At 38.4% G+C, this 63,571-nt stretch overlaps 3 protein-coding genes across 7 annotated transcripts in view; all 3 read right to left on the bottom strand.

Annotated features, from left to right (window-relative positions):
- Positions 1-6,316: 6,316 nt before the first annotated feature.
- On the bottom strand, positions 6,317-37,483 carry PTTG1IP2 (PTTG1IP family member 2; the record flags this gene model as incomplete). Its single annotated transcript, XM_083376845.1, is given in 8 exon segments — positions 6,317-8,797; positions 14,686-14,732; positions 20,097-20,165; positions 24,222-24,333; positions 29,839-29,947; positions 33,779-33,831; positions 37,298-37,439; positions 37,445-37,483. Coding segments are annotated over 8 exon segments (621 nt in total). The 3' UTR covers positions 6,317-8,747.
- A 5,766-nt stretch (positions 37,484-43,249) lies between these two features.
- Positions 43,250-50,641, bottom strand: CLDN12 (claudin 12). 2 transcript variants are annotated; one of them, XM_083378056.1, is made up of 5 exons: positions 50,544-50,620; positions 49,636-49,671; positions 47,412-47,494; positions 46,384-46,446; positions 43,250-45,324 (listed from the first exon to the last, which is right to left on the bottom strand). In XM_083378056.1, the coding sequence occupies exon 5, from the start codon at positions 45,300-45,302 to the stop codon at positions 44,565-44,567; it is 738 nt and encodes a 245-aa protein (XP_083234182.1). In that variant the 5' UTR covers positions 45,303-45,324; positions 46,384-46,446; positions 47,412-47,494; positions 49,636-49,671; positions 50,544-50,620; the 3' UTR covers positions 43,250-44,564. The 2 variants fall into 2 exon arrangements, with proteins under 2 accessions (XP_083234182.1, XP_083234181.1); XM_083378055.1 differs by lacking the exon at positions 47,412-47,494 and having other exon boundaries at positions 50,544-50,641.
- Positions 50,642-52,915: 2,274 nt separating this feature from the next.
- GTPBP10 (GTP binding protein 10) overlaps positions 52,916-63,571 on the bottom strand; it is a 15,190-nt gene continuing 4,534 nt past the window's right edge. For all 4 annotated transcript variants that reach the window (XM_083376841.1, XM_083376842.1, XM_083376840.1 and 1 more), the window contains 7 exons: positions 62,391-62,535; positions 61,850-61,923; positions 59,499-59,551; positions 56,859-56,966; positions 56,031-56,108; positions 55,306-55,429; positions 52,916-54,176 (listed from right to left, as the gene is read on the bottom strand). In XM_083376841.1, the coding sequence (XP_083232967.1) occupies positions 53,974-54,176; positions 55,306-55,429; positions 56,031-56,108; positions 56,859-56,966; positions 59,499-59,551; positions 61,850-61,923; positions 62,391-62,535 (785 nt within the window). In that variant the 3' untranslated portion in view covers positions 52,916-53,973. The remainder of the gene's footprint in view (positions 54,177-55,305; positions 55,430-56,030; positions 56,109-56,858; positions 56,967-59,498; positions 59,552-61,849; positions 61,924-62,390; positions 62,536-63,571) is intronic.

Genomic DNA, 63,571 nt, shown 5'->3' with positions numbered 1-63,571 from the left:
TCCCTATTTTTCTACTTGCATTTTTACGTGCTTTCGAACTGCTAGGTTGGCAGAAGCTGTGACAAGTAACAGGCGCTCACTCTGTTATGCGGCACTCGGGATTCGACCCGCCAAACTGCCGACCTTCAGATCGACAAGCTCAGTGTCCTAACCCACTGAGCCACCGCGTCCCTCTAAGAATCATTTAGGGAGTGACAAATTATCAAGTACAGCTAGACCTTATTTAGTGACCGTTTGTTCAGTGCTCATTCAAAGTTACAAAGAGATTGAATGAAAAGAGTTGTAGCTGGTCTCAAATTGTAACCACTGCAGAATAAAGTTATGATATTCACAGCATCCCATGATCACTATTTATGATCTCTATCAGTTTTAGCAGGCAGTGGGGAAACCCAAGGAAGTCCCAAGTTGCAGTCATGTAATATCATACCTAACAAATACAGGATTTGCTGAACAACCACAATCAGAACTATCATAAATTGGTGCCATCATTATATTTTGCTTTGTGACCACATCATTCAGCTGTCAAATTCCCGGTACCACATTAAAGATCATTACTTGTAGTCTACAGCGATCTCGGCATTGGTTGCTTGAAGCAATAGTGTCATTGTACCAAAAGTTAGGACTTGTTCTGCCTAAATCCTTGCATGATTATGAATCTATGAGCTCTCTGGAGCTATAAATAGAGGAAGCAGATCTCCCTTTCTCTAAATATGCAACTCTAATGGTTTCATGCAGGTCACTACATTTCCATGCCATTCTTACGATATTCAGGCAGATAACACTTTTCTGACAAAGTGTGATCTTCTAATTGGAAGAGGTTAAAGAATTTTTAGTTTCATGGAACTACATCATTGAGAAAACAAATCATTGTAAGGAAAGAAGGACACCTAGTTTGGTATTAACTAAAACACAGATTTGGGAAACAAGAGAAAATAGCCTTCTACAAAAAGAAAATATATTTATCTCAGTAGAAGCACAGCTGCATCTTTCTTAGAACTTAACTTACATTCACAAGAAAAATCCTGAAAATGCTAATGATTACACATATAGAAATATATTTTTCATATCCACTTCCCCACTGATCTGCAAGGCAGAGTAGGTGTTGCACGACTGCGGCAGCCAATCGGTTTCAGAGAGATATTCTGTTCTTCCGTAAACAACCAAGCAGACTTTGCTTAACCCTATATGACTATGTCAATCATTTACACCCACCTTTTTCTACAATGCAGTGGCCCCTTCTTCATAAGCAATTGAGTATAATTGGGAAACAGAATCAGTGTGTGCCAGGCCAGTGGAGTAGTAGACAATGATGCACTGAAGTTTTCTCCATATTTTCCTGGTGTAAGATGAAATAGAGAAAGTGGATGAGGATTTGGTATTCCCTAAAATGGCATTTCTTGAACCATTAATGAAATTGGGTTCTGCCTGAACAATCAGTGTTAAACTGGATTAGTAGCTCACTGCTATTGTATAAATAAGGCCATTGCTTCAAAATTTTGTTGATAGTGAGATATGGAGATCTCAAAACATTTCACAGTTTCGTAGTCCTTTATATTAGCCTTGTGTTAAAAGTATTATGAACTCATGAAAGCCTGGTATGAGGTTTTATACGACATCAGGAAATTTCTTCTCCAATAATTTCAAACTGGTCATCAATGATCCAGTTAGCATGGTGTTATGCTGTTGAAAGAAAACAAAAGTTGATCAGTGACTGATTGGGTCAAGCAGGGCCATCAAATGATTTGTCCAAAGAAAAGAGCAAGTTACCTTTCAGTTTTCAGTTAAATTCATTAAAATTCTTAGCTCATGTAGCCAGTGTCATACTAAAAATGTAACATCGGTATTTTATCACTACATATCTAAGTGATGGTTATCCTAAACAGAATGCATTCAGAGTGATATCAGAAACCTGAAACAACAAGCAGGAGTACAAAAGAACTGTATAATGAACAATGCTTGCTTTTCTATTTTACTGAATCTGCCAAGGTGACCTTATCTTTATTGGATCATGGGCATAATGATTCTCATCTTATATTCTCTACAACGGAGATATAGTTTAAATCTGCAAAAGCTGAACTAAGCACTGAATGAGCTGCAGATTTTTTTGGATCCACCTGATATCTACAAATTTGTCAAAATTTGGATGAAAGGTATCAGGTATGAATAGCAGATGGACAAGAGACATTGCCTATCATTTTGATTAGAATCAAAAGCAGTGATCAGAGAAGGCAATGTGGTTGACTGTTTATAGCCATGATCACCAAGTTTGGTTGAGAATTAGAGTAATGAAAACTGGTATGCTTTTGGTACATACTAAAATGAGAAGATAGTTAGAACTTTAGAAAAATACTGTTATTTTGGATACTATGAGACATTTAACTCTAAGCCTGCCTTTTTTCTTTGTTCTAGTTGCTGTTAAAACAAGTAAACTCTTGTTCTAAAAAGTTTCTCAAATGATAAATGATCTTCAATGTTCATAAACGAGGTGGCCATGCTCTTTAAAAATGGTTTTATTCATATTCAATTTTTTTCATTGAAGCTGATTGTTTTCCTTTCCTTTAGTATGTTTTCTGAATCTCATAGATCATCTTTGCTGTAAATAAGATGATTGATAATTTGGGGTACAGGTAAGTCCTCAATTTACAATCCCAATTGGGACCATAAATTTTTGTTGCTAAGTGATAAAGTGCAACTTTTTTTGCTTAGCAATGGCAATCCAGTTAGTCCCAGTTGCTGTCACTAAGTGAATGCTGGCTTCACTTAGTTAGGTGCAACAGCTTCCTGCTGGCTTCCTACAATGAAGTCAGAGGGGACACATCAGGAACTTGCAAGCTGGCAGGGGAGGAAGCAAGAAAGTGCGTAGGAAGGTCAAAGAGATTGTACAAAGGCCTCAGAACCACTTGGATCTTCAGCTGCAGAGTCAAAAGGCTTCTCAATGAGAGGTCATAAATATGAACAGGTTGACAAGTGACCAGATTGTAATTACTTGACTATGGGAGAGGCACTGCAATGACCATAATATTGAATACAAGTTGTAAGTCCCTTGTTCATCATCATCTTAACTTTGAACAGTCACTGAATGAATGGTTTTAAGTCAAGGATCGTAGATGTTTCAATACTGTCTCCAAAAGGGGAAGTGTAAAAATAGGGAACTGGCATATTTTAGTTGGACTAGTCCAGCTAAGCCACCAATCTTTGCATTGTCTATATTGACTAGCAATTGCTTCCCAGATTTTTTTATCCCTATAACGAGATGCAAGCGAAATACTTCTCATGAAATAACATTTTTAGTAGCTCCTACTAAAGCATGTCTTAATCCAGACTGTCAGACAAGCCCCGGGGGCTGGATCTGGCCTGCAAAGTGGTTTCATGTGGCCCACGAAGCCATCCTGAAAACAGTGAGGGAATGGCCCACACTGCCTGGGCCCAGGCCGGGCAGGAGCCAATGTACAATTTCATGGTGGTCATCTATGCTGAAATACATTCAGTCTTAGCTCCACAAGGCTGTCTGGAAACACCGAGGGTCTCTGCTGCATCGGCAGTGCCCCCTGGGCGCACACTGGGGAGTTATCACCCTTTGTGAGGAGTGAAGAAATCACCATCGCCTGGAAGTGGCCAGCACATGGCCCTGCCTACTTTGGGCAGGCCAGAGGTTGGGCAGCGTTGCGCTTCTCTTCAGATTCGTACCACCCAGCTCTGCCTCTCGGCACTGTGAGGAGAGCACCCTGCTGCCTGCCAAAACCAGGCAGACTGGGGGCTGGGTAGCATTGCACAGGTAACATTGACTCTCACGCTGCTCATGGCATCCCCTCCCCCAGAGCCCACCAAGCCGGATATGTAAAGTAGGTGAGAGCCATGTGCTGGCTATTTCTAGGTGATGGTGCGTTTCTTCATTGCTCACAAAGGGGGAAAACCTCCCCACCTGTGTTTCTTGCCTGTTTTTCTCCCTCCCTCATCTCAAATATTTTCCCATCACTGGAAGGAAGGAAGGAAGGAAGGAAGGAAGGAAGGAAGGAAGGAAGGAAGGAAGGAAGGAAGGAAGGAAGGAAGGAAGGAAGGAAGGAAGGAAGGAAGGAATCCATCATGAGCAACCTGGATAAGGAGAGCAAGCACAGCAGTAGCAGTCTTGAGGAGGATGTAAGTTCAGCTGGGTGCCCCCTTGGAGAAGTGGGGCTGGGCTAAGTGCTGCGGGTGCATGAGGGCTGGGCTGGGCATTTGACCTCCGTGTCACCATCCATCCCCCCCACCCCACATGGCCTGAAAGGAACAATGAGGCTCCTCCAATGGACCATGCCTTGGCACTTGTCCCGATCCCATATCCTTCTGCCAGAGACCCTCAGATCTGTCCCACTCCTACCCAGGCCCCCATAGGCACCCTTGACGCGAACGATGAAGAGCTGGCCATGCCCACCCAGTAGGCCACACGCATTCCAGCCACACCTACCCAGTAGGCCATGCCCACCTTGGCCACGCCCACACCCCGAGGGCAACCGCAATGCTGATGCGGCCCTCAATAAAATTGAGTTTGATACCCCTGGCTTAATCTCTCACCTTCCAGATGCCTGTAAAAGTTATTGTGGGAAATAGTTATGTAAATTTTCAACATCCCAAGAGCCAGTTTGGCTCAGTGGTTAAAGCAAAAGCCCAGAAAAGGGGAGAGGGGCTATGAAACCCAGTCCTTTCTTAGACAGAGAAGTCAGATGGTGAACTTGTATCACTAACTTCACAGCCCTAGGATGCAGGCAGGGGCAAGTTGCTTCCAAAATGCTGTCAAGAAAACTGCACAGATTTGTCCAGGCAGTCACCAGGAATGGAGAAATCAGGAAAGAGAGCATCTTCTTAGAAAACCAACTTGGAGAAGGCCCCTGATAAAGGCTGTTTATACATTGGCAGGAACTACAGGAAATAGCTGCCTTTGGTCATTAGTGTTCGTAAACTTCCTGTCCAAATCTAGGGAACCTGACACAGGCAACTGTGATTTGAAAAATACCTTTTTAACTAATTTTGGGAAAGAATTCAAACATACATTGCAACTTTGCATACGGGCCAAAGATATGCTAATTCTTATAAATCGCCATTTTGTGCATGTTTAGAAGGAAGTACTTAGAAGATAGTACTGAACAATTTTTACGGTGTCCACAAGAATAGCTGTGACTATTTCCCCATGCTGTTCATGTGCTGCTCAGCAAGGATCAGATGTAAAATAAGAATGAGTAAGACACTATTACATAGCTAATTGGTAGTTTGTCTTGTAAATGTAGACTCTGAAAGGTACTGTATGTAAAAAAAAACCTAAGCCATCATTTCCCCATCTTTGCAACATATTAATCCTAGCTGCTCTAACTCAGTTGATGAATTAGAGACAAAACTATGCCCTTAACCAAATCAGACATGCTATTTTTGTCTGACTTGGAAACTCAACATTTCCATCTTCCCCCAGGCAACATTAGATTATGCAACAATTTGAAACACATTCTCATTGCTTGATAATATATAAGCTATTTTTCCTCTACAAGAAATTCTTAAGCATTTCCCAATATTGAAGTATAGGTAGTACTTGACTAATGACTGTATTTCTGACTCTAAGTCATTTTGGTCATAGGTCAAGGACCCACGTGAGTGGCCCAAATTTACATTTTTTGCAGTAATGATGAAGCAACAAACTGCAGTCATTAAGCAAATCCATGGTCATTAAGTAAACTATTGCAGCCATTAAGTGAATCCACAGTCCTTAAGCAAATGCCACAGTCATTAGTGTGAACTCATTCTTACAAATGGGCGTTTTTGCCAAAACTGGAAAAAATATGACAAATCAGGGTCACATGATTATGGGATATAGCAAACAGTGATAAAGGCAAGCCAACTGGCAAGCACCCGAAATACAGTCATGTGACCAAGGGAGGATTCTTGCAATATTTTACAATGACCAGAAAAGTTTTTATGGGCTATAAAGCACATTTTGAAATGGTCACTAACTGACAGTTGTACATTTTGTGTTCTTTTACCAAGAACATTTAGCCCATTTTCTCTATCTAAGGTTCTGTATTTTAGAATACTGAATATAACCACTACGACAGAAAATACATTAACCTGGAAGAAATTGCATACTGAGGAAAAGGTGATGGGTTCCAAAGGACTGAGGACACTTTGTTATGAGGGGAGAGGCACTATAAAATATTTCTGAAGGTGGAATCAATCACTACTTCTAAATTTCCTTCTGTCAGCAGAAGCCTCTATAGCTATGAGTTGTTCTGGTTTTCCCTCATGGATAATAGAATTCAAGATTCAGTCAACTGATTTCACATAAACATAGGCAGAACCATATCCTTCTTTATTATATTGATAATCCATATTTGCAAACATAACATACAAACTACAAAATTAAACAAGGTAAAACATGAAGATAAACAATTAAATAAAGTACAATATACTAAGTGATTTTTTAAATTAATGCAATATTCACGTGAATTAGAAAACACGGAAAGATATCCTTCAGTTGTACATATATTTAGGTACAAAAACTTTATGCATCTTGAAGCCTTCTAAATTTACTGAGGCAAATTTTTCATGATCTGTCATCCTTGATGAATTCGCAAATTATTATCCTGAGATAATCTACATAGATGGTTGTCCAGAAAAAGGGGAATACTGAACAGCAAAGCTAATATGGGAATCAAAAGCATAAGGTGCAATTACATTTTCACATTAATCATTCACAAAGTAGGCTCAAATAAATGTTTACCCATCATATATTTAAGAGAAGTTGCTAGCAGTCCAATTAACTGTTCAGATCTAATAAAAAATATTTTCACATCGCATGCAGTATCCACTTTCACAAGATATCTCCTGTGAGAACTCACTACAGAAATAGTATCCAAAGCTGTAAGTTCTCAAAAATAACGTGAAAGATAAACCAACCGCATTATTTCAAACTGCTTTACAAACAATTTGGATTGGTATGTCTCTACTTGCTTCTACATACCAAAAAAGTGGATAAAGTAATAAATATCTATTGCTGTGGCTTAATTTGATGTTGCACTCAGGTGGAAATACACAATTGATGTGTTAGGTCTCACTAATGGCCTTGTACTGTATTTGATTGGGTGAAAGCTTCAGTTAATAGAACAAGAATGCTCTTCCTTTGGCTCAACATGCTCCTTTTCACACTATTTCTGAAAGACCATCAACTCTGCAAAGCAAATTTGATATGGGAAAACAGTGGTGAGCTATTCCTGAAAATCACATGTTCATAATGAATGTTAAGATTAGCAAGCCCTAGTTTTCAGAGTTTTGTTTAGGGAACTTCAGCTGTGTAATGACATGACAAAGCCTGTAGGCTTGTTAAATACAGAAGAGGAATGTTACCCACAATAAAATGTTATAGCATGTTCTTCTGAAAAAGAAAGTATTCTACTGAATCCACCCTACTTCCCACATTTTCAAATTGCTATGCAATATTCACTATGAAGCAATTTCAGTCCTTATTAGATCATTTTTCTTCCCTGCTTAAGAAAAACAAGTTTTAAAAAAGCAGTTTAAACTATGAATATCTAAATAAAGCAACTATACTATGCTTCAGTTGTGAAAAGAAAAATATACTACTTAACTGTTCCTAAAAGCAAAGAGATCCATCGTGGGATCCTGGTGTGGCTTTGGAGGTTATCTACAGGATCCACACAAAACACACTATTGGTCTGAAAAGCTCTGAACAGGAACATCCATAAGCTTCAAAGCACTTTCTTCTCTTCAAGTCTGAAGCACAGTACAGTTAACAGTTACTATTTAATAGCTCCATTTTAATTATACAGTAACAATATATTGGAAATATCTGCTTTGATAGATGTTAGGTATGATTATATACAGACAGAAATAGATACAAAAAGTTTGTACATTAGAAAAAGTAAATAGATACATCTTGTACATTATTAGAAAAAGTAGATAGCTTGAGGAATGAATCAAGAACAAGGCTTTTCAACACAATCTACGAATGTACAGAGATTAAAACGAAAAACTCTCAACACACACCTAAATAGCTAACAGGTTTTTGATATAATACTGCAGATTTTACTATATTTTTAAACTTTCTTTTTTAAAGTCAAGTGTTAATTTCAGTGGTCTCTCCTTAAGTACAATGCATCAGGGAATGCAATCAAGATGTTTAAAGACTGGAAAAAGCAGTTTTGAAGAACTTTTAACATGAGGCAATGGCAGGCTGCAGTGATTAAGATGCCTTAATTAAGGATCTGATGCTGCCGAAGGTACCGGCTAGCCAGAAGCACCAGATCATATTCATTCAGTTAAGGTCACTGCCTAGTGACAGTTTCTTTCACTTACACCCTTTGTATTCTATTAACATGAAGATGGTGTAAGCTATTATTGTGTGATAAGCTCACCTCTGCAGTGTCAAATACTTGCCAACACCTACTTGACACAGTTTTAAAGAGCCTCTTTATTTAGCAGCATGGAAAAGATGACAGGTTCTCTCCCACCCCCCAAAAGTCTGTGATGTTTAAGAAAATTAAACTGTCTCTGTACCTCAAACTGCACTCCTCCAGGGTTTTTTTCTATAGGGGGAAAAAAAACTCCAAAGCATTTTATACTAGAATCATTAGATGCAAATACAATATTGTTGTTTCCCAAGGAAGGAGGGGAAAAAGCATGATAAACATTAAGTTCTACTGCACATGTATGTTCAAATTTGGTGCCATGAGAATGTCTTAACATTTTTAAGGCAGTAGTGCTATTTTTCATTCATTCTCGTATCTACTATAGGGATGATCAGGATCCTGAAGGAGACCTAAAAAATAAAATTAAAGAAAGAATTAACAGATTCCAGAATTGTTCTTTTCTGAACATGGTAGCTAATAACCATTAAGAATGGAACATTTCAATTTCTGCATGAATATAAAACAAGGGTTGTTTTTTTTAAAAAAAAATCATAACTGCAAACAGAATGTGCTTGTTGACAACCTCTCACAGCACTGAGCTAGAAGGGGTTTAACTCTTCAGGTCTTGCTTGATCTGTGTGTGACCTCTGATAATATGACCATGGGATTCTTCTGGCTCATCTTTAGAACTGGATGTGGCAATACTGTCTGGCAGTGGATCGTCTCCTTTCTCCAGATGGTGGAGGAAGAAATCAAGCCTGAGGTCCGTTTTTGTAGGGCTTCTTGTAAGCTTGATGCTCTCCTCCTAATATGATTTCTACAACTGCAAGCACAGAGTCACATTTCCTATGCAGAGGATATTGCACCATCCTGAACCCAAGGTAAACATGAAATACTATCCAAGTCCTGCCTCAGTGTCCTCTTTGTTAATGACTGAAAGGAGAAAAACAAGCTTGGGCTCAAGCCTAGCTAGATTAATTGACTGTAAATTCAAGCCCCCCCCCCCATTTCCAGAAGCTATTCCAACTTTAGTTCTTGATGGAATTGCAGTTCCCCAGATGGAACTGCTGCTGTGTAGTTGGGGCTTCTCCTACACTTGACTCTTGGTCAAAGAGCAGTTAGCAGCTCCAGTCAGAAGTGTTTTTCTATAGAGCAATTTTGTTCATCAATTATACCCTTTTGCAGATTGGAAGATCCCCTTCCTGGTCATGTACGCTTTATGGTTGAATTTTTGCAGTGCACTATGTGTAGGGCTGCTTTTGAAAAACAGTCAGAGGCTACACTTGGTCCAGAATGCATCAGCGTAAGTGGTTCTGAGTGCACTTTGCTTCAGCTGCACTAATTGCCAATAGGCTTCTGGGCAAAATTCAAGGTGCTAGTTATCCTCTATGACAGACATGTCAAACTCGTGACATCACGTGACATCGTGCAACGTATCGGGACGGTTTTGCCACTGCCGGCAATGGGGTGGGCGCGGCTTCCACATGATGCATCCGGTCCGCAGGCTGGCTGTTGGACACTCCTGTTCTATGAAGACTTTCAGAGCTTAGTGCCTGCTTATTTGTGGAACTACCTCTCTTCAGTTATGTCTGCCCAGTCTATTAGATCTTATAATGTGGACCCGCTCCACGCCATCATTAAACAATAATCTTGCAGGGGTTTGAAGAAACGCTTTTCTGTGACCATACCTGCTCTATAGGATAGTACCCTATCTCTTGAAGTGTACATAGGCCTAACCTGTTGTGGCAGTTTAGGAAAGTCCTTCACTGAAATTCTTTCCATTGGCTCTGGAACAAGTCATTTGGGATCCTGAGCTGAAATCAGGATTTTATTCCTTAGCTGTTACCCTCTCTACTCCCAATATAATTCTATAGTTTTTGACTTTGTTTACTCCTTGTTTTGTTTCATGATGTTGCACATTCCTAGAATTGCTTGGACTATTTATGATACTTATACATTGAATACAAAAATAAAAGAAATAGAAATGAGGTTATCATAATAAACCAATAACAGAGTAACAGAGACACACTGATTTTTACAGCACAAATTTATCTCATTTAAAGGATTTTGTCATAATACATAAAATTAATTTGACTGTTTTGCTACTAGAAACATGCCTAGCACCTCAAAGGATATTTTCATAAATAGATTTTTAGTTCTTACTAAGTGTAGTTTAGCTCAAGATCCCTGAAATAAAAAATGGACATCTGTGCATTTAAACTGTAAAAAATGCTAAATCCTAATAGCCAATTAAAGTCTAGAAGCCTTCAAGTTAATCCAAACATAAGTCATTCATCATCCATCAAAAATTTTAATCAAGGCAGAGTGCTCCCCAGACAGAAAGAAGTCTCCCTGTGTATATACTAACTAGATTGCTCACCAGTTAAATGAGCAATTGAGATTGGCATATGGTGCTTACATAACAATTTATGACATTGAAGGATAAGCGGAACAATGGCAGTATCAATACAATTTAAAGGGCAATCATAACACAATGCAGGAAGGGCATTTATAGAGTGCTTCTGTTGCACAAGAAAGTCCTATCTTTAAGGTCAAGGACGAAGAAGATTTACAGAACACAATATATAGGGGGTTGACATGGGATAACCAGATTTTAATCAGTAAGTTGCAGACATAATTGTAGTGAATATCCATGCAGTAAATTTCATTGTGATGTTCATATATGTAAGTACAAGCACACAAATATAACCAAATATGATATCCTATTCATATGCCTCATTATAAATTCATGACTGCCTACAGTTACAACTATGCTGGATTACTGGTGCTTACAAATGTTTTTTGAAGTTCTGGTCATCCTAGCACGCACGCACACACACACACACACACACACACACACACACACACACACACACTAACTCCATAGTCAAATGATATAAATCTAGGCACTTGGCGAGAAGCTTCCATTTACAATGGTTGCAGTATCCTGCAATCATGTGACTGCAATTTGCAATCTTCCTCGCTGGCTTCACATAAGTAAAGTCAATGGGGAAGCTGGCAGAGAAGATCACAATTTACCTGGGTAAGTTTATCACACCTGTGCATCCCCCTCAGGCCCTCTGCACGCCATCTGCAACCTGTATACCTTTGTGCACCCTCCTGAACCTCACACTGTGCCTCCTCAGCCACTTGTGCAACCTCTCCAGCCACTTAGGAACTGTTGCCAAGCCTTGTTGAGATTGTGCCATGGCTCCCTCACCACTTGTGCACCCTCACCTGCCACTTACCTGCCTCCCAACCTACTTCAAAGTTACCTGGAATTTCCTGCTGCCTTCCCCATTGCCTTTTGATTGTTGAAACCTGGCAGGAAGGAAATGCTCACCTACTGACCCATGATTCTCACTTAGCAACGGCAGCGGGTGCAGGGGTTGCTATCATTAAGCATTGTGGCCACATACTATTGTGCTTCATGACCACATTGTTTAATGATGGAAATTGAAATCCCAGTTGCCATTATAATACAAGGACCACCTGTACTAATGTTTCCTTTGAATCCATTCCCAGCCTGACTCATTGCAAATGTTTTGGAATTGTAACTCCTATAATACTGAGAAAATTTTAGCCTTTGAGAGTAAAAACTAAACTCTAGTCCATCAATAAAATATAGGACCTTGGTGCTTTTTGTCCTTAGTTGTTACACTGATGATATATTCTAGTTTGGTAATGACGTATCTGTAAGAAGACAACCTCAGCTCAGAAAGCATCAAGGACCTTACAGATCAACTCTATTCCCATCTATCTATACTTACTCTATTCTGTAACAAGTTTTTCAGTCTAAAGACAATTATGGAAAACATTGTGTTTTTCTTCTAGAATGTATAAGATTGTACCAAATGAATAACAAATATATTTTCTAACAACTTAACAAATTCTTAGTTTCATTTAGCAATGAAAATAGAATTTGGGCAAAGTATATTCATTCAAGAATATATGGGGGGGAAAATCTGACAAAACCCTGTGCAAAGAAACCATTCCTGTAGAGCAGTCCACTTTCAAAGTGCTACTGCATCCTCTCCTCCACCCAAAGGACCACAACTAGAGTGAGGGACACATGGAATGCATTATCAATGTATAATTACAATTTTAATGGAGAAACAAAAGTTAAAGGGGGGAAAGCAGGGGAGGATGATTCTTTTTCATAATAAAACAAGTCTGTAGTCATCTTAATTTAGAAACGTATTAGCAAATTATTTCCCCTCTGTTATTCATTCATGCATAAAGGGCAATCATAACACAATGCACCCTTAACTGTGGGGTGCCTCAGGGGTTGGTACTCTCGCCTCTCCTGTTCAACATCTATATGAGGCCGCCGGGAGAGATCATCCATGGCTTCGGGGTGAGGTATCATCAATATGCTGATAATACCCAGCTTTTCATCTCCACCCCAAACCAACCCAGTGATGCCCTCAATGTGATGTCCTGTTGCCTGGAAGCAGTACAGATTTGGATGGGAAAGAACAGGCTCCGGCTCAACCCGGCCAAGACTGAGTGGCTTTACGTACCGGCATCTCGTTTAGTCCAAGAGGTTCCATCTTTGGTTATAGGAGGAGAGATATTACCTCCCGTTAGCACGCAATCTGGGCGTCCTCCTGGATTCACGACTCAGTTTTCAAGATCATATTGGAGTCATGGCTAGGGGGGGCATTTGCCCAGGTTCACCTGGTACGCCAATTGCGCCCCTTTCTGGACCGAGATGCCCTACGTACAGTCACCCACGCACTCGTTACCTCCCGTATAGATTACTGCAATGCTCTCTACATGGGGCTACCCTTGAAGACCACCCGGAGGCTTCAGCTGGTGCAGAATGCGGCCGCGCGGGTAGTGATGGGAGCACCCTGATACTCCCATATTACACCCCTCCTGCGTGAGCTGCATTGCTTACCGGTTGCCCTCCAGGTGAGATTTAAGGTGCTGGTACTTACCTTTAAAGTCCTACATGGCTTAGGCCCGGGATACTTGCAGGACCATCTGCTGCCGGGAACAACTTCCCATCGCCCAGTACGCTCACACAGAGAAGGCCTCCTCAGGGTACCGTCAGCTAGACAATGTCGGCTAGCGACCCCCAGGCGAGAGCCTTCTCTGTGGGAGCGGCAGTCCTATGGAACTAGCTCCCCCCTGAGCTTTGGATGGCCCCAGATCTCCAGTCCTTTCGCCGTGGCCTCAAAACACTCCTTTTCCACCTGGCTGACCTGGACTGACAGGGATTTTAATTATGTTTTTAATTTTAACTCTAATTTTTAATTTATTTTAATTTTAATTTTAATTTATTCTACAGGGGCCTTTAATTTTAATTTTAATTTTTATTTTAACTTCTGTATTTATTGTACGTTATTGTTGTTAGCCACCCTGAGTCCTTCGGGAGATAGGGTGGCATATAATAATAAATAAATATATATGAGAGAGAATTCCTTTTGCAAAATAGAGCAAGCAATACTGTTTATTTTATTTTATTCCTCTGTATCCAGGTGAAACAAGCAGCTGCTTATTTTAACTTTATGGTAAACACTGTTCCTTATGCTTATAGTTGGGTCTTATATGCCACTGATGGCTCAATAATATTTAGTTCTTTATTTTTATTTTCTTTTTTTCCATCCTAAGCAAGTGACACATTCACAATTCAATAGGCTTGAAGCACTGAACTAGCTAACTGACCTTTTGGTGTTAAAAATGCCATTTATATGCCAAGTTTGTATTCAAAGCTCACATAAAGTTATACTTCATTTTTTAAAAAATGCACTGAACAAACCAAAATTGGATATTTTTGCATGCTAAGCATGGCTTAATATTAATCACTGGTATGGTGCTTATTAGTGAAAAAACTGAAATAGATCAAGCTATTTTTTCCAAATTGTGTTTCATTGTTCTAAAACAAATTACACATTAACTCTAATTATAAATCATGTTAATTATGTGTGATATGTGAATGCAGCCAAAATTTTGAATGTAATCTATTGGATTAATGTTATGCCAAAGGCAAACATTTAACCCCAACACTTACATGGGCTAGAAAACTTTATTTCAGGCATTGGATAACATGCATGAAGAGATATTGGTTAAACCTGCCCATCACTTTATAAGCAGAATGTCTAATGAGGCAGGAAAACTGCTTAACCTCACAATTTCACAAATTGCACTGCAAAACACTAATGATATAGGAACAAATTGAATAAGAGGTTCCACTAATCAGCCATTTGCCCTTGCTAAACAGAATTTACATATCATGCTTACAAACACTATTGAGATAAAAAGCTTCAGATGGAAATTATGTTATACATACCATATTTTCTGCGTAGCTCATCATATTTCACTCTTCTTTCGTGTCTCCTGCAAAGGTTATTAATATTAGAGAAAATAACAGATATTTAAGATGATTATAAAATAAAAATGACAAACCAGTGCTAACTAGTAATATTCTGTATAGCTATTATAATCGTAAAATGAATTACATCTACAGTCATTTCTACATCTCAAAATACACTTTTGATATACATTTGATGATCAAATATATCAACACAACACAATTTACAATATATCTGATATTGCAGTGTGATTTTCATATCTGTAAATACTTCTGTAGAATCTGAATCAATCTTCAGTTCAAAGTTGTTTTCCCTCCTCCAAATTTTATCTGTATTGATTTCCAATGACTGAAGCACACATAATGAATGCGGTATGAATATCAACCAAGCTTTTAAATTTTAGCATATATGATGGCTTGTAAAATGAAGTATTTTTTTCAAAGGCAAAACAAGTTAAGTTCTAGATTATGGTATTTTATAGAAAGATTTTAAGAAAGTGTCAGTAAATATAATTCTGTATTACTTTTGACATCAGGTTTTCTTCTAATTTCAGATCAACCCCTTTTAATAAACTTCTCCGAGATGATAATCTCAGCAGCTGAAATTGAAAGGACTGCAGGAGATCTATTCTACGCAATAGCTCAAAGTCAATAATAAATTTTGTTTGATTTAGAGGACAAGAACCAAAAGACATCCATGCCTTTGACTTAGAATGGGCAGTGATATTTGTTTTATTCTCCTGGGTTTCACTGGATTGAATCATCATAAATTCTTTCTTGAATTTAGTTACATCTAATTGATTTATGTGGAATCTACAATCCCTACATTCCAATTGCACTTTCATTTAAGATAAAAATATAAGTAATTTCTACTATTGCTGTGAAGATTATAAAAAGCAACATTGTAATCACTTCATGAGAATAAATACTTGCCCAATGTTGGCTTTTATTGAGCTATAATGATGCAGTGGTTAGAATGCAGAATCTACCCAATACCAGGAATTCGATCCTTACTGGCTCCAGGTTGACTCAGCCTTCCGTCCTTCGGAGATTGATATAATGAGGACCCAGATGGTTAGGGGCCATGTGCTGACTTTGGAAACTGCTTGGAAAGTGCTGTGAAGCACTATGAAGTGATATACAAGTCTAAGTACTATTGCTATTTATGGACATGGGCAGTTAAAAAGAAAATACAAGTCATTCTTGTTATAATGGAGACTATTTTGAATTTTGCATTTTAGAGTAAGACTGAAACTGACACCACTATGATTACAGCTGGTCCTCGACTTACAACAGTTCATTTAGTGAGATCATTCAAAGTTACAACAGAACTGAAAAACGTGACTTATGATTGTTATACTTATGACTATTGCAGCATCCCCATAGTCACATGATCAAAATCCAGACCCTTGGCTGTTGACTCATACTTATGAAAGTTACAGTGTCCCAGGGTCATGTGATCACCTTTTGCAACCTTCTGACAAGCATGGCTAATGAGGAAGCCAGATTCACTTAACAATAATATTATTAGCTTAACAAGTGCAGCAAGAAAGGTCGTAAAAGGGGTCAAAATTCATTTAACAACTGCCTTGCTTAGCAACAGAAATTTTAGGCTCAATTGTAGTCGTAGGTTGAGCTCTATCTGTCATCTAATCCTTATTCACTTCTTGCCTAGATTACGGCAACACACTTTATATCAGACATCTCAAACACAAGGCCCGGGGGCTGGATCCAACCCGCGAAGTGGTTTCATGTGGCCTGCAAAGCCATCCTGGAAACAGTGAGGGAACATCCCCCACTGCCTTGGCCCCAGCCGGCCAGGAGCCAATGTACAATTTTGTGGTGGTCATCTATGCTGAAATACATTCAGTCTTAGCTCCACAAGGCCGTCTGGAAACAGTGAGGGACCAGCCCTTGCCACACCAGCACTGCTCCCTGGGTGCACGCTGGGGAGGTATCACCCTTTGTGAGGAATGAAGAAATGCACCATCGCCTGGAAGTGGCCAGCATATGGCCCTGCCTACTTTGGGCAGGCTAGGGACTGGGCAGTGTTCCACTTCTCTTCAGATTCGTGCCACCCGGCTCAGCCTCTTGGCACTGTGAGGAGAGCACCCTGCTGCCTGCTGAAACTGGGCAGGCTGGGGGCTGGGTGGCATCTTACTTCTCTTTGTATTTGCACTGCCTGGCTCAGCCTCTCGGTGCTGTGAGAGAGCGCCCCGCTGCCTGCTGAAACTGGGCAAGCTGGTGGCTGGGCGGCATCACACTTCTCTTCAGATTTGCGGCGCCTGGCTCAGCCTCTTGCCATTGTGAAGAGAGCACCTTGCTGCCTGCCAAAACCGGGCAGGCTGGGGGCTGGGTAGCATTGCGCAGGTAATGTCGACTCTCACACTGCTCATGGCATCCCCTCCCCCAGAGCCCACCAAGCCGGATATGTGAAGTAGGCGAGGGCCATGTGCTGGCCATTTCTAGGCGATGGTGCATTTCTTCATTCCTCATGAAGGATGACACTTCCCCAGCTGTGTTTCTTGCCTGTTTTCTCCCTCCCTCATCTCAAATATTTTCCCAGCACTCTGTCCAAAGGAAGGAAGGAAGGAAGGAAGGAAGGAAGGAAGGAAGGAAGGAAGGAAGGAAGGAAGGAAGGAAGGAAGGAAAGGGAGGGTCTGAGGGAAGTCCTGCCTTAGTCCTGCCCTGCTGCCCTTTCACCATCCCTTTGCCCTCTCCTCCTGGCCTATCCTGGGGGGTCTCCCATCCTATTGCTAAGGAAGCTTTGGATACAAAGCCAGGTCTCCTCACATGAAGAGGGAGTGGACCTCCCTCTTGACTTTGCCCTCGTACCCATCATGAGCAACCTGACTAAGGAGAGCAAGCACAGCAGCTGGGCACCTCCTTGGGGAAGTGGGGCTGGGCTTAGTGCCATGGGTGCTTGAGGGCTGGGCTGGGCATTTGACCTCCACACCACCATCCAGGCGCCCCCTCCCCGCATGGCCTGAGAGGAACAGTGAGGCTCCTCCAGTGGACCATGCCTTGGCACTTGCCCCGGTCCCATCTCCTTCTGCCAGAGACCCTCAGATCTGTCCCACTCCTGCCCAGGCCCACTTGACTTGAACAATGTAGAGCTGGCCATGCCCATCCAGTAGGCCACACACACTCCAGCCATGCCCAACCAGTAGGCCACAACCACCCTGGCAACAACCACCCGGCCCCCCAAGGGCAACTGCAATGCTGATGCGGCCCTCAATGAAATTGAGTTTGACACCCCTGCTCTACATGTAGCTGCTCTTGTAACTCATTTGGAATCTTACAGCTAACCCAGACTACAGCAGCCAAGCAGTCATTAGCATTTCTTGGTACCCTTATGTGATAACATTACTATGTCAGCTGCACTGACTACCAGAGGACATTCAGTTAAAATTTAAGGTATTGGTGATCAAACAATTTCAAAATAAATAGAAAATGTTTAATATATACACATAGACACACACATTTCTTGGATCTCTCTTCTCCAGCAACAGTTTAAAAAAAGAAGCTAAGATGCTGAATTAAGGAAGCAATTCATTAGAGCTGCACCTCAGAAAGAAATATGTCACAAACAGATGATTAGTAGTAGAAATAATTGGTTGTAACCCAAGGACTACCTACAAAATGAAGCAGCACCATAGTAGAGATATTGGCAGAATTTCAACCAATGAATAGCCCAAATTATTGTAATTTATTCTGCCACTCTTCTACTTGTGACCAGCAATAAACTTGGGTCCTTGTTTGTAACAAGCCAACTATTTTGAAGCTCAAAGCCTTTCACTAAAGACAGGCTGAAAGGAATCAGGAATCTTTTTCTGCTTCTGCAACCTAATAATATTTCTGTAGCCAAATACTTGATTTGCTGAGAGCAGTATTACAATTACCGTATTTTTCGGGCCATAAGACGCACTTTTCCCCCCAAAAAAGTGGGCGGGGAAACGAGGGTGCACCTTATGGTCCGAAGGTGATCCGTATGGCCAGCCCCAACCTCCGCAAGTGGAAAGCAAGGGAAATTGCCAGGAGCACGAATCGGCACGTGCTGAGAAACACCGATCTCGCGCTCCTGCAATTTCCCTCGCTCGGTTTCAACTTCCCTTGCTACAAGAGAAAGCAGGCTGAAACAGAGTGAGGGAGATTGCCAGGAATGCGAATCTGCCGATCTCGCTGCTGCAATCTCCCTCTCTCCATTTCAGCCTGCTTTCTCTTGTAGCAAGGGAAGCTGAAACCGAGCGAGGGAGATTGTAGCAGTGCGAGATCGGTAGATTTGCGTTCCTGGCAATCTCCCTCGCTCCGTTTCAGCTTGCTTTCTGCAAGAGAAAGCCAGGCCGCAGGGCCGCCTTCGCGGGTACTGCTCTAACGTGGAGAGGGAAGGCCAAAGAGGGAGGGAAGGAAGGAAGGAAGGAAGGAAAGAAGGAAGGGACAATGGGAGAGGGAGGGAGAGAGAGTAATATAGAGAAAGAAAGAGAGAGGGAGAGAAAGAGAGGGAGAGAGAGAAGGAGAAAGAAATAGGGAGGGGTTGAAAGGGAGAGAGAGAAGGAGAAAGAAAGGGAGAGAAATAGAGAGAGGGAGAGGGAAAGAGGGACAGAAAGAAAGGGAGAGAGAAAGAGGGAGAGAGACAAGGAGAAAGAAAGGGAGGGAAATGGAGAGAAAGAGGAAGAAATAGAGGGAAAGAAAAATAGGGAGAGAAAGAGGGAGAGAGAGAGGAGAAAGAAAGGGAGGGAAATAGAGGGAGAGAAAGAGGGAGAAATAGAGGGAAAGAGAGAAAGGGAGAGAGCGAAAGAGGGAGAGAGAGGAGAGAAAAAGAAAGAGGACGGGGGAAAGAGGGAGAGAAAGAGAAGGAGAGAGAGAAATTAAATTAGTAACATGATTGTTAAGTGAATCTGATTTCCCCACTAAGTTTGCTTGTCAGAAGGTTGCAAAAGGCAATCACATGACCCTGGAACAATGTGACCATCATAAATATGAATTGATTGCCAAGCATCCGAATGTAAATCACATGACCCTGGGGATACTGCAATGGCCATAAGTGTGAAAAATGGTCATAAATCACTTTTTCCAGTGCTGTCGTAACTTTGAACAGTCACTAAGTGAATTGTAAGTCGAGGACTACCTGTACTTTATCATATTTTTTTCTTCTTTGGGGGGAGGGTCAAGTTTTTGACACCTTGCTGGGCGACTGGTGGTACTCGGACATTGCCTTGTCCTAAAAGTGGTACAATGGATGAAAAGGTTGAAAAGCCCTGTTTTAGTATACCGGTACTATTTGGTTCAGAATATATTTTTTTCTTGTTTTCTTGCTCTGAAAACTGGATGCGTCTTATGCTCAGGTGGGTCTTATGGTCCGAAAATACGGTAATAATTTCCAAACTTACCGCTGAGCAGATTGCAGTCGTTTTTCTTCCCGATCTCCAATAAATGTTTCTTCTTCATCAGTTGCTCTCCTGAAAATGGAAAAAAAATTGTGCGATTTCAGAACAACTATATGCCAGAAATATACTGTTCAGGTGGCATTAATTTATTACCAAACTTTTATAACAGGGAATATCACTTTTAATTTTACAGCCTCAAAGCATGCCTAATTACAAACTGTAAACTAGTCAGAAGTAGTATCTTTATAGATTTAGGATCAGGATGTAGCTGAACCCAACATTATCAAATGCTATTATTACACTTCATTCTAAAATTTTAATTCAATTCTTAAATTAAATGATACTTATAGTTCAGATTTAAAGTGCTCTGGATATAGTAGATTTGTTTTATATAAAAATAAACCTCATCTAATATACTCTCATGGTTTAAAGTGGATGATTTATCAAGATACTTGACAACATGACAAACAGAATAATGAATCATGCAAGTATTACTGAATTTATTTTTTCTTTTAAGTAGAATAGTGGACATTCTCTTCTTTCAACTTACATGGAAAAACAAGTGTGAAAAAAGGATCAATAGAAAAATATTTTTTAGCTATCAACTTTTGATTTGTTAGTCAAAATAGGAAATTTTATTTACTACCACGGTACTTTGACCATTGCAAGAATAAACACTGACATCCAGTGGACATGTCATGTGAGAGATTAAAGAATTATTCCAAAAATGCCATGAATGTATATATTTAATAAAAATGATCTACAGGACATTTGACTTGGTTTATTTGTATTTGTAACTGTACTTTGAAGAGTAGTATTTTTCAACAAGTATATATTTCCACCATTAAAAGAAATGTAGTGTGAAGACACATGACCATCATTTAGTGACATTAATCACTGCCATCCTCTTGTTGTTGTTAAGCGAGGATCATGGATTGTTAAGCTAGAATTCACTGGCCATCACTTGAAATTTCCTGCTAGCTTCCAAGAAAGTGAATGGGGAAGCCAAAAAGGGAACCAACAAGGTGTTGGTGATTTTTCAACAGGCAAGACAAATGAGCACTACAGAATTAAGCAAGGCTATGGGAGAGGTGTGCAGGCTGTGGGGCCGAGGTGCAGATGCTGGGAAGGGGGAGCAAGCTGCCACCTTCCTCTATGGCATCTTCCCAACTGGCTAGCCCATTTTTATTCTGATTGTGGGGAGCCACCCAAGAGAAGATGCAATTGGCATAAAAAAATCACATGGCTGTAGGATGCTGCAACTATTTTCAGTATGAGCCAGCTGCCAATGGTCCAGATTGTGACCACACTGAGATGCTGGGATGGCCTGGTCATAAATACTGTTTGTTCAGCCCCAAACACTTAGTGAACAAATAGTTGTCAACCAAAAACTCCCTATATGTTATATGTTTTTTTCTTTAAGGCCAATGTACGGGCAAGGGAATGAGTACAGGCAATCCCAACTTACGACAATTGAGTCAAAATTACTGTTGCTAAATGAGACATTTGTTAAGCAAGTTTTACCCCATTTTACAACCTTTCTTGCCACAGCTGTTAAGTGAATCACTGCAGTTGTTAAGTTAGTAATCCATTGTTAAGTAAATCTGGCTTTCCCATTGACTTGGCTCATAAGAGGTCGCAAAAGGTGATAACATGACCCAGGACACCACAATTGTTGAGTCAGTTTGCCAACCATCTGAATTTTGATCACATGACTATCAGGCTGCTGAAATGGTCATAAGTGTAAAAAACTTTTTTTGTAAGTCGAGAACTACCTGTAATCTGAGTACCACCCCACAGTCCATCTTAAGAGATCCATTCAGGAATCTTTTAAAAAGCTGATTAATGTGTAAGGTGTTTTGATGGCTTTACTGATAGGGTGAGGGGATAACTCATCACTATATATGCATTCTACCTCCTATAGCCCCAAAATTCAAGGATGTATAAAATTTTGTCTATTTAGTCTAAACCGACAATACAAAAACAATATCTGTACCAAGTAATGGGGTTTAATATCACTACCAAAAAGACTACACACCTGTGATTTGATAAAAATATTTTGTAAAAATATTCAATGATCTGGAAAATGATAACATCAGGGTTTTTTTTAAATGAAAAAAGTTAAACCCATCTTTATAATAAATTATGGCCATCATCCAGAAACTCCAGAGATATCCTTGGTAATAAAAATCATGTTGTTAGCTAAAAGTTTTATAGCATGCCAACTTTTCATTTAATTGGGAATGGGGTAAGCATTACATATAAACTAAAGACTCTTTAAAAATTATTTAAGTAGGGAAGGCCTGGCAGATGCCAAGAGAGACCTCTATGTGTGTAATATAATCCATCACGCTTACAGCTCAGGTCTAATATTATTTCATTATATTTGTTGCATTTTCTCTGAGAATTTAAGATGACACTCAAGATGGTAATTATTTACGGTGCTATTCCCTTATTCATAGTTTTCCTTAATTATGGTTTTCATTATTTATTTCATTTTTTCTTTCTAACATATAAATAGGATCATTATGGGTAGTCCTCAATTTATAACCACAATTGAGCCCAAAATTTCTGTTGCTAAGCAAGGCAATTGTTAAGTGAGTTTTGCCCCATTTTATGACCTCTTTTGCCACAGATTTAAGTGAATTAAATTAAGTTGTTAAGTGAATCTGGCTTCCCACATTACTTTGCTTGTTGGAAGCCAGATGGAAAGATTACAAATAATGACCACATGCTCTCAGGACAGTCCAACTGTCATAAATACATGCCAGTTGCTAAGTGCCCAAATTTTGATGACATGACCAAGGAGATGCTGCAACCACTGTAAGAGGGAAAATTGGTCTAAGTCATTTTTTTTAGTGCTGTCGTAATTTCAAACAGTCACTAAACAAATAGTTATAAATTGAAGACTGCCTGTATTAGAAAGTCATCACGCTAGAACATTGTCCGGATTTAATGTGTTTAATATGATTTATGAAACCATTTTCCGTGACAAACTTTAAATCTACATATTACGCATATAGATCAGGATTAAGGTAGTTAAATAATTTTATATCTTGGAAATACATTTTTTATTTTATAGTTTTTATCTCAAATGACATGGTGCCTCACATTCAAATCCAAATATTTCCTCTTAAAAGCAGCAAATAGCAGGTTATTATTCTCTTAGATCATGCAGAAAAAGTAGTCATATAAGAAAGTAAAGCCCTAGACATGCTAATAATCTTGCTTGGATGGTAGGTACACATAAAGATTGCCGGTGGACAATACCCAGGGGGAGGGCCTTCTCTGTGGGTGCGCCTGCCCTTTGGAACCATCTGCCTGTAGAGCTTAGGACTGCCCCTGACCTTCGCTCATTCTGCCGGGACCTGAAGACCTGGCTCTTTGAGCTTTCTGGCCTGGACTGAGAGTATTAATTGGGGTTTTAATTGGATTCTAATTGGGATTTTTATATTTTTAAGGTTAATGTAATCATTTTAATTGTTTTTAATTTTTGTAATTGTTGTATTGTTTTTTTAAAAAACCTTGTGAACCACCCTGAGTCCTACGGGAGAAGGGCGGTATATAAGTTTAATAAATAATAATAATAATAATATTCTGTGTAAATATATTTAAAAATTAAGAATCAAATTAGCTACAAAATAGTCATAGGCATTTGATTATAATAAAGCAGAAAACCTCAAATTTTTCACATATCCAACATTGTTTATTACCTCAATGTCTATAAAACTGTGATAAATGCTAGGGAAGAAAAGATTTTTTTCTCCATCAAACAATAAGAAAGAATAACCTCTGCTGCATGTGTTATAATCCCGACTGACTTCCCTAAAATGTCTCTAAATAATCTAATTTTTTATAATTATGTTATAGTATAATTATGGTATGATTTACTTACAGTTGGATCCCTAAGAACAGATGTGCTAGAACAGAAGTGTCAAACTGCTGGCCTGCGGGCTGGATACGTCACGCAGACTCTGCACCAACCCCAGCCCCAGCAAGTGGAAAATATTCACAATACGTCACAACATGTCATATGACACAGTGAGTTTGACACCCCTCTGCTAGAATCTTCAAAAGTGCTATTCTCAGAAGGAAAAAAAATGAAGAAAACGTCTTTAAAAAATCTACCTTTCAGAACACCTACGACATCTGCGGCAGCAATAACAGCAGCAACAAATTATGAACATCAGAATGATGCCTACTACAACACCTATAGTGATGATGATTGCTTCCAAACTTGCTGAAAATCAGAAGTTAAAAAAAGTTAGAAAAGGTAGAAAAAGTAACCATTCTAAAATTACATTATGGCAAAAGGTGATTTATGTCCATTATGCTTACATGCACACTCTTATTATGTACTATTATATACCTGTATGATAAAAAAGATCAATCATACAGTATCTTATTAAGCACTATTACGTACCTGTAAGATAAAAAGGAAGATCTATCACTACAGTATCTATTTGCTAAATTTAGATATTTTATTTAATTTGTAATAATATGACTGTGCAGTTGCCCACTTTTCATAATCCATATATTAGCACACTGTTCATTTATCACCTACTTCACATTAATAGGAAAATGTCATGATACAAACAGAAAAAACTATGTAATCAATGGAATTGTACTTGAAACAATGACTCAGTTATTACATAATGCTATGCCATAATACAATTTGTTTTTAACTCATCATAGAACATCCCAAGAAAAAAAAATGAAGTTTATAAAACCTGGTAAAGCAATCTGTATATCATACCAAACTAAAAACAAATCACCCTACTGTGAAATATAGGCATGAACCAGACAAATATCAAGTAGGTCCAATATGCACTGCCTGTTTTCATTTATAGATTAAACTGCATTTGTCTTTCAATTTATAGCCAATATTTCTATTATGGAGAGCCTTCAAGGTGGTTAACAAACTTATAGACAAATACTGAATATAAAACTGTAAAAATATAATTTAAAATTATTAATGAATACTAAAATCATATTAACATTTGAAAGCCAAACAAAGCAATGTATCCTTTCAAATTTTCTAAAAATTTAGAGTGGGACCAAAAAACGTTACAGGATGTGCTCCATAGCTGGGATGGAAAAGGTTCTTTCCTCTATGCCAATAAAAATAAAAAATAAAATAAGGCTGACTACAAGAGCATCTTTAAAAGTTCCTTCCTGCTAATCCTAAGAATTGCATCAAATATCAGATACATTTTCCACACTCAGTCATTACAAAACCGTTTTCCTGCACTGAATACATCCTCTTCATGTACAGGTGAAACTCAAAAAATTAGAATATCGTGCAAAAGTTCATTTATTTCAGTAATGCAACTTAAAAGGGGAAACTAATATATGAGATAGACTCATTACATGCAAAGCAAGATAGTTCAAGCCATGATTTGTCATAATTGTGATGATTATGGCGTACAACTCATGAAAACCCCAAATCCACAATCTCAGTAAATTAGAATATTACATGCAATCAATAAAACAAGGAGTGTACATAGAACAATATTGGACCTCTGAAAAGTATGCTTATGTACTCAGTACTTGGTTTGGGCCCCTTTTGCAGCAATTACTGCATCAATGCAGCGTGGCATGGAAGCTATCAGCCTGTGGCACTGCTGAAGTGTTATGGAAGACCAGGATGCTTCAATAGCGGCCTTCAGCTCTTCTGCATTGTTCGGTCTCATGTCTCTCATCTTTCTCTTGGCAATTCCCCATACGGTAGATTCTCTATGGGGTTCAGGTCAGGCGAGTTTGCTGGCCAATCAAGCACAGTAATCATTGAACCAGGTTTTGGTGCTTTTGGCAGTGTGGGCAGGTGCTAAGTCCTGCTGGAAAATGAAGTCAGCATCCCCATAAAGCTCGTCTGCAGAAGGAAGCATGAAGTGCTCCAAAATCTCATGGTAGACGGCTGCGTTGACCCTGGACTTAATGAAGCACAGTGGACCAACACCAGCAGATGACATGGCTCCCCAAATCAACACTGCATCTTGCAGTGTGTGCCTCTCCATTCTTCCTCCAGACTCTGGGTCCTTGGTTTCCAAATGAGATGCAAAAGTTGCTCTCATCAGAAAAGAGGACTTTGGACCACTGAGCAACAGACCAGGACTGTTTTTCTTTAGCCCAGGTAAGACGCTTCTGACGTTGTTTGTTGTTCAGGAGCGGCTTGACAAAAGGAATACGACATTTGAAGCCCATGTCCAGGATCCGTCTGTGTGTGGTGGCTCTTGATGCACTGACTCCAGCCTCAGTCCACTCCTTGTGAAAGTCCCCAACACTTTTGAATGGCCTTTTCCTGACAATCCTCTCCAGGCTGCGGTCATCCCTGCTACTTGTGCACCTTTTTCTTCCACACTTTTCCCTTCCACATAACTTTCTATTAATGTGCTTTGATACGGCACTTTGGGAACATCCAGCTTCTTTTTGCAATTACCTTTTGAGGCTTTCCCTCCTTATGGAGGGTGTCAATGATGGTTTTCTGCACAACTGTCAGGTCAGCAGTCTTCCCCATGATTGTGATTCCTACTGAACCAGACTGAGAGACCATTTAAAGGCTCAGGAACCCTTTGCAGGTGTTATGGCTTAATTAGCTGATTAGAGTGGGACACTTTGAGCCTAGAATATTGCACCTTTTCACAATGTTCTAATTTACTGAGATTGTGGATTTGGGGTTTTCATGAGCTGTACGCCATAATCATCACAATTATGACAAATCAGGGCTTGAACTATCTTGCTTTGCATGTAATGAGTCTATCTCATATATTAGTTTCCCCTTTTAAGTTGCGTTACTGAAATAAATGAACTTTTGCACAATATTCTAATTTTTCAAGTTTCACCTGCACACATTTATGCCAAGAAACTGATATCACAATAAATATTACGTAGAGTTTATTGTGGTGGAAATACTCAAGAGAATCCAGGTTACATGACCACTCTTCAACTTTTCACTCTGGTGAAGCCTTTGTATTTATGGGGTATTGGGAAATTATTTAAGGGGTATTGGGATGTCTGTGTCTGTCCATCTGCTAGCAGGATAAGTGGAAAACAGTACAGAACTGGATCAGATTTGGTATGGGAAATAGTTGGGAAAAGACAGATCAGGCCAATGGATGCAGAGATAAGTTATCCTTAGTGTACCCCAGTGCTGACTGTTCCATTTTAAGCTTGTCACCTTCATGGTCACATGGTCCCATGCAGAACATACAGTACACAACTCACTCTGTACTTCAAGTTCATGTATATATATAAAGAGAAAAATACAATCCATGAGGAGAGTGGAAACACACATACAGTTGCAAGCAAAAGTATGTGAACCCTTTGGGATTACATGGAGTTTTGCATGAATTGGCCATAAAATGCGCTCTAAACGTCATGTAAGTCACAACAATAGAAAAACACAGTCTCCTTAAAATAATACTACACAAACATTAGCTGTTGTCATGTTTTAATTGAACATAAGATGGAAACATTCACAGTGCAGGGTGGAAAAAGTATGTGAATCCCTAGCCTAATGACTTCTCCAAGAGCTGATTGGAGCCAGGAGTGAGCCAACCTTGACTCCAACCAGTGTGATGATATTGGATGTGTTGCTGACAGCTGTCCTGCCCTTTAAAAACACACACCAGTTTTGGGTTTACTGGTCTCAAGAACCACTGTCTGATGTGAACCATGCCTCGCAAAAAAGAGCTCTCAGAAGACCTACGATCAAGAATTGCTGACTTGCATGAAGCTGGAAAGGGTTACAAAAGTATCTCCAAAAGCCTTGATGTTCATGTGTCCATGGTAAGACAGACTGTCTACAAATGGAGAAAGTTTAGCACTGTTGCTACTCTCCCTAGGCGTGGTCGTCCTGTAAAAATGACTGCAAGAGCAGAGCGCATAATGCTTAATGAGGTAAAGAAGAATCATAGAGTGTCAGCTAAAGACCTACAGAAATCTCTGGCACATGCTAACATTTTTGTTGACACATCTACAATAAGGAAAACATTAAACAAGAATGGAGTACATGGGAAGACACCACGGAGGAAGCCATTGCTGTCCAAAAAAAATATTGCAGCACGTTTGAAGTTTGCAAAAGAGCACCTGGATGTTCCACAGCACTACTGGAAAAATATACTGTGGACAGATGAAACCAAAATTGAGTTGTTTGGGAAAAACACACAACACTATGTGTGGAGAAAAAAAGGCACAGCACACCAACATCAAAACCTCATCCCCACTGTAAAACATGGCGGAGGGAGCATCATGGATTGGGGCTGCTTTGCTGCCTCAAGGCCTGGACGGATTGTTGTCATTGATGGGAAAATGAATTCCAGAGTTTATCAGGACATTTTGCAGGAAAACGTACGACCATCTATCTGCAAACTGAAGCTCCACAGATGATGGGTGATGCAACAGGACAATGACCCAAAGCATACAAGTAATTCAACAAAACAATGGCTTCAACAGAACAGAATACGCCTTCTGGAGTGGCCCAGTCAGAGTCCTGACCTCAACCCGATTGAAATGCTGTGGCATGACCTTAAGAGAGCGATTCACACCAGACATCCCAAGAATATTGCTACACTGAAACAGTTTTGTGACGAGTGGTCCAAAATTACTCCAGATCGTTGTGCAGGTCTGATCTGCAACTACAGGAAACGTTTGGTTGAGGTTATTGCTGCCAAAGGAGGGTCAACCAATTATTAAGTCCAAAGGTTCACATACTTTTTCCACCCTGCACTGTGAATGTTTCCATCTTATGTTCAATTAAAACATAACAACAGCTAATGTTTGTGTAGTATTATTTTAAGCAGACTGTGTTTTTCTATTGTTGTGACTTACATGACGTTTAGAGCGCATTTTATGGCCAATTCATGCAAAACTCCACGTAATCCCAAAGGGTTCACATACTTTTTCTTGCAACTGTACAACATATAGAACTCTCTGAGATACCATGAGATATGAAATTATATAGGCATCTCTTGAACAACCCTGAAGAAAAATAGAGCTCAACGCAGGTAAAATATTTTATCAGTTTTCCTTGTCGTGATAAGAACAGTGAAGAGAATGTATTACTTCACTTTTACTGCATCCACTGAGAGCCAGCCAACTGCTGTTTCGGATAACAGATCTTTCCTTGATAAGGAATGACTGGGGGAGCTCTTACAGGGCTGCTGTGAGGATTCTTCTAGGCATCCATTGGGTAAAGTCTATTGGATTTGCTCTGGGTTGAAATCCAGTTGTGCTCCTACGAAGTGACTGGGGACATATTTTTGCTGCGTTACCTGGGTGGATTTTAAGCTAACTGGTCCTGAGGAAGTGGACAAAATCCCTGCAGTTGTGAGATCTGCCCAGTGTTCTAAAACCATGCTCCTCCTGAGAAAGGCACATGTTAAGATCCAGCACGTTTGTAGAAAAGGAGGTGGTAGTTCAGACCTTTTCAAGAGGCCTTCTTTGCACCCGACTTTGTTGGACAACAATCATCCAGTCACCCACAGAGGCTTCTGTAGTGTTTTTTAAGAAGATGCTGATATGGCACTGGTGATAGGTTATGAATTTTAATCATTTGGTTTTTTTTCTGTTTGCTTTTTAACCCTCTATGGTGTTTTACATAATACTGACATCCATATTTCCCCCCCTAAATAAATAGTGATACCATTTCATAGGAGACACTGAAGTGAATTGAATGTTCTTTCATAAAGACATTGCAATTATATTTTGGCCTGTGCTGATTTAACATATATACAAGATTACATACCCCAACATATTGCCCAGTAAGACTTTGTAAATGAACACAACGATGATGGTGGGAAGATTTTGTTTACAGGATAATCCATACAAGTAGAATTTTCACTGCACCAAAGACACTGTGAGGAAAAGGAATGAAAAATAAAGTTTATCACGAACCAAGCTTATTATTAAATCAGCAGTTTTATCAAGGTTATAACTAACACTTCTGCAATGCTATCGGTACCAGAAAAAGCCAGCAGATTGGCAATCTGATTTGATAAATCCTTAAATCTCAATTTAAAAATTGAGTAAAATTTAGAATTTCTTGATATAAAGTCCAGGACCTTAATCACTATACCAAAATATCAGTTATGATAGGAAATGTTTTGTCCCATGAATGCTTTGTACAGATTAAATGAAATTACGCCATATTTCATCTTGATTTATCAAGATCCCATTTTTAAAGGCTAGCAAGTTATAATTGCTAGCACATTTACCTTATAGGTAGACCTTGACTCATCACAGGTGGGACTGGATCTTCCCTCACTAAGCAAAGTAGTCATTAAATTGCAATTTCTTAACCTTGTTGGCTGCAGCCATTAAAGTGAATCACCATGGTTATTAAGCAAATCACTATGGTCATTAAATGAATTCATTTTCCCCCAATGACTTTGCTTGTTGGAAGCCTCCTCAGAAAGTTGCAAATGGTGCTCACATGATCCCAGGACCCAGCAATCATTGTAAATACTTGCTGGTTTCCAAGCACCCAAATTTTCATGTGATTGTGGGGACACTGCAACACACTTAAGAGTGAAGAATGGGCATCAGTCACTTTTTTCAGTCCAGTCACAATTTCAAATTGTTTTTAAATAAATGGCCGTAAGTCAAGGACTACTCGTATTTGATTCACTCCAGGCCAACTTCCTTAAATTCACCAGAAGAGTTTTATAAATTCAAGTAGGTCTCAGCTTATGACTGATCACTTAGAAGTAACCCTAACCCACAGCGAATAATGGGTTTACTTAACAATTGTGGCATTCACTTAATGACTATGGCCGTGGTGGCACAGTGATTAGAATGCAGTAGTGCAGGCTACTTCTGCTGACTACCAGCGGCCAGCAGTTCGATCCTGACTGTCTCAAGGTTGACTCAGCCTTCCGAGCTGGGAAAAATGAGGACCCCGATTGTTGTGGGCAATGTGCTGACTCTGTAAACCACTTAGAGAGGGCTGTAAAGCCGTATATAGGTCTAAGTGCTATTGCATTTGCTTAATGGCAATGCACTTAAAAATTGCTATTAAAAAGGTTGTAAAATCAGGTTAGCCACATTATCATCGCTTTACAACTATCATGACTTATGGTCATAATAGGCTAGCTCCACTGTTCTAAGTTGAGAACTTCAAATTATTTCCCATTCTTCAAATTGGGAGTTGAAAATGTATTTTATACTAATCTGAACAAGAAATAAAAATGTAATTTCCCAGAAATTCAGTATCTTTATACTGGCTTTATTTATAAAATTACTCCAAGGAACAATTATATTTATGAACACCGCTATGATGAACTCCAGATGTATTTTTTCCTAAGAACAATGCTGGCAGTGCTGTAGTAATTTCCTTGCTGCATTCATCATCCAATTATCAATACAACTCATCAGCCTTGGAATTCAGGACTTAAATGATTCTAAAACATTTATGTTGCTTTAACAATTTCAATATGGCTCAGAAGATACTTGTGAAAAAAATTCAGGCTGCATAGCTATCATTTTTATTTTAAAAAATTGGGGCTAGTGGAAGTATCAGAAAATTTTATCAGTCTTCTTTTCCTTTTCTACACTCTTTTGTGGATTTATATCTGTAAAATAATTCACTTGGGCTGAGCAAGGAAAGGGAGTATTTTAAAACATCATTAACAAAGAGCAGATGGCTGTTGCAATTCCAGGGTTTTCTGGAAAGAGGGGCAGTTAGCTCCCTTCCTGGAAATAGAAGCTGCCTTAATGAACCCACTCATGAATGAGGAGGGGAGTTTTGCTTGTTCAATTTCCACAATTTTGTATCCTAATGTCTTATTTCTTGACACATAACCATATTAATGAAACACAATGTGACTCTTCCTTTGCTGGCTGTATTCTGCTGTTAGGCGCTTCCCATCCTCTTTTATCAATGATGTTCTGGCCTGCTTTGTCACTGTTCCTCTCTTCTACTATATCCTGGTGCTACTGCATTCTAGCCTCACTTTTGTTCTTTCCATTCTCTTTTCTTGCTGAATCTGAAGTTCTGATTACAGCAAAAGAATAGAAGAATCCTTAATTAAATGGCTATCATATAACACAGGGAAAATATTGAGATAAATGGTGAAGTTAAATAATAAGGTCACTGTTATAAATTAAGCCGTTCATTGTAAAAAATTATTATTCTTCTGAAATCTTTTTTTTTTTAAAAATCCTCTAAACACAATCTCAAAAACAAATGTTTAGGCGTGAACAGTTCACAATCCAAATTTAGGAAAGTGAAACAAATCAATACTGATTTTAAGCCACTATCAGAATTCACTTGGACATGAAATCACCATCATATGAATTCATGCCAAGAGATTCATTTTTAATTAAAAAAGACACACTTAATATTGGTAATCCTCAACATATGACCATAATTGTTCACAGAATTACAGTCATAAGTCATTACAATCATCAACCTGGACATCATATGACCAGACTTAATTTTAGAACTTTTGTTGCAGTTGTTAAGCAAACATTCATACTCATTAAAGAATGTGATGTTTTTTTAAGGTAACACTTATTATGCAAATGCATTCTACCTAATAGTTGTTTTTTGTTGGAAGTAAATATCAAAAATTAACAAAAATAACTGTAAACCATGATCACATGACTGTGGGATGCTGTAAAGGTAAACCAATTGCCAAGCACCCAAAAGAGAATATGTGACTGTGAGGGGTTTGAGCTATTGTACTTTCAAAATCAGGTCATAAGTAGCTTTTTTGGGGTAGGTCCGTTGTAATTTCAAATGGTCACTAAGCAACCAGTTATAAGTCAAGTATTACTTGTAGTCACGTTATCTTCAGTTTTAAAATACACCGCACATTAAACACATTCATTTGTAGAATTCAGAGAGAGAAATTTAACTTTTTTCTTTCATGTTATGACAAGCCATATTTAGTAACTTATTTATAAACTCACATATTTATCACAATCCTCACATATACTGGATTTTCTCCCCTCCTTTCAGACTTTACAGTTTGCCCTTATGTATAAATTAACTACATTAAGATTTGGTAACAAATCACAGCTTGTACAACCAACTGGGTAAAACTGAAATTGTGATTTAACATAATTTCATAAGAGGGATTAGGAGCCCACACAAGAAGAATAAACTTGAAGATTCAATTAGTAATTACCAAACTATGGCTTACTCCCATCAACGAAATAGCTTTCTTTTTCCCAAATATTTATGACACCTCCCTTACATTTGAAAACTCAGCAGGAAGTTGCCAGGCTACCACAGAGATAAAAAGAAACATAACTCAAAACTGCATCTTTATTATATTCCAGGGAATGATAACCATAACAGAGTTGACAACTGCTGAGTGGGGTAGAAATACAAATTCATAATTTATAGCCAGCCAGATCTCAAACTTTTTGTGCTCTCTTGCAGCTGCACCCACTTTGAAAATTTGGATTTCTTATCTATATTCCTCAGAATGTCCAAATATGGCATTCTTTACATTCTCTGCATTCAGATTCTTTTGTTAACATAAGCCCACCACTGTAGGCTGAAAATCTTTTAAGTCACTGAACTCTAAATGTTATTGTCTTCTAGTTGCCAGTGACCTATTGTTTACTGATACCAAACAACAAATGTTTGCATTTTAAAAAAATTCTGTCTCTGTCCATGAAATATAGTAAAAATAGTCAAAATTTTCATCTGGTTAAATAAAAATGAAAATACTTACTACAGTATTTTTTATACATGCTTCACAACTCTTTCCAGTAAAATCAGAACATTCTGAAAAAGAATAAAAAAATTGCATGGGAAAGTTTAAATCTGAAGGTTGTAAATTTTCTCACAAAAATGTATAGATAGAGAAGCAAGGTTTTTTAGATCCAAGAAAGGCTGAAATTTCAGAGTGAATCAAATATGTGTAAATATTTTAGAAAACTAATGCTTTTCAAGATGCTAGGGTTTAGAAAATATTTTGTTATATAAATTTCAACTACACCTAAATAAAGCAGTTATTGAGCAGCAAAGTACATTTTATAATAAATTCCAATACTGTAGCATAGTAAATATGCTCAAAGCTAAGTTGCATAACATATTCAATATATATCTGCAGTACTGTACAATAACTAGAATAAAATGAAAATAGTATTTACAAGTATTTATTTTTTACATCTTGTAAGCAGCATTTTGTAGTGATTCTTTAGCTGCAGAATAGTCTTAAGAACTGCAACCATTTCAGGAAAATTTCCATGTAAAGTCATTAAAGACTAACTTACATTTACAATTGCACATAGAATATTTTTAGTTATTTTAAATAGTTGAAATATATTTATTTTAAATGGAAACTTCTGCAGAAGCACAGTGACCCAAGAACTGCAGAGTAATATAAAACTAAACTACATCTGTCACATGCCATATGCAAATTAACCTGCCTTTTTATTATGAAAATGCTTCCAACTCCTGCCCCACCAACACTTTTAACTGTAAAAACTCAAGCTACGGTAAATTACCTCTAGATCAGGTTTTACTGACACCCATATTAACTGAACTAAGGACTGATGTGCAGCCAATGTGGTAGGGAGAAGCACAGATTCCAATCCCAGAGCATCCTTTCACTAGTGTCATACTGAGCAGGAAGGGGCAGGATGAGGCAGACAAAGCCAAAGTCATTCAGAGCTTTCTTGCACTCTACAGCCATTAGTTGGAGTACAAAAGCAAGACTGCTTTAGGAAAAGAGAGCACAAGCTGAAAGGAGAAATTGTTGCGATATCTAACAGCAAATCTTGCCAAAGTGGAACATGTATCTCCATGCAAGGGAGGATAGAACATCATCTTGCCCAAGCATTAAGATGAAGGTTGCACTCTGCATGCAGCCCCTGCCAGCTCCACTCTGCCCCTTGTATCCTGCTGCTTCGTTCTCCTCAGAGCCCTCTCTCCAGAATCCCAAGGGTGCTTTTTCCAAAAAGCAACTATCTTTTTCTTTTGAAAACATTTCTTCAGTTTAGAACTAAAGAGGTTTCTTGGTTGAGAAACAAAATATTTTCAAAAAAAAGTCCAATTGCCTTTTGAAAATAGCACGTTTGGGACAACCATGATCTGGATGATTGAGAATGTTTACAGACTTCTCTCGAGCTTTTTTTCATCCATCACCCAAAGAGCTGTGCCTATATGGGGGTTTCTGATGAAATACTCATTCCTTTGCTTCAACTCCACCCCCCCCAATTCTTGCACATCACAAACATGGTCCTGTTTCTGCGCCAGGCAGACCACTTTCTACCTATGTCGGACCTACTTCTTGTCAAATTTAGTCTGCTTTCCATTAAAAGTAATCTGGACTAATTTTTCAGAAAACATAAGTTATGAGATGAAGAGACATAGCAAATGGAAGATAAAGACATAATTTTTCTCTAAAGAGAATTGCTAATAACACATATTTATTGGCAGTTTTTGATGATTAGACAGGATAATGAGAGAAAAGAAACATAACTTTAAAAGAATTGTTAAAATATATTTTTCTTATAACTGCTGTGAAGAGTATCAAAAGCCACTCCATATATATATCTTTTTACTTTTCCTGCACTTTTAGCTTACTTTTTGACTTCTTATTCTGTATTAAGTTTTAATATTTTGTTGTCCAATAGCAACCAAACTAAACATTGATGTTCAAGGCTCAAGGTTGACTCAGCCTTCCATCCTTCCAAGGTAGGTAAAATGAGGACCCAGATTGTTGGGGGCAATTAAGCTGACTTTGTAATAATGCCGCTTGGGGTGTGTGTGAAAGCCCTAAAAAGCAGGCATATACATAGAATGAAGGCTACTGCTAAGCTTGTAAGCCGCCCTGAGTCTTCGGAGCAGGGCGGGATATAAATGGAATTAAAATAAATAAAAAAATAAAATATAAAATCTTGCAAGATAAGCAGCCAAAGTGAAACAGCAAATAAGTAGTGTTCTTCAATAAAGTATTTAAAACATTTAGTTGAATGACATACAGTGAAACTATTCATTGACCATGGAGACTTTTGTACCAAAGTATGAAAAAGCCTCAGTGTTACAGACTTTGGGCAAATGAATCACATGACCATGACAATTTTAGTCAGAGATCTTTGCCCTAATCTAACAACTCAAAAGAAAAATGTTCAAAATTTATATTTTTAAAACAATTAAATCTATTAGGATTGAATAAACTATAAATTACTAGAAAATAAAATCAGCCCTTTAATAAATTAGAACTTAAAATGGTTAGCTCTCTTATAGTGTGACTAAAAGCACCTTCAGAGATATTTTAATTCAGAAATGTTATATGGGGTTTTGAGAGATAAATAAAATTCCTTCCTCAACTAGTCTTAATCTAAGGTGTCTTGTGGCTGTTCTTAATTTACATTTTAAAATACCAACAGTAAAGTCCACTTCAAATCCATAATATCCAGTCTAATTCACTTCCATCTATTTTGTGGGAAATGTAGGAAGGGCTACCTGCAATAAAATCAGGCAGCTCCTGTAGGAGTTTCAGACTAAATCATCCTCTTATTAGAGGAATATCATTTTCACAAACTCGTAAAAGAAAAGGCACCAACCTTGAAGGCCCAGGTTATTCTAAATCAGGGGAAGGCAACCTTGGCTCTTTTATGACTCCAACTCCCAGAGTTCCTGAGCCACCCCTGTAAATCTAAGTGTTAATCTGATGCTCACTGAAATTAAGACATTAGCTCGAGGTACTGTAGGTTCATGGAGGATGGAGTAATAGAGGAGGCCACAGAAGCCTGGAGAAAACAATACAAGGGCAGGAACTGTACCCAGTTTTAGGTCCAAGTAAAAAGATAAAACAAGATTACTGGAAAAGACGTTCATCTGTAAAAGACTGAAGGGGATTTAGCACGATATAGCTCATTATTTTTAAAGACGCCGAACAAGACGCCTGGGGCGGGACGGAGGGAGAGAGCCTGCTAAATGTACGAAAAGACTTTGCTCATCTCCAGAGCCATCAGGCTTGCCACTCCCAAAATGGGGATGGGGCTTGACCTTTTCCCCTCGCCCCACATCTGCAAGACTAACTGACAAGAGGAAAACGAGGGGAAAAAATGCGCCGGTATCCTGAAAAGACCCAAGAGAAGGGACTGAAAGGCTCCCCCCACCGCCGAAAAGCTGGCCGTAAGGCGAGAAAGGAAGCCGAGCCTGAGCGGACTATGCTCCCTTCCGCAATGCACCCCACACCGCCCGGCCCGAATAGGCGACAGGACCGCTCCTTGCTTACTCGGAGCAGGAGTTGGCGAAGGCGACACAGAGGACACAGAGCCCAGTCCCATCGTCGGGCAGCGACATAGCAAGACGCAGAGTACGGCCAGAGTCCAGAAACGCTGCCAGCAGGCCATAATCATCGCCATCAATTCACCCACTCAAAGCCGATAACCCACGCACTTCTCCGCCCACCTGCTCCCATAGAATCCAGGGAGAACTTATTCCCTGATTCGCGCAAGCGTACTTTAACTTCGTGGGAAACGCCCATGCCTCCCCGCCAATAAGAACGCTCGCCACCGCCCACGAGGCCTTGATGCATTCTCTCTCGCTCGGTCCGCCGTGCCATTTCTAGAAATGAAGGCGGATGTGGGGCACCTCTTATTGGCTGTGCTATTAACAAACTGGCGTTTGGGGAAAGGCAGGGTGGCGGGTTGTATGAACTATTTCTATAGGACAGGGTTTCTCATTTTCAGCCACTTTAAGAGGGCTGGACTTCAACTCCCAGAATTCCTCAGAACAGTATGGTGGGTCCGGAAATCCCTCTTAAAGTTGTAGATTGAGAAAAATCTGCCTGCTGGCTAGGGAACTCTGGGAATTGAAGTCCGCGTATTTTAAACTTGCTGACTTTGAAACACTTAGATTGGAGACAGATTGGAGCATCATTTTCTTTGGTGGAAAGTCGCTGACACCAGTTTTACCTAATGCAATGCGTTCAGCACTTGATCTCTATTTGAGATTGATGTGAACTGCAAACTTCATACGTGTTCTTTTTTAACGGTTTGCCAGACAAAAACTTTAAAATAATTCTTAAGTTTTCTCACTGTTTTCAAACTCTTCGCTATGATTCTGAGTCTGTATGGCTATAACTTTTTTTTATGAATCACGGGAGTTCCTCTGAAGGAAATATAAACAGGGCTTGCACTGTCATTTAGTGCAAGCTCTGTAAGTTACCAGAGAATAGTATCTTACATTTCCAGTTTTTAAGGAAATGCTGGATAATTCAGTACAAGTAGTGTTGAACTCATAACTGTTCACTTAGCAACTATTTGAAATTATGGTGATGAATAAATAGACTTGTGACCTGTGCCCAGAGTTATGGCATCCTTGTGGATTTGTGAACAAATTTTGGGTGTTAGGTAACGACTGCAGTTCGCAACACAATGGTGCTTCAACCTCTTCCACCAATATAGCCACCCCACCCCACCCCACCCCATTGCAGGCCAGATGCATTCACAGCAAAGGAAAAAAAGTTGTGATATGTCACAACAAATCACATGACGTGAGTTCGACATCTCTGATCTAGCCCATCAGCCTGTGCAAACAAGGCTGGCCTCAGGGTCTGCTAACTTACAGAAACCTGCTCAGCCCACCAGACTCCGTTTAACTTCAGGTTTTTTTCAGTTGACACACCCAGTCTGTGCAAAAAGTGCAGCTTTTCTACTGTCTTTTGTCATTCTCCAAGTAGACTCCATTCTTATGATTCTTTGAAAACTGATTTGGAGAAGGCATCTCCATTCTTGCTGCAAGGCGATCAAACCGGTCAGTCCTAGAGGAGATCAACCCTGACTGCTCTTTAGAAGGCCAGATCCTGAAGTTGAAACTCAAATACTTTGGCCACCTAATGAGAAGGAAGGACTCACTGGAGAAGAGCCTAATGCTGGGAAAGATTGAGGGCAAGAGAAGAAGGGGATGACAGAGAATGAGGTGGCTGGATGGAGTCACTGAAGCAGTAGGCGTGAGCTTAAATGGACTCCAGAAGATGGTAGAGGACAGGAAGGCCTGGAGGATCATTGTCCATAGGGTCACGATGGGTTGGACACGACTTCGCAGCTAACAACAACATCTCCATTCTCCTGACTCCAGCTGTTTATTAACCCACAAGTTCAATTAACAACCACAATTAGCAGACCGAGGATTGTGGTAACTGAGTGAATCTGTGACATGCCTTAATTAACAACTGCTTTACTCAATGATTGATTCCGTGCCCAACTATAGACATAAGTCTATAAATCTTTAGCAATTGTTCACAATTAGAATTGTGATGAGTAACTTTGCAATCAATCCTGGCATTTATGCCTTCACAGGTCTGTAAAGCAAAGGAAAGCTAATTTAAGATTGTAAGCAAAGTTGTGGTTTCATTTAGTTACTGTTTTGCTTAATGATTGAATTGCTAGTAGTTGCTAAATAGTAAAAACATCTTCAAATTTTTAACCACCATCTTTTTAATCCCTCCTTCCAAAAAGCCCAATGAGAATACTTTGGAAACCTAGAACACTGAATGTTGGGATGGTCTAATTTGGAAAGGTGGATTAAAAGAGCAGAGTGAATGGAAAGAGATGGGTGAGATACATGTAGGCCTATTTCTTATGTTATACTAAGTAAGAGTAGTATCTTTCATCTTAGCAGAAATTCGTACTATAACAATGAACAAGACTTCTAAATGTCAAAAGTGGTCTGATCACCCATTGCAAAATGTTTTATTTTTTAATCAAAAATACACACTTTACATAAAAACATATAAGATATTATTAAATGTCAAAACCAGTTTTCTTTTCAGTAAGCAACTCTGATTAAATTTATATATTTCCATGCAACACAAAGATAATTATTGTTCTAAAACGAGTGGTGGGATTCACATCCAAAATTTTGTATTTGAAAAATTATTCTGTATCACGCCAAACAAGATAAAATTAAAAAGAAACAGATTAACGTTACACCCAAGTAGCACTTTAATAGCTTCTGCATGCACAAGCAGCCAGCACTGTCAAAAAGTCCATTTATAATAAATATTTCATTAAGAAAATGTACAAAATCCAACTAGACAAGCAGTTCAATTTTTCTTCAGCATCAGTGAGGGATACTGTCTATTCACATTTAAGGTGGTTAGCTAGGGGAATGGGACAGATGGCACAGAGCTGTTTCTATTACTCTGATACCACTAAAGCTGGCACTGGTGGTAACTTTCTCATTTTGCTTACAGGCCTTGTACTCTTAAAAATAGAAAAGCAAGTTCGGCAGTACTGAGCTTCAGATCTAGCAATCATGTTACCTGTTCAGACTACAGGTAACTAAGCAATGTTTGACTGGGGTTCCCGTCCTTATTGCACTCAGGACACCTATAAAGACTTCAAAATTATGTAGCTTTATATAGCTTCATAACTATATGGCTATAAAAACAGGAGCACAGTCAGCCCCTGCTCAGTTGCCTGCAGTCCACGTGGCAGACCACTTTCTCTCTGAAGATGCTAGGTACAATTGCTGCAAAATATCAGGAAATCTGTTGCCTAAACCAGACACTAAATCCTGAAGCTCAACATTGTTAAACAGATACTGGCCGTGAAAACCTATCCCCAGAAAAGCAAGTTAAGTATTTGCAGCATCCCAATCCTTCAAGTTAAAACCCGTAAAAATGGCTTTAATATACCTATGGAGTCATGACCAAACTGAAACACAGCAATTCTTGAAAGCATTCTCCTATCTGTCTTCTTCAGATATTAAAAGCACCAGCCATAAGACAAAGTGTATCCTCCACCATCTCCATGAAACTCGCCCATCTCCCAAAAGATCACTTTGACATAATTTCTTTCAGAGCTTGAGCTAACAGAGCACAGGGTACATAATGGAATATTTATTTTGGAAAACAGTTCCATCCAGTATAATGGATATATCTATGCCACCTCAATCAATACAGAGTATTTTTTTTCTTCTTCTTGCATTCAGTTGTGACTGATTATCAGAAACTGCCTGGACAAGGCCCTGAAGTTTCATGGCAAGATTTCATAAGTGGTTTGCCATTGCCTTCTTTCTAGAGCTGAGACCCGGTTTGCCCAGCTGGCTTTGTGCTTAAGGTAGGATTAGAACTCACGGTCTCCTGGTCTCCCTGATACCTGAACAAACTGGTTCTCAGATTATCCTTAACAAAGGGCAAAATGGAACCTCTAAGCTAAGTACAACAGCTCCATCATTTATATTGTATGATGTAACTGATGTATTGTTTGCTAACTGTTTTCATACCTCCTTTGTTTTTCATACAGGAGCTCAAAACAGCATTCATTGGACTTACTTTCATTTTTCCCTGCAAAAACAATCCTGTGAGGTAGGTTGGCTGAGAAAGGATGACTAGTTCAAAATCATCCATCGAGCTTCCATGACTACAGGTGGACAAGAATCTGACCCTTCTCACTCTTAGTCCTACTCATTGGTAAGATGAGAACTGAAGTAGTAGAAGAAGAAGTGATCAGAATGCAGCTATTGTATTTCCATAAGATTTCCAAATTCTCCAAAAGACAATAGAAATTGAATACCTAAATGGGAAAACTGAAGAAGCAGTATTGTTATTCGTTTGTAATTGACAGCACATATAAGTTAAAACCTGTCCTGCATTTTGAGGCTGTTCTTTATGTGTAATTCTCATGAAGTGCAGCTATTTGAAGGAAATTGTATTCACTTCCCATTTATGAATTTCACTTAAGTGCAAATATAAATTATTTCTAATATTCTTTTTAGTTGTAAACAATGCAAATATCACTGATGTTACATACCCAACATTTTGGAGAAATTCCTCATTCAAAACAAAGCTAAAAGCTCTCAATGGCTCAGACTGATGTACATATAATTGGAATGGTAAATGCAAAATAAACATTAATACAAAACAATTTCCAATAATTTGCCTACAGAAATAGATATTATAAACAAAGCTTTGCTTTCTTTATCACATTACTATTTTACTATTTAAAGCAAATAAAGTAATATCCTTAGAAGCCAATAAGAAAGATACAAGATTTGGTTCAATTTCCAGAATATATTTAAAAGCTTTTGTAAATTCTTATTCGCTTAAAAAAGAGATCAAATAGCATACACCAAAGTCCATATCTGCTTCTGGTACTACTTAAAAAGCAGTAAATTCCAGAAACTGGGGAAAAAATATCCATCTGAAAGTATCTCAGGAATAACAAAACAAAATGAGATCTACAAACCAAGCTTATATGCATGTAACAATATAGCAAGTGTTTTTAATGATAAGCTCATCTTCAAAACTGTAATATTATATAAAAATATTCTATACTCAGTGTAATTTATTTGGAACATGGCTTTCAGGAATCCACTTATAAAAAGTAACCCATAAATGTAATTCTATTTTTTTTAAAAAAAAATATCTAAAATCAGAAAGGCATTTTTCAATAGAGTAGGCAAATTTTCTAAGTTAACCAATATTTAGAATACTTACGATTTTAAGTATAAAGGAAAAACTCACATTAATTATAAAAATATTTGATAATAAAGGGATATAGAAGCCTAAGTACAATTGCTGTCCAACTGATCTACATTTTTGACTTTGCCTCCATAATCAATCCTGAGACTATTGTGATATTGATAATACACTACTCATGTGCTTTGCCTGTAAACAGACTTTTACATAACTTCCTTTGCTGGAAAAAAAAGCTTTAAAACTTTTCTTTAAACAAACAAAATATTTCTTAGGCAATGCAGTTTTACTCCCATTAATTATCATTACGCTTCTTTAGAACTGGCAATCTTTATAGGAGCAAAAGATCAATCATTAAAATGTTGACAAATATATTTTGTATGTGCATAATGAAACAGAAGAATAGGTACAGGACTGAATGTGTAGATAAACTATTACTTTGCATACTGAATGTCAAGCTATTACTGTACAGCAGACATGTCAAACACAAGGCCCGGGGGCCGGATCCGGCCCGCGAAGTGGTTTCATGTGGCCCACGAAACCATCCTGGAAACAGTGAGGGAACGGCCCCCACTGCCTTGGTCCTGGCCCTCCTACTGCCAGAGACCCTCAGATCTGTCCCACTCCTGCCCAGGCTCCCATAGGCACCCTTGATGCGAATGATGTAGAGCTGGCCATACCCACCCAGTAGGCCATACGCACTCTAGCCACACCCACCCAGTAGGCCATGCCCACCCTGGCCACACCCACCCAGCCCCGAGGGCAACCGCAATGCTGATGCGGCCCTCAATGAAATTGAGTTTGACACCCTTGCTGTACAGCTTCAGACAAAATTAGTTTATTTGTAAAAATAAGAAATGACTATCAGTGAAGAAAAGATTTAAACTACAAATGTTTCGAATTAGAGGAATACAAGTAGTCCTTGACTTATGACCACAATTGAGCCCAAGGTTTCTGTTGCTAAGCAAGGTAGTTAAATGAATGTTGTACCATTTTCAATCTTTCTTGCCAGCTGTTAAGTAAATTACTGCAATTAATTTAGTAACACGTTTGTTAAGTGAATCTGACTTCCCCATTGACTTTGTCAGAAGTTTGCAAAGGGTGATCATATGACTCCGGACACTACAACCGTTATAAATGCATACCAATTGCCAAGCACCCAAATTTTAATCACACAACCATGGAGATGCTGCAATGGTCATGTGAAAACTTGTCATAAGTCACTTTTTGCAGTACGATTGTGACTTCAGTCATCAACCACTACATGTAGTCTGGTAAGAAGTACAAGTAATCCTTGACATATGACCACAATTGAGACCAAAATTTCCTTTGTAAGTCATTGCAGTTATAAAATGATTTAAGTAAATCATGTGATCATCAAGCACCATGCCCAACTGACGTTTTTAATTGAAAATCGACTGGGAAAGTAGTAAATTGTGATCATGTGACTGCAGGATGCTGCAGCCAGTCATAAATGTAAGCCGGTAGCCAAACTCCCAAATTGTGATCACATGACCACTTATGTGCCAGACATAAGTGCAAGGACAGGTTGTGAATTATTTTTTTCTGGGGCCATTGTAATTTTAAACCACTTGTTTAAAAAATAGTTGTAAGTCAAGGACTACTTGTACTTAAATGTTTCAACACTGAAAAAAACATGATAGCATTTTTCATACTATTATTTTATGGAACAAACTTGAGTTCTGCAAAAGTAAAATGATACTAACATTTGTTGTTTATAAATTTATAAAAACTGCTGGTTTCAGAGACCCTTAAAAATTTGCAGTTACTTCTAAGACTAGTATTTCAGCCAGCTCATTACTGTTTCTTATCAGTCTAGATCAGGGGTAGGCAACCTACCCCTGGCTGGCTCAGGACTTCTGGGAGTTGAAGTCCACAAGTCATAAAGGAGCCAAGTTGCCCCCCCTGCTCTAGATAATGAAAGTAAAAGTCACCAAACTACAAACCCTTGCTATAGTTGCAGAAGTTGCTAAGCTGTGGGAAAGCACTTAACTTGTAAATGCTAGCATAAAGGGAGAACACGCAAAGGAATGCTTGGCTTTCTTGACCCATTCTTTTAAGAAGTACGTGTAACCACAGGAATGTCAATTTCAATGGCAGAGTGCCGTGATCGTGCAGAATATGGTTGGGAAGCATAGCTGTGCACACTAGGGGCATGCGAATATAGAGGCTGCCAGAAAGGGGAAGGTAATGTCTTGCATGCACAATACCACAGGCATAAGAGAATAGCTGTAAATAATAAGCCACCTGCACTGGCAATAGCAATGTAAACCGAAATGTCAAAGGTGAAAACAGGCTCATATTTTTGATTCAGCTCTCTATTATGAAAGATGACCCAGATTGATGGTATCAGGCAAATGACACATGCAAGAAGAAAGAAAAGGCCGGCCACAAGATGGCAGCCTGCACTGTTGATAAGGCATCTGACCTGCTTGATGTTAGGCACAGTGGATACAAAAGCTGTGTTACACATGCCAATTAAACAGAGAAAGAGGGCCAAGACTGTGGTCAACATGCTAATGGGAAGAGCTAACTGGAGGACACGCAAATCTAGCTGATCAACTGCAGTGTACCACTCAGTGTCATAAATGACACAGTCTTTGCTCCCATCAGAGCGAACACACTTAATCCACAGCCCAGTGTAAACGGTCACATTCTTTTCATTTTTGTTAAAGGTGTAGAGTCGCATTTGTCTCCAGTTTGGAAGCAGTGCAGCAGCAATGAGTCCTGATAAAGCAGCTGTTCCAGAGAGGAAGGCTAGGACCGTTGCAGCATGAACATCCCGGCAGCCCATTGTAATCAGTAAAAAATGGTTCCTGGAAAAGTTGGGAAAGAGCACCAAGTTAACTATACGAAGATCATTTCAGTGTGATGAAAAACCAAGAAGAAATGGTGGATTCAGCTGACTTTGAAATTGGCATCAGATTCCTTACTGTAAATGATTCAGTATTATTAGTGTATCACTAATAGCATTGGTAAACCTCACCTTATGACCATAATGGAACCTGCCCATTTACAGCTGCAGCTCACGATGGCTAACTCATGATGGGAGATTTAACTCCCATTCTTACTCTCCTCAGTGAATTGTTAAACAAATACCCTGGTTATTAAGTGGAGCTGAGTGCCCCAGTGGTGGGGGAAGGACTTGGAGGCCTTGCACAGGCCCAGGTCTTCCTGCTCCAGTCCTCCCATACCTGAGACATATGGTTCTTTACTCCCTGTCCTTCAGGATTTCCACAGGCGTTATCCTGCTCAGAAACTGGCCATTCAGCCACAGAAGGGAGTCTAAAGAAGCCATTGGTTCAAAAAAGGGCAGGTAGAGCCTGTAGGCCAAGGCATACTTCCCGTCCACCAATCCAAGGGACTTGCGGGACTCGGCCTGCTTCCAGCCAGGCCACTTAAGGCAGCCTAAAACTGGGCAATAGAAGCCACCAGAGCAGGAGGCTGTTAAATCTTTTAGACCTCAGCCTACTTCCCATTCAGCCTCCCAGGGACTTGCAAGTCTTGACCTACTCCACATCCAGCTCCAGGGCCCAGCAGCACCCAATTTACCTTTTCTGATTTTTGCAGAGGAGTCTGGCTGATGCAATGCAAGTCTCAGCTTTCTTCCAAAGCTGCAAGCCTCATGGCAATTTCGTGCTATTCTGCAAGCAAGCAGTATTTCTCGAGAGACTGTTGGGGGTTCTATTTTTTTAAGGAGGCTCCACAAGCAAACAGAGCATAGCTGAGAGGCCAGCTTTGGCGTAAGCTGAGGCTTGCGGGGACCCAACAGGATAGTTGAAGGGGAGGGGCACTGCACTTTCCTGTGGTTAGTCATAAGGGTGAATAATGTCACAGGCAGTGAAGTAACTGTAAGTTTGTAGCAGGGTCAGTACCTTTGGATGGTCTGTCGTAAATTCAAACAGTTGCCAAGCAACCAGCTATAAGTCAATGGTTATCTGTAATACAGTAAATTTAATCACAAAAAGTGTATTTAATGTAAATAGTCAATGTAATTATTTAAAAGTTTTTTACAGCCAAAAGCCCTTATTTACTTACTTGAAAATAAGCCCAAATGAATTAAATTGACTGTCAAGTGAATGAGCATATTAAATAACAATTTCTACTTGCTGATCTATATGCAGCCACACATTTAATGACAAGGGCATGTAATTTTAATACAAAAAGCTATCTTACAGTAAAATAATTCTTTAAAAATGCTCCCATTTGCTTGACTGTTAGATACAAAAACACAGAAGCTTAGCATGAAGCCCAAACTTAACTTGGAATCCTCGTTTCTGCAAGAATGCAAAAGAATGTTGTTAACCAAAGCAACTATAAAAACAGAGACTCAATTACCAAACACTTTTCTATTTGTAATTTTAGATATAGGACAAGTAGGTATAGAATTTTCTATCTGACTTTCTAATTAAAACTAATTTGCATTGATCTAAACCTAGCCATATTATTATTCAAATATGAGCCAAGATAAGTACTATTCTTCAGCCTGAGAATGGAATTTAATCTAAAGGTGTAATTAATGTGGGTTAGATAGCATCACCACCAGATGGATTCGTAGCTGGCTGAGAGGCCGTACACAATGTCTGGTCCTTAATGGAACTGTATCTACATGGAAGGAAGTGTGTAGTGGGGTGCCCCAGGGCTCTGTTCTGGGCCCAGTGCTCTTCAATATCTTCATTAACGATTTGGATGAGGGGATAGATGGGGAACTCATCAAATTTGCAGATGACACCAAGCTGGCAGGAATAGCCAATACTCCAGAAGATAGGCTTAAAATACAGGAGGATCTGGACAGACTCGAACACTGGGCGCTATCTAACAAAATGAAATTCAATGGTGAAAAAAGTAAGGTTCTACATTTAGGCAGGAAAAATCAAATGCACAGTTATAGTATAGGTGGTACCTTGCTCAATAGTAGTAACTGTGAGAGGGATCTCGGAGTCCTAGTAGATAATCACTTCAATATGAGCCAGCAGTGTGCTGCAGCTGCCAAAAAAGCCAACACAGTGCTAGGCTGCATTAACAGAGGGATAGAATCAAGATCAAGTGAAGTACTAATACCACTTTACAATGCCTTGGTAAGGCCACACCTGGAATACTGCATCCAGTTTTGGTCACCACGATGTAAAAAAGATGTTGAGACTCTAGAAAGGGTACAGAGAAGAGCAACAAAGATGATTGGGGGACTGGAGGCTAAAACATATCGGGAACGGTTGCTGGAATGGGGTATGTGTAGTTTAATGAAGAGAAGGGTGAGGGGTGACATGATAGCAGTGTTTCAATATGTTAGGGGCTGCCACAAAGAAGAGGCAGTCAAGCTATTCTCCAAAGCACCTGAAAGCAGGACAAGAAGCAACGGATGAAAACTAGTCAAGGAGAGAAGCAACCTAGAACTAAGGAGAAACTTCCTGACAGTTAGAACAATTAACCAGTGGAACAACCTGCCTCCAGAGGTGGTGAATGCTCCAACACTGGAGGTTTTTAAGAAGAGACTGGACAGCCATTTGCCTGAAATGGTATAGGGTTTCCTGCCTGAGCAGGGGGTTGGACTAGATGACCTCCAAGGTTCCTTCCAAATTATTATTATTATTATTATTATTATTATTATTATTATTATTATTATTATTATTATTATTATTATTAATTCAGATTAGTAAAAGAACTCACATATGTATACCAATGTTTCTAGAGCAAATATAACTATATTTTGAGTCAGTGGCCATGTTTGCATAGATTTATAAAATAGGATTCCACTGAAATTCAATTTATTATTGCTAAGCTGAATATTAGCATATTTAGCCCATTCACTCACATTTTGCTGCTCCCATTTGCATGACTGTTAAACATACAAAAACACAGAAGCTTAGCATGATGCCCAAGCTTACCTTGGGATCCTTATTCTGCATGAATGCAAAAGAATGTAGATAACCATAACAACTATAAAATACTTCAATTCTATTGTAAAAAGTATCCATAAACAGTAAAATATCTAATTTCAGACATTATTGTTTCTAAAGTTCTTTTCATTAACCTGTTGGCATTAGCAAACTTCTATTTGACATGCCTGCCTCTTTACTGTTTTTAACATTCTTTTTCAATTTACAATATTGTTGTACACAGATGCATAGTTGTACTGTACTTGTGCACTTAAACTAGACATAACTTAAATATTACACTGAAGGAGAGCTGTCCATTGTCATTTTTAACATTCATGATAAGCTGATCAATTATTGTGTAACCTAATTTTGGATTAGAAGACTTGAAAACACTTTCCTCTCAACTATTTCACTCATATTTTGATATACCAAAATACAAACTGAAGCTAAGATGCATGCTATGTTCTTCAGTTTATCCTGCAAGCGCTAAAATGAATGAAACTGACAATCCCCAACTCCTTATATAAAGAAAACATAATATTTCAAACCAATTTGTGCATGCAGGCAAAACATATATTATTATAGATGTTAAATCTATAAGATTAAGTAGCACTGACATATTCTTCATTATCTTTCTCCAAGACAGTATTATCTTCTCAAGGGCAATATTTTATGTGACCACTTTACTTTTTCTCATGCTCCTCAACATTATGTTGAAGGCACATTAAAAATTAGTTTTATCATTTGCAGGCAGCAAATCCCTCATTCAAGGGCCTGAGGCATGATTTTTCTTAGCTTCCAGTTGTGCGTATATACATAACTATATTGTAGATATTGTGGATATATACGTTGATACCGAGAATTCAATGCCAAATATGTAAAGCATTGCATAATGCTATTGAAGACCCAGTCCCTAAATATAGTAAAATGCAGTTGTCATTCTTTTTAACACAGAAAACATATTGAGAATCAAATATATTCATTAAACTTTTCTATAACTTCATGTATATACCATTACCCTTAAACTGGTCATCTACCCCCCAAAAAATCAAGTTCATAATTCTAAGTATTCAGAATCATTTGAAGAGCATAAAACTAAGCACAATGTTTTCAATATATCTCAAATCAGAGTATGGAACCAAAATGTGACACAGACCATGCACACCTCATTCAGCCCCCACCATATCAGTTCTATACAGTATATAATTAACAAAGCCAGGAAAACATGTCACAATATGGTAAGACACTTACTTGTACACTGTATCTAACTTTCTTCAGTTCTAATTACTGTAATCAAGAAAAATTAAATATCATATTATCAAACTGAAGCACTCAAAAACAACTAAATAAAAACAATTTTGTTTGCATTACTGTTTATGGCTAATGATGAAAGTAACCCACAGTAAGCTACAGAAGATGAGTTAAATTATGATTCAGGACAACATATAAATACCTATTTGACACATACAATTAACAGACAATATAATTATGAGTTCTACCAACCAACTTGATTCATCTTGTGCCTCAAAGCAGCCAGCCAGAAAATTTGTAAAGACTATTTAAAGATAGGGGTGTTACCCTTAACATATTTATCCAGTTTCAATTTTAAGTCCATCTAAATCAGATCCCATGACAACTTGTGGCACCAAATCTTACAAAACGATAACTATGGTATATACTTTTTCTAATCTATTCCACCAAACTTTTTCATAGGATGGCCCCTAATTTTAAAGAAGTATTTTTTTAATAAAAAAGTGTTTCTTCCAAGTATTAGAATATTTGGACAACAGGCTCTACTAGGCAGGCAACAGGTTCTCCTCCAGATGTTGCTGAACTACAATTCCCATCCGCCTCCCATAGTCCATGCTGGTTTGAAATGCTGGATCCTGTGCTTCAGGAACATATCTATCATCAGTTACCCCATCTTGCATTGGCTGATAAGCCTGTGACAATGAGACTCACTCTTGAATAAACAGACAACAGTTGCACTAACCAAAAATCGTAATAATCATTATACAATCCCTCACCCATATGAATATAACACAGCCCTAGCGGTCTGGACCGGTACGAAACAAAGCTTAATTACTGTATAATGAAAATTGGTATCTTTGTTGATAGACAGATAGGCAGACAGACAAAGCAAATTTCCCCTTTCTAACCTGCTTCCCACGCACAATGCACACAATTACAAACATCGAATCCATCTTCGATCTCCCGGATTTTCAGGAAGTGGCTGCCTTTTCCAGGTCTGCCCAATGCTTCCTGGGACTGTAGTCTCTCTCTACAGTTCTCTTAAGTTTACACGTGCTTCCAAAGACTACAATTCCCAGGATCCTCTTTCAATAGCTATTATTGAAGCCTCTACCTTCCGGGTTGTAATTGAGGCTGCCCTTTCAGGACCGGATCGGGTTTTTGTTGTTATTTTTCAAAAAGGAAGGAGTTTGGGTGAAATGAGCTGCTATCGCCTTCGAGATTTATAGTAGTAAGGACTAGTTTACTGCGTTTTTTTTTAAAAACCCACATGAATTCTGCAGATTGATTTTTACCCTAAAATATTAAAATCGATGTTTAATCATAAAACATACAGAAATTGCAGTCTTTATGGCGATTTAAGTTGCATTTTGAAAAGTTTTTAATTAACGTTAATTAATAAAAATAAGGGGAGAAAAAAGATTAGTTCCTGCAATGCATCCGTGGATCTATTATCGATCTTAGTAATAGTAATAGTAGTAATAGTAATAAAAGTTGGAAGGGACCTTGGAGGTCATCTAGTCCAACCCCCCGCTCAGGCAGGAAACTATACCTAATTCCTAATCCCAAATCAGCTATTGCTTTAAAACTTGGCTAATGTTGGTTCAAATTAGAGTTGTGAAATCTGACAGCTCAAGATAAACCTGTACTCACCTACGGATCATAGAGTTGGGAGAATGTGAGCTGTTTGGGTTACACAATAGTAGAATTCTTCATTTTAGGAATTTTAGGAATTTTTAAAAAGGGCAAGCACACATAGCCAAATCTTAGATCTGGGGAAAGTTCACTTAACATTTTATAGGAAAGTAAAATGGGAAGTCTCATCTCACACAAATCTAAATATGGTGCAATGGGTGTTCTTGATTTTCAGCAACTATAATCAAAGGGATGCCAAGGGTAATAGTAGTAGTAGTAGTAGTAGTAGTAGTAGTAGTAAATAATAATAATAATAATAATAATAATAATAATAATAATAATAATAATAATAATAATAATAATAATAGAAGTTGGAAGGGACCTTGGAGGTCATCTAGTCCAACCCCCTGCTCAGGCAGGAAATCTATACCATTTCAGACAAATGGCTGTCCAGTCTCTTCTTAAAAACTTCCAGCAGGTTGTTGTTCCACTGGTTAATTGTCAGGTAGTTTCTCCTTAGTTCTAGGTTGCTTCTCTCTTTGATTAGTTTCCATCCATTGCTTCTTATCCTGTCTTCAGGCGCTTTGGAGAATAGCTTAACTCCCTCTTCTTTGTGGCAGCCTGAGATATTGGAACACTGCTATCATGTCACCCCTCACTCTTCTCTTCGTTAAACTAGACATACCCAATTCCAGCAACCTTTCCCTATATGTTTTAGCCTCCAGTCCCCCAATCATCTTTGTTGCTCGTCTCTGTACTCTTTCTAGAGTCTCAACATCTTTTTTACATCGTGGTGACCAAAACTGGATGCAGTATTCATCTGTTAATTTAATTCTTTTTAACTTTTGTATCGTTGTATTTTATTGTTGTTAGCCGCCCCGAGTCCTTCGGGAGATAGGGCGGCATGTAAGTCCCAAAAATAAATAAATAAATAAAATAAAGTGTTTCATTACCAAGGCATTATAAAGTGGTATTAATACTTCACATGATCTTGATTCTTTTCCTCTTAATGCAGCCTAGCACTGTGTTGGCTTTTTTGACAGCTGCAGCACTTTGCTGGCTCATATTTTTGCCAAAACGAATAAGTCTACAAGCCCTGGGCCCTCATTTTGCTCATCTCTGCCTTCACAGCGTTTACAGCATAACTAGATGGAAGTTTATTCAGAAGCTAGTTCTACTGGCTAGATAAAACCAACCGTTATGTCTAATGAGCTACAGATTATGGCAGGATGAGATGTTTACACCTATTGTGGCTTAATCAACTATTTTTACAATAAATTATAGTTTAGGATATATTAACCAGATGGCTTCTCTCTTTCTCCAATTTGGTCTCCACTCTCACCCGCCACTTCCAAGAATACTAATGGCAAGATAAACGTACAAACTCCATTACTGGTTCTTCATTTCTACAGACAATTCAGGAGAATGAGAGGCTGTTGATTGTCTCACAACCTTCACTGAATCATCCAGAAAACCTGTTTCCATAGGTTCTTAAGTAGTGTGTATCAACTTTCCTCTGGGACCCATGGAAGGCTTCCATCTACAGAACAAAAAAAATTGTAGTCCATCTTCCCAGGTAGTTAAAATTCTCCAGTGGGTCCAACATTATATTCTGAGCCTCAAATAATTTCACATCATGCTAATATTAGATTTTTGCCTTCATTCTTTATTAAATATAAGTGCAAAAGTAGTTACATGTATGAATTACTGAATGGTATTCTTTGGCTGAATCACGTCATATTAATCCGTTTGGCTGAATAAACCATAACTGGCTAGATTTGCATAATATAGCATCAGAATTATAGAGTTGGAAGGGACCTTTGAGGTCTTCTAGTTGAACCCCATGCTCAAGCAGGAGATCCTGTATCATTCTGGACAAATGGTTATCCTATCTCTTCTTAAAAATCTCCACAACTTCTGGAGGGAAGCTCCCCTGCTGATTTGATTGTTCTGACAGGAAATTTCTTATTTCTAAGTTGGATCTCTATTGTTAAGCTTTGATCTGTTACTTCTCGACTTGCTTTGGAGAATAGGTTGACTCCCCTTCTTCTACATGACAGTCTGTCAGATATTGGAAGATTGATATTATCTCACTCCTAATCCTTCTGTTTGTCAAATTAGACATTCCCATTTCCTGAAACCATTCATTGTAGTTTTTAGCTTCCAGTCCCCTAATCATGTTTGTTACTCTTCTTTGCACTCTTTCTAGTATTTTTTGTATCCCGTTGACCGAAACTGGACACAATAGTCCAAGTATGGTTTTACTAGTATAGTATAAAATGGTTCTAACACTGTACATGCTGAAAGATGTACCAGTGCAAGACTTTTTACAACTGCTACTAGAATGGCTATAAGTAATTTAAACATTTCTGCCCAAAACATTTCAGGAAATCACATGCAGCATTAGATGTCTGTAGTACAATCTGTTGTGTTCTCTCAAAATATTGTACTCTTCTTGAAGTCTTTCATGAAGAAAACTGAGCCCCAGGAACAATATATAAAATTACATATTTACATGTTTTAAAATTTATTCTACAAAGTACATGAGATGCGTAACTTTAAAATCTACATATGTTTTTACTATTTTACAAGAACAAAATACACATATTTATACTTAAAAAGAGAAGCAACCATAACTATGCATTAATTCAGTTACAAGCAGAGTTACAAAAATTGATGTATTGGTTTAATTGGAAAATGTTGCTATATTTTTGAGAGATGTAATGCACTGAGTTGCTCCCTCTGATAACTTTCAATCTTTTCTTCAGCTTCTTGATCTATTATTTTTCTTAAGCATGTAATCAGCTGCTCAGTTCCTTCGCCAGTAAGTGCAGATATGGGAATGATTTCCCTGAATTTGACAATGACCTCAGGAATCATCTTTTGTGGAAGCAAGTGTAAATAATCTGAAAGGAAGAAAATATGTCATAAATAATTAGGTTGTACAAAGTTGCTGCAAAATGTCTTAACAAAGGAAAAGAAGATGCAAAGTAAAATGATGCAATGCTTCTAACATTTCCTTATTTGAGGGAAGAGGGTAATTTTATTCTTTTTAATATGTTTCAATTCTAAGAAAAAAGAATAGAAAAAAGGCCAATGTATGATTGTTAATATATATTTGTTTTTGATGATGGTTCAAGACAATAATTCAAGTTGAAATTGGGATAACTACATCTCTACCCGTTAGTAAAGGCCTTGTCTGTTCATTATTATGCAGATAGAAATATTTTTGGTGTTTTATCTTCTTGAACCACAATTATTATTTAAGCACTAGAAATCTTGCTATGAATTTTTGATTTATTAGATAAGCCATAATTCCCACAATTATTAATCATTGTTGATATTTATTTATTTATTTATTTATTTATTTATTTATTTATTTATTTATTTATTTTATTACATTTATATACCGCCCTTTCCCTGAGGACTCAGGGCGGTTTACAGGGAATTAAAAACCAAAAAATACAAAAGTTAAAACCAGTTTTAAAAAGATTAAATTTAACCCTGTGCAACTAAAACCCCAATTAAAATAAATTAATCCTCAGCCTGGGCCAGAGAGCTCGAAGAGCCAGGTCTTCAGGCCCCGGCGGAATGAACGGAGGTCGGGGGCAATCCTCAGCTCCACTGGCAGCTGGTTCCAGAGGGCAGGCGCCCCCACTGAGAAGGCCCTATCCCTGGGTGTTACTTGCCGACAATCTCTTACCGGTGGGACCCTGAGCAGACCCTCCCTGTGGGAGCGCACTGGACGAAGGGCACTTGATGCTGGCAGCAGGTGTTCCCTCAAGTACCCCGGACCCAAGCCATGTAGGGCTTTATAGGTAATGACCTTGAATTTCACCCGGAGGGCAACCGGAAGCCAATGCAGCTCACGGAGTAGAGGTGTTACATGGGAGTATCGGGAGACCCCCATTACAACTCGCGCGGCCGCATTCTGCACCAGTTGAAGCCTCCGAGTGGTCCTCAAGGGCAGCCCCATTTTATATCCAAAAGATACAAGTATTCATTTTAAAAGGAACTGGTTAAAATGAATCTTACTTTGAGGTTTCTGTAGTTGTTCCATTAACTTTTCAAAATTTTCTTTGGCATTAGGCAAATCCATTTTATTCACAGCAAGCAATGCAGATTTACTTTGAAGTTCCTCTTTATACAGTTCCAGCTCCTTCAAATATAATTTGCATACACTTTTTTGAAAATATTTGGCTACTAAGCAATTCAGTATTACTTAACATACATAACATAAACATGGTACAATATAATGTTAAGGCAGTTGTATAACTATATTTTCTAGTTCACCCGCTGAGTATGAAACTTTAGTTTTATTACTGGCAGTGAAAGACACTCCTAAATAAAACATTAAAAAAGTCTTCTGTTCATAATTCTAGGTGTATACAGGGTAGCATGGAGATTAAGTTGACAAGATTCAGACACAACTAAATGTGAATATGGTGATGGTATATTTTTGAAACCTGGCTAGACAATTGTTACACTCTGACTTAGAGGCCAGATCTGAAATCTACTGCCAATAGAAAACAATATTCTTATCTATATTGAAATAAAACATGTTAAACTGTTCCTTCCAGGAACAATTGGCTCAACATCTTTATTGTCACCCTTCCCTAGAAATACCAAGGAGAAACTTCCAGACATATAATACTACTGAAACTCAATATTATAATTTTAAGAGACTTATTATGCAAATAAATATTTCATCATGAAACTATATATAGTTTGTTACAACATAAAAGGGACAGTAATTTTACCTTAGCTAGTAACATTATAGTTTCAAATGCCGTCCTGAATGGTTTATGAGAAGAAAGTTGGAACCCAGACACATCAATCTAAATTTAAAAAAATAAATATTTTCACACACGTGGTGGTGAAAGTGAAAAGAGTTAATAAGGTGGTTATTTATTTATATACAAAGCACAGTTTCAGAAAATAGTACTTTAATGTTTCTAAATGATTTCTAAATTACTGAACACATTAAATAATTTAGATATTTTTCTGTGTTCCATTAAAGCTGCACACATCTTTTTATAGAAACTTTACATAATTGGCTGTTATCCTATTCTGGATCTAATAGAAATTGTACCACGAGTGTTCACTAAGTTACCCAAAAATTTCAGTACCAATTATTCCTTTGCTACGTAAACTGATTGCTTAGTAGCATTTAGATGGACAATCTAGGAGACTCCAAACTTTAATTTCAAAAGTGAATTGCCATAAATGTTAAAGAATTCATACTTGGAAATATAATATTATGGTTTGCCAAAATTATGGGAGTTTTGGTTTTGGCTAAGATATTGCATTAACTCAACAAATTATGGTTTAATAAAAAATAGTTAACTGATTAACATGGCGTGAACCATCTAATATACTCTGCATATAAGCTGACCATTTTTTAAATCAAAATACCATAAAATATACCACTTATGAATAAGCTGGTCTGCATTTTTTATGGTACTTTGTTTAAAATCTGAGGATCTGTTTATCCATGAGTTGGCTTATATACAAATTTATACACAAACACACAATTCATATGTTGGCCAAAGTAAGCATGAAAATGCTGACAAAGAATATATTCTTACAACAAAGAGAAGTTGTTTAGTTCTTTCCACATGCTTCAAAAACTTATGACCTCTTCCTTTATTTGCATGGGCACCTTCTATTAATCCTGGAAGATCAGCTACTGTTATCTAAAGAGAAAAAAAAATCTTTTTAAAATGGTTTGGGCCTGTTGAATTCACTTAAGGGGATACCAAAATCATTAGGAAGCTAGTAGTTTCATGTGGTAATTCTGCACCCCCAAATAACAAGTTAAAAACAGCATATGTATATAAAAATATAGTTTTAAAATCTTAACCTGTGGAGTTTAAATATTTTAATATTTAAATTATTTTTCTTCTTGGTTTATAACTTGTAAGCTGCCTAGAGTTACCTTATAGGGGAAATCAGCAGCATAAACATTTACCAAATAAATACATGTGGACAAATAAATGAATACATATACATTGCTTCTACTTTTTTCCCCCTACATTCAACTTTGTAAAACTAAATACTTCCTTTTTAAATCACTTTTGGAAAGTGCATGTTAATCTTATATTACTGAATACTTAAAAAACCAAACTGGTCTACAAGAAAAATCAAATAAGAATAGAATAGAGGCATGGCAAGACAAATTACTGCATGCCCAATACATTAAAAAACTACCAGGCAAAGAAGATAATAACAAGACCTGGCAATGGCTAAGAATAGAAAAGTTGAAGAAAGAGACCGAGAGATGAATTCTGGCTGCACAAGACCAGGCCTTAGGAACAAATGCATAAAAAGCCATAACTGAAAATTATTTTTTTTTTATCATTCATGGTCTTCCAATGTATACTGACATTTTGCCTAGATTAAAATAAAACACAATAAAATGTGAATGTTAAAAAGTTCTATATTCAGATACCAGTGTCCAGGCCATGTAACCATTCAAGGGCAGCATCGTTTATAGGAAAAAATCAGATACTCGACCGGTATGTGCCCTCAGCTTATAGCTGGTCACAGTGTGAACTACAGTTTGACATGGGACCACACAGTCACACTGAGGGGAGGATACTATGCCTCATTTATACAGTGAGTCCCGGCAGACAATGTGTGAGGTGCAAATCCTATTCAGAATTGTCCATGGCTGAAATGGTAGTTCAAAGCTTAGCATCTATTTTGTGTGGTCATTTATATGTCTTCCTAAGTCTGGACATTCAGCAACCCATTTGGCTTTTTCCACTGGGAATCAATGTTGAAGTTGTTGGGCAGGTGTTGTGCATGTGCCAGTGGGGGCTTCCTAGATTTGAGCCTTCAGGCTGATAAATAAGAAAGGTCAGTGTATACTGACAGGAGTGATTTGCTCAGAATTTTTCTCTATTCTCAATTCTTACAGACAGCAAATGCTACATCTGCAAATAAACTGAAGAAACAGCAGACCACCTATTTAGCTGCTGCAGGCTGACTACAAACCATGGCATAACAAAGTAGCAACAATGGTGTATTGGACTATCTGCAGGGAATATCATTTGCCTGAAAGCAATAACGGATGGGACCACAAAATAGACAAAACAATAGGAAATTAAGAATCTAAAGTGCTCTGGGACTTTAGAATTCAAACAAGCATCTGCTGTACAATGCCCAGACCTAACAATTGTTGATAATTCACAAAACAAGTATATAGAGACGGAATGGGTCAAGAGAAAGAAAAAAACTAAGGAGATGTGGTTGGATGGAGTTGATGAAACCTTCGTAAACGCAGAGGTGAGAATTTTCTTTAAAAAGAAACATATGTAACAGGGCATTTTAAGCAAATATTTTAAAGAAATAAATATTGAGATGTGTTGGGATTGTGTTACTTCCTTTCTTATCTCGTCTTTAATTCTTTTGTATATTATTCCTTACTCATTAATGCTCATTTTGAAAGAAATTAGTATAATGGACAAGTACATATGGCTATTCATCATGAGCACATATTACTAAAACTATCAAACTTTATATCAAAGTCTATCTAGCCCAACTTTCTACCACCTCTGCTACTCCTTACTGAAGAACTTGAGAAGAACAATGCTACTGCAATTATGTCCTACTTGTGGAATGCCTGTATCAAATAACCACTAAGAGAATTGAATCTCAGACTAAATGGTCCTTTAGTGTAATGCATCCAGATGCTGCCAATGTTCATGAATATTTACTAAACTTGAAGTCTGTATCTGTGGAGCACATGAAGAGGCAATTTGAGTCATAAAGTCAGAGATGCAATAATTAACCTACTAGAAAGTTCAGAATAAATACTTCATTTCTTTATTTAGATGTTACCCGGTGATATACTGATCCAGCTGAAAAAAAATAGGAAATCAGTACGATAGAAAAATAGTAGATTCTTTACTAAAATACTGATGATATTAACATTTTTTTCAAAACAATAGTTTTGTAATAGGAGTTTTGCTCTGGACTATGTAGGTAATCAGACAATGTTGTGGTCTGCAGACCTGAGATTAATAAAAAATAGATTAACATGGCCACACATCAAGGATTTCATATGCTTTAATTAGGGAACTGGGACACTCACATGAAATATGCACTGCCCTTACAAATATCTTGGCAGCATTCTTTCAGTTATAAGCAAGTAAGATCTCCTTACATTGCCAAAAATGAATTTCCACAATATATTTTATATAATAACTATATTAGAAACTAACCTGCTTGTGATCAGGATACATCACAGTTCCAATTTCAGGAGATAGTGTTGTGACTGTGGAAAACGGGAAATAAGTCAAATGTGGTATAAAGGATTTTCAAAATTTACCCCTGGATTAAATTTATCTGTTCAGTGCGTAAGAGAAGTTCCCTGAAGATGGGCTTCAGCATGAAAGTTCAAAAGACTAAACCTCTGGCCCGGGTGACTGACTCAGATTGGATCCTGCAACATTATCCTGGGACCCATATATTTAATTTCACTCCTGCATGCATGTATAGGTTCAGCATCACGCTTAAGTCAAAAACATACCCACCCAATTTAGATTTAGAATGGTATGTATATTTAGTATTATATTTAATACTAAATCAGGACTTGTGTAGAGTCTATTGAACATTCAGAGTTACCTTCCAAACAATGTAAGCTTGACTTGTTTCATCCATTTGTTGTGATTTGCTTTCTTCCCTTTTTTTTCCAAGTTCCAGGGAGAAATGGGCACAGCACCCATTATGGAGGTAAAGCAGGTCACCCTGTGACCAAGCCAATTTTACAATCTTTTTTTGTGGCAGTTATCGCTTTTAATAAGGAAATCCACTGTCCTCTATGTCATTTTTGCTGAAACCTGGAAGTAAATGCTGGGTTTTGGCAAAAACATAATAAATCATGGTCATGTGACTGTGGTATTCAACAAATGTTAATGAAATGCAGGGCAGCTGTGAAGCCACCCAAAATGGAATCACATAACTGTCCTGGGAGGGGAAGGAGCTGCTGGTACCTCAGAACCAGGCCATAGGTACCTTTGGGGGGGGTGTAATCCATTGTAATTTCAAATGGTTGCCAAGTGTCTGTTTTGTAAATTGAGGACTACCGTATACATCATGTGAACCAAAAACAATGGATACCATGGAGTATGGAGAAAGCAAGGGAGTTCCAGAAAAATCTCTACTTCTGCTTCATTTACTACACAAGAGCCTTTGATTGTATGGATCAGAACAAAGCCGTTGACTGAATGGATCACAACAATCATAAAGAGAAGGGAGTACCAGATTACTTACCTGTCGCCTATATGTGGGTCAAGAAGCAACAGTTAGAACTAGACATGGAACAACCAATTAGTTCAAAATAGGGAAAGAAGCATGAGAAGAGTGTATTGTTTCCCTGATTCTTTAACTTATCATGAGAAATGCCAGGTTGGATGAATCACAAGCCAGAATTAACATTGCTGGGAGAAACAGCAACAACCCCAGATATGCAGATACCACTATAATGGCTGACAATGTACTAAAGAATCTTGATGGGGATGAAAGAAGAGAGTCAAAAGTTGGCTTGAAACTCAACATTAAAAAACTAAGACCATGGCATCTGGTCCCATCCCTTCCTGACAAAAAAGAAGAAATGGAAACAGTGACAGATTTTATCTTCTTGGGCTCCAAGATTATTGCAGAGAGTGACTGCATTCAGGAAATTAAGACACTTTATTCTCCAGAGGAAAGCTATGGCATAGGTCCAGGCTACCTGATGAACTGTCTCATCCTGCTAGGATGACCCCGTCTGGCTCTTGCTGGCAGAGGGCCTACTACAAATCCCATGGTCTCTTCTCTTTGGAACATCCTACCTTCTAGGGCAGGGGTGTCAAACTCAATTTCATTGACGGCCGCATCAGCATTGCGGTTGCCTTCAGGGGGCCGGGTGGCCGTGGCCAGGGTGGGCATGGCCTACTGGGTGGGCGTGGCTAGCTCTACATCGTTCGCATTAAGGGTGCCTATGGAGGCCTGGGCAGGAGTGGGACAGATCTGAGGGTCTCTGGGCCAGGGCCAAGGCAGTGGGGGCCGTTCCCTCTGTTTCCAGGATGGCTTCGTGGGCCACATGAAACCACTTCGCAGGCCGGATCTGGCCCCCAGGCATTGTGTTTGACATGGCTGTTCTAGGGTAAGATCTGACCCCCACCCCTGCAACTTCCATAGGACCCTGAAGAACTGGCTGTGCTGGAGCTGGCTGCTAGATTGTTCACAGACTCCATTCCCCCCCTCCCCCATTGCTCTCTGCTCTTCACCTGTCCATCTTTTTGATTATCATATTGTTTTGATTATATTATATTGTTTTCTTTTTATTGTTGTTTTATTGTTTTATTGTTCTATTGTTTTACTTGTTTTGTTTACACTCTTTTCATTTCTTTGTTTTTATTGTTGTAAGCCATCTAGAGAAGGCCCATGGTGAGATAGGTAAAAAATAAATTTAATAAGTAAGTTAATATAAATAAGTAGGAAAGAAAGAAAGAAAGAAAGAAAGAAAGAAAGAAAGAAAGAAAGAAAGAAAGAAAGAAAGAAAGAAAGAAAAAGAAAAAAAGTTACTTACAAGCATAATCTGCAATTTGAGGTTTGGCATGAGAAATCTTAGTTAATAAAGAGGACTTTCCTGCATTTGGAAATCTAGAACAATGAGAATTGAGAAAATTACCACTTAATGTTATTATAGAACTTTTACATACAATAGAACACAGTTGTTGAATTGCAAATGAAAAAAAAATAAAGTAAATATTTTCTAATAATGAATGGAAATGTCTTATAGGAATGAAGAAAAAAGATTCAATTTTAAGCCAAGCAAGTATATTTTCCTGACTTCCCTTCTGCAATCCAAATCTACAAAATCTTTTCAGGGTTAGCACAAAAGTACAGATTTCAAGCCTTTCTCTATTGTTTCAGAACAATAGAGAAAGGCTTGAAATCTGTACTTTTGTGCAAATCCTGAAAAGATTGTAACTACACAGAAATAGGGAGCAAGTGGAAACATTCTAGCATCTGGAGGTAAATGAACGGTTGTTAAGTCAATCCAGTACAAAGGAAATTACTTTAATTACTGAGATTTTAGAATATAATTTTCAAGATCAATAACTTACCCAATTAAACCAACATCTGCAATAAGTTTTAGATCAAGATGTATCATGTGAACCTGACCTTTGGTAGGCAAGAAATTTGTTACTGGACATCCACCAATACCTCCGTGTGCTACCAATAATCTTTCTCCTACTGTGTCAAGTTTACCTAAATATAAATATTAAGTGTCAGGAAATTTTTTGCATTGTTGGCATAGAACTTATTTTAACAGGAATTTTTCAACAACATGGAAAATAATTTTATCAATCATCTATCTATAAATCATCAGTTAGTGAACACATTGAATAGAAAATATATAGTACAAAAGGGTTCTATGAATGAATGTACATTCCAAAGACTTACGAAAACTTTCACATTAACTCTGAATAATCTGAGATTATCACGTAATATCAGGGGTAAAGGCTTTTGCCAGAAGAACTTTATATCTATGTCCCTATAATAATCAGGAGTCAGGCTCAATATGATAGTAACTCAATGTTTACATTCCACTGAGCTGAAAATAAAATATAATTTACAAATAAAGGTGGAAATAAATTAACAAATATATGCTAGAGCAGAGTTCCCCAATCTTTCTGGCTTTGTGGACCAAGGGGGGGGGCAGAGGAGGGGATGGTTCTGCGTAAGCAGTGGGCAAGTGCACATGTAGCTCAATTCATGCAAATGGAGTGCATGTACACGTGCTCGCCTGCTGCTCATGCAAGTAGGATACATGCACACACATGTGCTCGCCTGCCACTTTTGCAGTCCAGTTCTGAACGGCTCTAGGCCCGGCAGTAAGCTGTGGGCCGGAGGTTGGGGATCCCTGTACTAGTGTGACAAGGCTGGTCTGTTCCCTGTCACAAGATAGTTTTGACCTCACACAACTTTTTCGTAGCTATAATCATTCCCAGCATATTGTCCAAGATGTTATAAGAATTGTAATTTTAAGAATGATGCCTAAACTTATTTTTCTTCCCTTCTATTCTTTATTTATATTTCATATCCTTTAGATTCTAAGCATCAATATTTGTTCTAGTACAGGGCTTTTCAACCTTTTCACCCACTGTACCACTTTTAGGATAAGGCTCTATCCAAGTACCACCAGTTGCCCAGCAAGGTGTAAAAAACTTGACCAAAAAAAAGGGGGAAAAATGATAAAAGTACAGGTAGTCCTCGACTAACAATTCGCTTAGTGACAATTCGA

This window comes from Vipera ursinii (assembly GCF_947247035.1).
Source record: "Vipera ursinii genome assembly, chromosome: Z".
Lineage (NCBI taxonomy): Eukaryota > Metazoa > Chordata > Lepidosauria > Squamata > Viperidae > Vipera > Vipera ursinii.
This window is presented reverse-complemented; position numbering and strand designations above follow the sequence as displayed.

Excerpts from the sequence above, each read along its gene's own strand:
- CLDN12 (XM_083378055.1), bottom strand. The coding sequence starts at position 45,302 with ATGGGCTGCCGGGATGTTCATGCTGCAACGGTCCTAGCCTTCCTCTCT.